Here is a 72089-nt window from a genome sequence, read left to right on the forward strand (position 1 = left end):
CATTTTGTTCCCTCTATCTCACTTTTGCCCTCCATTCGGTTTCTGACTTGCATAAAAACTATGCACAATTCTTCAGAAATAACAAGGGGAAATACTGACGTGCTCTACATGCAGCTGATGTAAGAAATTGTGAAGTATAAATAAAATGCTGTGAATTAGCTGCAAAGTTATATTCAAATCTGCTGAGGTTTCCGTTTTCTTAAAATGACAAGTCCAGATTCTTTTTATTTATGTAATTTAAATACCCCTTTAGATATCTATGCTGACAAATATTTCAACTGTAATAGAAAATAAGATTGTTTATTTGCCACAATCAATTACAGCTCGATCCTATGCATGCATAGTCAGAAGTGATTCCCACTGAGTTCAATGGAATATACTCCCAACTAAAAATGCATAGGATTGCAGCGTTTATCTTTAAAGTGACACAAGACTTTTTAAAAAAATTGCTGCAACTAACATTGCTATCCCTCTGAAATCCATTTAATCTGTGCGTCCAGCTGACATTTACACCCAGAGTACTCTAGAGATTCAATTAAGATAAGTAGCTTTCCTGTTTGTGAAATACAACTAGTTACTTCACTTTCCTGACTGATTTGGGGGGGGGGAGTTCTCCCTTCACTATTCTTTACTTGAAAGATAAACATAAAGCAGGAAAGAACAAAGGTCAGCTCTATGTCAGAGGTAGTTGCCAGCATGTGACTTCTTCTGATGTATTAATTCAAATGCATTGTTGGCTAGCGGGCTTAACAGATAGCAAAATCAGTGAGGAAATACAGATCAGGACCCAGAGAGTTCCGAAAGGGGGTCAACTTATCTCTTGCCCCTATTCAAACAGTGGCTGATGCAACATGGCAAACTGTGTTGGAAACTGTAGTCACCGTGGAAGTTTTACTGAAAAGTGGCCTGAAAATCTTCTAAAATACATTAAAGATAAACGGAATCCAGGAAATGACAGCATTTTGCTGGGCTGGAATGAGGCTTTCTGTGATGCAATCCTTTGAACCCTGGAAGAGCACTCCAAGGGCCATAGGATATATCAGAGAGAGAGGGAGAGAGAGAGAGCGCACTCTGGTGTTGCTGAGGGAAATTCAGTACTGGACACCACCTTTCCATTGCCATGGAAATCTTTCCTGGCAAAACTGACATTGGGGCTTCAATGTCTTAGGGCCTAAAGTGGTGTGGGGTGGGAGGCTGTTCAGCGAAATGCCAGGAGAGATGGGGTAATGACTTGGGTGCAAATCAATCTCAAATGCCTGGCACACCCCAACGGGGCAGAAATTTAGACAACTTCAGGAGCTGCTCTGAATCTCTCCCTCTGATTTTCTTCTCATTGCTCTCAATAGTAGGCAAGTCATTTCTAAAAGCTGCCCAATGGATGGAGGAGGACAAGAGTCATCTTGTATCATAACCTCTGATCTGCTGGTAGGAGCTGAGCAGTGCTTTGGTAAATGTAGTTCAACCATCTTTGGAGAGGGCTCTCTTCACCAAGAAAAGAAAAAAGAAAAGAAAAGAAAAGAAAAGAAAAGAAAAGAAAAGAAAAGAAAAGAAGGATTGCAGGCCTAGTCACTTTGTGGATCCTAGCTGCAATTTATAATACAATGCCCCCAATTCGCATTCTCAGGATGATTACCATGGTCAATGGTATCAAATTTAATATATTTAATATATAACATAGGAGAACAGGAAATATCTGGATATTAAATACAGTGGTTTCTATAGATCATGTGGAGGTGGTAACCCATGAATGGTTGAAGGAGCAAGCCGCTTCTTCCGTTTCATCTGTGGCTAGATTCATCAGCAATGAGTGCAAACTTGATACAGCCTCGGACTATGTGTATGCATGGGCATATAAGATTGTAGCCAGAAAACTACCCTTAATACACAAACTGGATCTTGCCTAACTGCAAGGCCGCATCCTTCACAATCCAATCTGATCTTCAGTGGCCCTAAAGTATATCTAATTACTTGCTTTGTCATGGTGCCAAAGATCTTGCCTTGTGTTTATAATGTTGGAATGGCAACGAGGTAACATTGGCTGGCTCTGTTACACTTGTCAGCAGGGCTCTGTTACTATTAAATGTAACAGCCACATGGTTTCATAGAATGCTCCAACAGGCCTTGAGATGTCTGTGCTGTACAAGTGCCTGTGAGTGGTACTGAGTGCTGAGATCCCAGCATGCATGCACTGGATATGTACCTGCATCACATTTAGAACACTGAAGCCTGCTGTGCCAGCTCAGACTTCCTAAGAATTGCCCCAAGGGTTAGCAATCCACCTGCAAAGTTAATAAGGGAAAAGGAAAACAAAAAGAGGCATTCTTCATGTTTCCTAATCATGGTTCTTGTGGTTTCCCTTCCCACTAAGTAGAAAGTACCTGGCTCCCATTGATGTTTTGCTATCAGTTATTAATCCACGCAGGCAGTACATTAATTAGTTATATATATATGAATGGACAGGGGACGCGGGTGGTGCTGTGGGTTAAACCACAGAGCCTAGGGCTTGCCGATCTGAAGGTCGGCGGTTCGAATCCCCACAATGGGGTGAGCTCCCATTGTTCGGTCCCTGCTCCTGCCAACCTAGCAGTTTGAAAGCATGTCAAAGTAAACATAGATAAATAGGTACCTTTCCGGCGGGAAGGTAAACGGCGTTTCCGTGCACTGCTCTGGTTTGCCAGAAGTGGCTTAGTCATGCTGGCTACATGACCCGGAAGCTGTACACCGGCTCCCTCGGCCAATAAAGCGAGATGAGTGCATCAACCCCAGAGTCGGCCATGACTGTACCTAATGGTCAGGGATCCCTTTACCTTTACCTTTTATGAATGGACAGAATCTACAAATTGACTTTGTGTATTCAATGCAGTTTCAGTAACCAGTTGGATCACTTTACTCCACATAAATGCCTGTCTTGGCTATGAATCTGGACTTCTGTCACCCTCCGTTGAAGCAGTTATGTTACTGTTGTCCGTAGAATAAAAGCAGCATTGTCTACAAGTTTGGCTGAATGAGGGTTGGGGTTTTTTGTTGTCAGTGTCCACGCCTACAGTACAGAATGGTGTATTAACTTAAAGAATGGCTTATAAACTTTCTCCCATAATTTTTTTAAAAAATTGGTTATGATTAATGTATTTGCAGGCAGTTGGTGGCGGCACTCAAAGAATGATATAAATTAATCTTTATATGCTAAAAAGTAACAGCTGGAAGCCTGAATCTTACCTCAGAAATGCACAGTTGAGTTATATCTCTACAAAAAACAATGCAATCCCTGTTCTGAGAAGCTGGTGACCTGCACAAGGTAATCCAGTGACAGTTGGAGGTATCACCTGCGTTGCAGAAAAGGTAAATGTGACTGAGAGGGAAACTGCTAATTGGTTTATGACAGAAACTACTAGCAAGCCTAATAACACTGAGAACAGGGACACATTGCTGATCAGAAGGAAAGAGCACCTGAACCCTCCTGCATTAAGACAGACTAGCATTTAAGAACATTTTCTTCTGAGGGAAACCTGGGACCGGTAGTTTGTTATGGGTGCTAGGAGTTGTAGATTTAGTGTGGGTGGGTGTGCTTTAAATCTCTGCTGTGTACACAGCAAAAACCCTGTTGCATATTATTTTATTTCAAAAAGTTGAAACTTCTGGAGCAACGGCTTCATGACATAGACTTGAGGTTGTGGTATGGCCTTACACAGGACGTTTTCCCATGTAGATCTCTTCTGGTCTCCTGGGGGAGAAGAGGTGGCAGAGGTAGCAAGGGAATGAAAATCCCAGATTCCTTTTAAAATAGGGACATTTTAAGAGCCACATTCACTCAATAATGCAAAAATGGTAGCTAAGATTTAGACAGATGTGTGGAAGACAATAAAGGATGAATTTCCAACATCTTGCATGCACAATCCAACTTCTAAACCAGAGACTATGGAACCTGTAGCCCTCCAAGTTTTTCTGGATTGCAGTTCCCACCAACCCCAGATCAACCACATCTACAGGGTTCTCATCCTTGGTCTAGCTCAGTGGTTCCAGAATGTTATAATGGGGAAGTGCTTCTCTTCAAGAGCTATGCATTTTTACCACCTTCAGATGCAGAAGCTTTCTACCTTTTGTCTTCTCTTTTTGTCTTCCTCCAAACTCTGAGGCTGAGCACACTTTACTATTTACTCCAGCTCCAGTGCACTCCTATTTCTGGTGTTTGAAGCCCAGTACACAATCGATTTGTAACAGAAGTACTCTTGTTTGATGCATGCCCCCTAAAACTAGCTTTTATCCCATTCGAAGCAGTAAACCATGGTTAAGCTGAGGTATTTCAGACTGTCATCACACAAGTGCAGATGGCAGCCTCATTGAACAAAAGTTGAGGGCAAGGGTTTCAGGTGCAGGGAAATTAAACAGGTAATGTGCATTAAGTGAAGACCTCTTTGATGTGTACAGTGTGTACAGCAATGACTTGAAGTGCAGGTGGTGGTAGGATTACTTTGCTCCATTTTCAGCTGCTATGGTGTATATAACCTTACTTTCTCCACCAACAGTGCTAGTGCACATCTCAGTGTTTTGTCCCAACACAGAATATTTTGTTTCAGCGTCCTGGGCAGCACTTGAATTTTTCAGAAAGGTCAAGTTTTCATTGTGTGATATTCCTACCAAAAATATAGCCGAAGCCTGAGATCCTATCAGGCAGACTCCCCGTTTCTTTTCATTTCCTTGACTGGATGAATGCCAGTCTATTTTCTTTGCAGAATATTTGCTACTTGGGAGCCCACAGTGGACTATTCTCTGAGAGATTTGTGTAAGTCTGTTGCCACCCCCCACAGAAACATTTCCCTTTCTTAGCTAATTGGCACTGACCTGAGTGCCTGTCCTCTTTGTAGAAGAACCACACTGGCAGGTCATTAAATTTACCAGCATTTAAAAAAGCATGTGAAGTGGTACTCCTCATTGTTCTAACGTCTGTTAGACCAGAGACAGCCAACATGGTGCTCCCTTTTCGTTGTTAGACACCAAATCCCAATGGTTGGCCATTGGCCATGCTTGTTGTGGCTGATGGGAGTTGTAGTCCAACATCATCGGGGGGGGGAGTTTCTTCTGTTTCAGATGCTTGGTAAAAATAAATAGATCCTAATGTCAAATTACATTGACACTCTAGTCTTTTTTTAAAAAATGAACTTTATTAAAGATTTTGCAATGCAATAAAATAGTATCTAGAACAAACAGAATTGGGGGGGAAACAAGAAAGAGAGAAAAGAGATAAATAGAACAAGAAAAGAAAGTAAAAAAGAGAGAGGGGAAAGAACAAAGAAATAAGAAACACCACAGATAAAGAAAAAACCCTTCTCATTCTCCATCTGCCGGTTACATAAAAAATGATTATTTAAGACATTGAGTCCATATTGGCATCCATCTTCTCCACTTTCTGTTCGACCATATTTCTTTTTAGTCAAAGTGTCACCACGTTGTCCATTTCTTCTTCCCACGACAGGTCCAAAAAATAATGAGCTTTACCTAAATGAGACATTGGGCTGCTCATATGCTTTTCACAAGGCTTTGGATGAATCCTGAGCTAGAGCTTCAGTGGGTTGTTTGTAGAGAGAGAGAGAGAGAAAAAGAGAGATTCTGAATGGCAATTATTGGACAATATTCTATAGCATTAGTAATGCGGGAGAAGATATATTATAAACGTGCTTCCAAATAATAGTAGTAAAGCATGAGTCAGTTTGGGAGTGGCTTAGATTGACTCAAGAATCTCACTGCAGCCAAGAGATGAATCACTCGCTCAAACAGTGAAGAGCGGCTAATAAACACAGTCCTAATGGGTATCTTTAGGGCTATTTGGAGTATAGTTAGGCATGATATAGAATTCCAGGTTAAAGAGGGAAAGGTGGCATTAACGGATTGTTCCCTGGCTATGACATCAACAATCTTTTAGAAGAGCTCTCTTTAATATGTCTCCTCCACCATTTTCTTCAATGACACTTCTGATGTTCCCCGCAATATTCCATCTGGCATTAGATTCTGCAACGCTGGAAGGTAAGGATCCACCTAGACTGCAGCTTTTACACATATATTTCCTACAGAATATTTTATTTATTTGCCATATTCATATCCCACCTTTTCTCTAAGGAGCTCAAAACAGCGTACAAGACTCTCCCTCATTCAATTTTATCATCACAACAACCCTGTGAGTTAGGCAAAGTGGAGATTTGAACTCTGGTCATCCAGGTCCTAGCACAACACTTGGCTCATAGTGTGACTCATCTATTGACAAAATAGAACACTTTCGGTTTAGGCCTGCAGTCTAAGCTGGCTTCACATTTGTTTGCATGTGTAGTTCAAGCTGTGTTGATGCTGATTTCTAAAGCTCTGTAAGGTTTGGCAATGGATTAATATGATGTTGCTCTTTCCCCAGTGAAACATCATGGTATTTAAGATCAGCCCGATTAAAAAATATATACAGTATTTGAAGAGTCCTAAAGTTCAATCTGCAGGAACACCAGGTAGTACATTTTTCATCTTAGAGAGTCCTGGTTTGTTGATATAGAAAATCATACTATATATTTCTTGGCAGGGCATCATATTTTTAAGAGCTCTTTGGGTGAATATTTTAAAATCCAAATAAGGAACATTTGCTAAAAGTTGAATTAATGCAGATGTTTCCTATTTTAAATTAACAGCCAGAATGTTGGTGTTTGCCATTTTAAATGGGTAAGCAATTGGCTTTTATGTTAGAATTACTGCTTAAACTCTCCCAATCCTATATTAGAACAATAATATAGGCAATACTGCATCTGGAACTCTGAAATCATAACTGCTCACTAAATTCAAGAGCAAAACCAGTACAGACACATTCCTATATGTCTTAACTTGCAAAATGTTATGTGCAAATAGATTGCTTACCTACTTTTTGTATTGCAAGCTACCCTGGGAACTATTTGAAGAGCAGGTGGAAATAATTATAATTAATAAATATAATAAAATAACTATAACTAATGACTATTTATATGACTACTGGATATGAATTCCAGAGCCTCATAGTGCTTGAAATGCAATCCATTTGAACAACATAATTTCACAGCCAGTTTTCATGGGGCTTTAGTCAGTGGGTGGCGCTGTGGGTTAAACCACAGAGCTTAGGGCTTGCCGAGCAGAAGGTTAGAGGTTTGAATCCCCATGACGGGGTGAGCTTCCATTGCTCGGTCCCAGCTCCTGCCAACCTAGCAGTTTGAAAGCACATCAAAATGCAAGTAGATAAATAGGTACTACTCCAGCGGGAAGGTAAACGACGTTTCCATGCGCTGCTCTGGTTCGCCAGAAGCGGCTTAGTCATACTGGCCACATGACCCAGAAGCTGTACGCCAGCTCCCTCGGCCAATAAAGCGAGATGAGCGCTGCAACCCCAGAGTTGTCCGTGACCGGACTGGACCAAGACCAAGGGAAGGGAAACTGGCAGCAACCCAGATTTGTTTGACTCCAGGTTCCATCACTCCCTCCCAGCCTGGCTATTGGTCAGGTATAATGTGAGTTGTTGTCTAGCAGCAACTTGGAGGGCCACAGGCTTCTCATCCCTGCCATACAATAATAAAGATATTTTAGGAGCTAGGCCATTGGTTTGACACCTGCCCCCCCCCCCGTTGTGTGAGAAGTTTCTGATGTCTCCTCTCAATTACTCCTCCACAGTGCTGAACATGATTGACTTTTAATAAGTTTTTTCCTGACTCAGTGAATTTTGACCTTAATGTATAACAAGTGCTGTGTTACCATCTAATCACCACCTTTTCCCGCCATGGAAACACTGTGCAAAAACATCATTAGAATTCATCTTTTTTCCCCAGCGCCTCCAAGGCGTGAGCTGGCAAACAAAAGGAACCAAGATGGAGAAAGATAAGCAATTTCATTATGAGTTTACCTCAGAGGTACTCATTCCTCTGTGTGTCAGGCACTTATCATCTTGTTCTGTGATGACAAAGAAACCACTCCGTGTTATTTTAAACCGCCTTGCGATCCTCAGCTGAAGGGTGGTATAGAAATAAATAAAATAAAATAAACCAAAGAGAGCTGAGTATAAGAAGGCCTGAAATGGGCACACTACCCTTTGGATCCTGACTGAAACATGGAGATTTATTCAGATTTGAAGTAAAAGGTTTTTATTTTATTTTATTAAGATAAAATATTTAGTGCTGAACCCAAATATTCAGCCCAGCTTTTCCCAGCATGAACGTAAGAGGATGAGAATAGCCTGCTGGACCCTCTACCTAGCATCCTTTTCTCACAGTGGCCAGCCAGATGCCTGTGAAACCCACAAGCATGATTTGGGCCCAAGACCACTCTCCCCTCCTGTGGTTTACACAGCAGCTGACTGTGGAGGCAGAGCAGAGCCGTTATGGCCGGTAGCTTTCAATGAAATGGTTCCCCTGGCATGTTTAGCAGGGGAACCATTCCCAAAGGCTATCAGTTCTTTGGGAACGGGGTAAGAAGTTGAAGCACATTCAGGCCAGGCCAGGGGGTTCTTATAATTTGGCAAGGTGGCCAAGGGTTTTCTACTTTTGCCCGCTCCTTAGCAGCCCCAGCTGTTGTTCCTTTAAAAATGCAGGCCAGAATGTGCCATGGGGATGATGCTACATAGCAAGGCATTCCTGAGAGAAGCAATGGCTGCTCCCAAGGACCACATTTTCAAAGGGGCTGCAATTGAGCTGACAGGGTGCTGAGCTAAGCCTTTTTCAAAATTCATTCTAACCTTTGGTAACTAAACTGGCCTCTGTGGTGGTGCTCATTTTTATTTATTTTTAGTGTGGTGGGTGGGACTTACCATAATTATGTGATTGGACAAGCATTTTAGATATTATGTATTATGCATTGTCATAATTTTTAAAAAAATTGTTTTTATCTGTTGTATTTTATCTTGTTAAGTCGCTTCGAGACTCTTTTTGTAAAAAGTGACCAACAAAATTAAATAATAATGTTGTTATGTTCTTTTACCTTAAAATAAAGCTGAATGTCCACTTGACTTTATTTTAAGTTAAAGAAAGTGTTGTGTAGTGGTTAGGGTGTCCGACTAGGGTTCAAATCCCCATTCAGCCATGATGCTCACTGGGTAAACTTGAGCCAGTCACAGCCTCACAACATAACCTACCTCACAGGGTTGTTGTGGAGATTAACAAAGAGGGAGAACCATGTATGCTGCCTTGAGCTCTTTGGAGGAAAAGGTGGGACAGAAATGCAATAAAATAGATAGATAGATAGATAGATAGATAGATAGATAGATAGATAGATAGATGATAGATAGATAGATGATAGATAGATAGATAGATGATAGATGATAGATAATAGATGATAGATGATAGATGATGATAGATGATGATAGATGATAGATGATAGATAGATGATAGATGATAGATGATAGATGATAGATAGATTAGATAGATAGATAGATAGATGATAGATAGATAGATAGATAGATAGATAGATAGATAGATAGATAGATAGATACCCTTGGCTACTTCTTGAGTGAATACTATCATCCAAAAGTGCCTGAATTTTATACATTCTTCATGAAAATCACCTTCACAGGGGACAAATGTTTCCCTATAGGTGGTGCAGGGAATTCTGACCAACCCATAGACGTCTTATCTTTTCTTCTCTTTTCCATGGAATTAAAACAGCAGGCATACGCACCAGATAAAGGCACTATTGTTTAGAAATGCATTTGGTGTGGGTGGATATGAAGTGATTTGAGTAACCTCCACGTCTATTTATCTTCTCTTGACTGCATCTGTTGTTTAACTGGTTGGTTTTGACTGAGTTTGTTCAGTGTTATCACTCTTTAATGGCTGTTCAGCGATTAGAATACCTTTTTCGCAATGGTTGCCGGCTGCGTTGAATACTTGATCAGCTTGGAAAAGGGAGTAAAAATGATTTAATTAATAAATAAATAAAGTAGCCCCCTGGTTAAAGGAATGTGTGTGTGTAGTGGTTCTTTGTTATTGCCTGCCTCCCACAAATGATCAAAATAGCATACAAAGCAATCTGTATAAAATCTGTACTGATATCTAAAGCAAACCCCACATATTGAAATCACCGGAGCTTCAAATGACAATTAAGTAGATAAAAGAGTGCATGAAGTCACATCCTGGAAATCAGGATGAAGCAAAAAGGCTTTGCAAAAGGCTTTTCACTCCTATCCAAATGCTTGCAATGGCAGGTTTGACAGCAGAGCCTGTTCCATAACACTGGCACTATTGTTGGGAATCTGGCAGCCCATCACTTCCTTTGAAGATGGGCCAGAGCCTTCACAACTACCCTCAATTAAATGGTTTGATATGAGCAGGGGAACCTCGGTTTCAAATTTCCAGACAGCCTTGAAGGTCATGGGATGACTTTGGGCCAGTCACTATCTGTCAGCTTAACCTACCCAGGGTTGTTGGAAATATAACATGGGAAGCAGGGCAGGGACCACACACAATATATGCAACACACCTTGGAAGAAAGGGGAGAGATCAGTGTGATAAACAAAGGATTCAGGACCCAGGATGCGCACAGAATTAACAGATTAAAATCAAGCATTGTGAGCTGCTAACAAAAGCCATCTGGTTGACAGTGTGCTTGCTGTATCTTCTGTTCCAGCACAATCCTTGCTCAAAAGTTAAGCCAACTGGATTGAATGGGGCTTTCTCCCAGGAAAGTTGTTGTTGTTGTTTAGTTGTTTAGTCGTGTCTTGACTCTTCGTGACCCCATGGACCAGAGCACGCCAGGCACTTCTGTCTTCCACTGCCTCCCGCAGTTTGGTCAAACTCATGCTGGTAGCTTTGAAGACACTATCCAACCATCTCGTCCCCTGTCATCCCCTTCTCCTTGTGCCCTCCATCTTTCCCAACATCAGGGTCTTTTCCAGGGAGTCTTCTCTTCTCATGAGGTGGCCAAAGTATTGGAGCCTCAGCTTCACGATCTGTCCTTCCAGTGAGCACTCAGGGCTGATTTTCTTAAGAATGGATAGGTTTGATCTTCTTGCAGTCCATGGGACTCTCAAGAGTCTCCTCCAGCACCATAATTCAAAAGCATCAATTTTTCGGCGATCAGTCTTCTTTATGGTCCAGCTCTCACTTCCATACATGACTACTGGGAAAACCATAGCTTTTACTATACGGACCTTTGATGGCAAGGTGATGTCTCTACTTTTTAAGATGCTGTCTAGGTTTGTCATTGCTTTCCTCCCAAGAAGCAGGCGTCTCTTAATTTCGTGGCTGCTGTCACCATCTGCAGTGATCATGGAGCCCAAGAAAGTGAAATCTCTCACTGCCTCCATTTCTTCCCCTTCTACAGTGGTGCCCCGCAAGACGAATGCCTCGCAAGACGGAAAACCCGCTAGACGAAAGGGTTTTCCATTTTTGAGCTGCTTCACAAGACAATTTTCCCTATGGGCTTGCTTTGCAAGACGAAAACGTCTTGCGAGTGTTCCGATTTCCCCCCGCTCCCCCCTTTTTCTAAGCTGCTAAGCCACTAATAGCCTTTTAGCCGCTAATCCGCTAAGCCTTTAATAGCCGCTAAGCCTTTAATAGCCGCTAAACCGCTAATAGCGCTAATCCGCTAATCCGCTAATAGGGTTGCTTCGCAAGACGAAAAAACCGCTAGACGAAGAGACTCGCGGAACGGATTAATTTCATCTTGCGAGGCACCACTGTATTCGCCAGGAGGTGATGGGCCCAGTGGCCATGATCTTCGTTTTTTTGATGTTGAGCTTCAGACCATATTTTGCGCTCTCCTCTTTCACCTTCAATAAAAGGTTCTTTAATTCCTCTTCACTTTCTGCCATCAAGGTTGTGTCATCTGCATATCTGAGGTTGTTTATATTTCTTCCAGCAATCTTAATTCCGGCTAGGGATTCATCCAGCCCAGCCTTTCGCATGATGAATTCTGCATATAAGTTAAATAACCAGGGAGACAAAATACAACCTTGTCGTACTCCTTTATCAATTTTGAACCAATCAGTTGTTCCATATCCAGTTCTAACTGTAGCTTCTTGTCCCACATTGAGATTTCTCAGGAGACAGATGAGGTGATCAGGCACTCCCATTTCTTTAAGAACTTGCCATAGTTTGCTGTGGTCAACACAGTCAAAGACTTTTGCATAGTCAATGAAGCAGAAGTAGATGTCTTTCTGGAACTCTCTAGCTTTCTCCATAATCCAGCACATATTTGCAATTTGGTCTCTGGTTCCTCTGCCTCTTCTAAATCCAGCTTGCACTTCTGTTATTTGCAGTGCTTTCTAAGGCCCATTTGACTTCACTCTCCAGGATGTCTGGCTCAAGGTCAGCAACCACACTACCTGGGGTGTACGAGACATCCATATCTTTCTGGTATAATTCCTCTGTGTATTCTTGCCACCTCTTCTTGATGTCTTCTGCTTCTGTTAGGTCCTTACCACTTTTGTCCTTTATTATGGTAATCTTTGAATGAAATGTTGCTTTCATATCTCCAGTTTTCTTGAACAGATCTCTGGTTCTTCCCATTCTGTTGTTTTCCTCTATTTATTTGCACTGCTCATTTAATAAGGCCTTCTTGTCTCTCCTTGCTATTTTTTTGGAAATCTGCATTCAATTTCCTGTATCTTTCTCTATCTCCCTCGCATTTTGCTTGCCTTCTCTCCCCCGCTATTTGTAAGGCCTCATTGGACAACCACTTTGCTTTCTTGCATTTCCTTTTCATTGGGATGGTTTTCGTTGCTGCCTCCTGTATAATGTTACGAGCCTCCATCCATAGTTCTTCAGGGACTCTGTCCAGCAAATCTAAATCCTTAAACCTGTTCCTCACTTCCACTGTGTATTCATAAGGGATTTGATTTAGATTGTATCTTATCAGCCCAGTGGTTTTTCCTACTTTCTTCAGTTTAAGCTTGAATTTTGCTATAAGAAGCTGATGATCTGAGCCACAGTCAGCTCCAGGTCTTGTTTTTGCTGACTGTATAGAGCTTCTCCATCTTTGGCTACAGAGAATATAATCAATCTGATTTTGATGCTGCCCATCTGGTGATGTACACGTGTAGAGTCGTCTCTTGTGTTGTTGGAAAAGCGTGTTTGTGATGACCAGCTTGTTCTCTTGACAGAACTCTATTAGCCTTTGCCCTGCTTCGTTTTGCTCTCCAAGTCCAAACTTGCCAGTTGTTCCTTTTATCTCTTGATTCCCTACTTTAGCATTCCAATCCCCTATAATGAGAAGAACATCCTTCTTTGGTGTCACTTCTATAAGGTGTTGTAAGTCTTCATAGAATTGGTCAATTTCAGTTTCTTCAGCACCAGTAGTTGGTGCATAAACTTGGATTATTGTTATGTTAAAAGGTCTGCCTTGGATTCGTATCGAGATCATTCTATCATTTTTGAGATTGCATCCCAGTACAGCTTTTGCCACTCTTTTGTTGACTATGAGGGCCACTCCATTTCTTTTGTGGGTTTCTTGCCCACAGTAGTAGATATGATGGTCATCCGAACTGAATTCACCCATTCCCGTCCATTTTAGTTCACTGATGCCCAGGATGTCAATATTTATTCTTGCCATCTCATTTTTGACCACATCCAACTTCCAGGTTCATGGTTCTTACATTCCAGGTTCCTATGCAATATTTTTCTTTACAGCATTGGACTTTCCTTTCACTTCCATGCATATCCACAACTGAGCGTCCTTTCGGCTTTGGCCCAGCCGCTTCATCAGCTCTGGATCTACTTGTACTTGTCCTCCGCTCTTCCCCAGTAGCATGTTGGACGCCTTCCGACCTGAGGGGCTCATCTTCCAGCGTCATAACTTTTATATGCCTGTTGTCTTTGTCCATGGAGTTTTCTTGGCAGGGATACTGGAGTGGCTTGCCGGTTCCTCCTCCAGGTGGATCACGTTTGGTCAAAACTCTCCACTATGACCTGTTCATCTTGGGTGCCCTGCTCGGCATAGTTCATAGCTTCTCTGAGTTCTTCAAGCCCCTTCACCACAGCAAGGCAGTGATCCATGAAGGGGTCCCAGGAAAGTACACATAGGATTTTAGTTAGAGTCTGGCTTATAACCACTTAACTACAGTCATATATATGGTGTTAAAAGTAGGTCTTCAGCATGCAACAGAACCTACACAGTGGACATGCCAGATGTGGGGAGGGAATGATGCAAATCAGGAGTTGCGACACAGAATGCCCTCCCCTGGGAGACACATTAAGGTCAAGGGCTATTTCTTTTGAGTCCCATCTTGCTTGCTTAACCTTTAAAAGGAACACTTCTGTTGGGCCAAAGCAGGAGCACATGTGCAGATGTTCCTTTAGAACATTGGGTTCCCAGCTGTCTTGCCCAGAGGTTCATCATGATAAGATCAGGAATTGTGTTTCTTGAATAACAGCTTGCTACTCCACTATCAGCTTCCTATCAGGTGAGCATTGGGTGTGGTCTACGGTGTACTCAGCTCATCTGGCCTGGCCTGGAAGAATTAAGTAATCCCCTGAGAGCATGTCTTTGCAATGCAGACACATACCCAAGACAGATGTGTTGGGTCTCAGCAAAGAACTTGGTGTACAAAGTGTTTCCTGCTGTTAGACGCTTTGAAAGTTGTTGCTTTAGAAAAGCGCTTGAGAAGCGATGGGACTGAAGCATGGTGATGGAATTGGCATGATGTGAATCATTAATATACATTTAAACCAATTTCAAACCTATTTGACTACACCACACAAGGATATAGAATATTGAGGACCTCCAAGTCCAAAAGTTATTTGGGACGAGTGATGAGAGTGCCCATACCATTATATAACTCTGGGACTTTAACCACTCTCAGCAAAAGAAGCAGGAGGTTCCCCAATGCAATGGGGTTGGCTATGCATATTTTGGAATAAAGGAAGTGATACACCCTTCCTCTCATTGGACCATTAAGTCCAGAGTCTGAAATATCCTAATTGCAACACTGATAGCAAGCAAAATAAGTCTTATTTTTAAATATTAAATGTTTAATTAGGCCAAGAGAGCACCTTCCCCTCTGAAAACAACTGCACATACAGAGAGAAACAACTAGAGATGACACCTTTGATAGGTTTTCACATAAGTCTTCTGGTATAACAAATCAGCAGAGCACCACCTAGTTTTTATTATTTAAGAATAGTATAAACCTTCAAATTGAAATTAACTTCCAGAGGAATGTAGCTATGACAATCTTGTAACATCTTGAAAACTAAGGTTTATTGTAGCATAATCTTTCCTGGACTCGAGTAATTTCATGTACTTTAGTCCGCAAAAGCTTATGTTACAATAAATTCATTGGTCTAACTTGCTACAAAACACTGTTATTTTGGGGGGGGGGGGTGCGCGTGTGCATGTGTATTTAAAAAATCCCATGTAAGTTATTGCGTTCTGCCCCTACCACAAATATAAAAATTCCTTTGCAACTAATAGGAATTATTCATCTGAACATGATGCCCTCATCTCTTATTAAATTTGATCCCTAGGAAAAGTTGAGTTGGCGTTACAAACACATTTCCCTCTGACTAGTCATCACTTTTGATATTTCACTTCTCTCTAAATATGTTTTCCTTCGTCAAAGTCATGCTGATCATAGTCTCATATGACTTTCTTACTTGTACAAACTGGGTTACAAGCAGCATAGTTATCCCATAAGAGAAAGCATGAGGAGGGGTAATTAGGAAGCTTGAGAAATAAACCTGACAACTGGCTGGTGGGAAGCTATGGAGAATAGAATTTGAGGGTTTCTTCCATAAATTGCAATCCATGGCCTGATGCCATGATTAGTAATCATAGTAAAATAATAGTGCTAACTTTATTCATTCTAGTAATCTCACACATTACTCCAATGCACATAGCATCAAATATAAATAAAAGAAAACGAGGAAAAGGATGATTTTCCTAGACTTTGGAACTCTCTCCCTATAGAAGCTAGATTGGCTCCCTCCTTGTTGACCTTCTGCCAGCAGGTGAATACCGGTAGTTTCTTGTTCCAACCGGCTTTTGGGAACTGACTGCTCTTAATGAAAGGGCTGGTGCCATGCTGTTTTATTGTAATTATTTGCATGGTTTTAATAGAATATATTATATATATTCTCTCTACATAAATTCACCCCTCTATATATTCTCTCTCTCTCCTATCAATGTTTGATTGTTTCTTAATGATTGTTCCCCCCCCTACGTTTTTAGAGGTTCTTATTTTTATATGTAAAAAAAAAAGTCCTTGCCAGGGAAAAAGGTGGCATATGAATATATACCATAGTAATGTATAAAAATATAAGGTACCCGAGCAGATATTATGAAAATAATTCACATAGCATTCTACATAATTGCCCACTAAGAGACAAATTTCCCAGTTTTTCAGCCTATAAGCTAGATATAAAGTTCCCTTCCAGTTCAAGAAATGCAAAAGTACTGGGATGTCTGAGAAGCCTCTAGGCTGTTGGCACTAATGGTTAATGTTGTCAAAATGCTTATTATATTAACCTTAAATAAATTCACAGGGGCTTACTCACAGGTAAGTGAGTATAGAAACACATTAGACTATCTGTGCTGGACCATTGGTCTGGAGCTGATGCAGTAAAAATAGAAAGGCTCTGTGCTCAAATGCTCACACCTTCCGCTCTGGTTGGTGTGAGTGACAGGCCTTCAGATGCATCGGTGGCTCTGCCTGGAACTTTTTAGAGACGGAAACATAACAGAGCCATAGCAGCTCAACATTAGGCTCCAACATTTCTGAGTTTATTATAGAACAGTGTTGCATAAACTAAGTTTATGACAAATGAGCTTTGGATTCTAGCTCCTTTGGCTATAATCAGCAATTTTTTCCACTCCGACTTCACAGATTTACAACAGCAACAAATACCCTTCAGATTTAAGTCATCATTTCTTTTCTTTAATCTATCCAGATGCAACTCCTTGAGTCTACCACCTGCTAAAAGTGAAGAGAATATTTTAGCCGAATTGCAAAACAGATCTGCCTAATCCCTGAGAGGCAGCCATGCTAGTCGGTTTTAGCAAATGCAAAGAGCCAGTATTGTCACATTTAAAATGTGCAATTTGGATGTGATCCAGGAGATCCCTGATTATCACTTTCAAAAAAGAAAAAAAGTTAATAATAATTGTGCTCTTTTCCCCAAGTCTGATTGGTGGCAATGAGAGTATGAACTCTCCCTTCATGCTGTTTTGGCCCTTGCCCCCTACCCATTGCTATTTGCCCTGCAAGGGAAAACATGCAGATTAAAAATGATTTCTCATACCATCTCTACTTGCACTCTCAGATGCATCAAGATGCATCCGATAACACAATCTTCCTTCTGTTATTGCCAGTGACTACAGCTGTGATTGCTCATTTTACTTCTCTTGCATATGTCTGAGCTTTGTATAGATCAGGGTGCCTGAGATGACAAGTCCTTATATCCTACCCTGTCACTTAGACCTGTGGATGAAGATCTGCCGATGGTGACACAGGTCCCTGTGGTGATGTAGGTTGTGATTTAGCGTTGTGCCCTTACTTCTGTGGATTTCTCTCCACTCAGAAGTGAAGCAACCCTAACACTGTTAAGTTTTCAATGTCTGTTTAAACAGACATTGAAAACTCTCCCAAAGCTAATCTATTTTATTGTTGCAAGTTTTAATGGTTTTTTTTGTTTTCTTTCTCTTTTTTATTAGCTTTTCTTAAATATTTTCTTACGTTACAAAACAAACAAATAAACAGGGGAAAGTACATCTAATGTCTTCATTTTCGATTCATGAAGTATTTTCCAGTTTGTTAATACTTGGTATGAGACACTATTGTCATAGACATCATGTGTGGTGGTGTGGAGGGAAGAGAGAGGAGAGAGAGAGGAAGGGCGAGAGGTGAGGGTATTGCTGTTTTTCTATGTTTTATAACTGTTTTAATGATCTGTATTAAATTTTACACTCTGTTTCTGCACACTGCTCAGATATTCTCTGAATACTGAGCGGGTTATAAACTGTTAGACAAATTAGATAAATAAAGGCCTTTCTCTACATTCATATGCTAACTGAGGGCAATACTGTACTTAAATGCAGTGTGATAAAGTGATTATGTTGTGGAATTCAATGCAAGTTTCCTCAGAAGTATAACTCATTCAGTGAGGGTTAGTCTCTCGCATGTGTGCTAGGATTGCAGCCTTAGTCCATGAACTTAGACCACAATAAATTTGTTAGCCATTAAAGGGCCACAGTATTCTTTTTCCATGTTTGTGTTATTAAAGGTGGAACTAAAATGTTATCTGTCAAGCAAGAAGAGGTTATTTCCAAGCAAACAGCTATCCCTCAGCCTGCCTCTTTGATTCCACACAGAATAACTGCAGGCAGAAGGAAGCTCATACAATGCAAATTCCTTTCCTTTCTTTTCTTTTGAATACAGAGGAAATGAGGACAGGCAGGTAAGCTGAAATGTGAAGCAAGCTCCAACTTGCAACGGAAGGCAAACTATTAGGAAACAGATTGAAAAATATAAGGCAGCAAACAAGCATCATAATGTCATTATTGATTTCAGTGGGTCTGTTCTGAGTATGAGTAACTCCACTGGCTATAACCCAAAGTAGCATCCATGCGAGGTGATGGTTCAAGAAATCTCTACTGCAAGGCTCAAGGGCTGTTGTTTTGGTAATTTTGGTAGTGCTTTGTGAAAGACTGTATAACTGCTCAGCAAGTGGCCACTAATGGGATATTTCTGAAAGGGCTGGGAAGCCTTGGGGAAATGGTGGAATGGTAATCCACTCTTTCAAGCAATCAGGCTCAATGGAAAATGGTTTGGTTTTCTTTATTGAGAGGTCAGGTGGTTTCTACCAATCCAGTAATGTGATAGGACAGGCCAATCTCAGAAAGACCTGAACAGGTTTTTCTCCTGCAAGATAGAATTATTCTGTAGTCATATTTGTACTTTCAAGAGTTATTCTGGAAACTGGCCCGGCTCTGATAGACTCCACCTCTCCATCAGCGATTCAAGCTCTGTGGAAATACTTCACATGCACTCTGGATAGATTTGAAGCTGAACAAATCAATATTATGCCAGCAAGCCCAGAACTAAATGCTCTCACACCTTTAAAACTAACCAAAAGGCTTTTTCTTTAAAACAACAACAATAACAAGTAGGTAGATTTGCATATCCACTAACGTATTTAGAAAACTTTAAAACCCTGCCAAAAAATATAACCAGGCATGTCCTAGTCTGACTTTATGATTCAAGAGACTTGGCAGCTGTTCCATAAACAAAGCTACTGAATCAGATGGTTAGCTGCATTTCAGAGCTGTTTGCTTAGAGTATAGAAAAAGAGAGCGGGAGCAATGACCATACTACAGACAGTACAGTACCTTTCAACACACATTGCTTTATTGTTTCTCTGCCCCCTCCCCCCCTGCCCACTGTACACACAAACAAAGCCACTTCTGCTTTCAACTTCCCCCAATGTGCTATTCGTTTTGTTAACCTTTGAAAACAGGTTTTCTGAGCCTTCTTGAAGAATTTTCAGAAAAAGGTGAATCTTTCCATTTTTTCCAAGCCCAGAGAAACCCAGAAATCCAAGCCCAGGGAAGCTTCCCCCAGCCCTTCCTCTTAACCTCCTGCAAGGGTCATGGAGATCCTATTGCCTCTGTGTAATATATTGAGTCAAGAAGTGGGATAGAAAAGCAGACCAAAAAAAGAAAAAGAAAAAAACCCTTGCAACACTTCTATCGGTAAGCATGCCCTTTTGTTTTGCAGATGCTGACCATAAAGTCCACAAAAGTTGGGAAATAAATATTCTCACGTCTGCCTATTCTTAATGTAAGCCATGTCAAAGCTATATATAGATAGAAGTATGTTGTTGCATGTTTGTACATTTATAAACCAAATTCAGTAAATCTGATCTTAATCTAACTGTCAGGATATATTCAGTTTACAAGCTAGGTACTTATCTATCGTTTTTTGTATGGGTATGAGATACTGCATTTCTGGGGCTTTGGGAAATCTTCAAGAGAACCTAGTTCTTCTTGGTTCTTCTTGCAGGCAGCCCTTCCTAATAAATTGGTAGTAATGGTGAATCTCTCCTGACATGCAACAAAGCACAAAAGAGTAGGTTGTTTTGGGACTTGTTTCTGGTCATAGATTGATTATTAACTGAAACATGACAACCGCTGCCCTATGGCTATGCACATCGCTAAGTACTTAGCAGGAAAAGAAGCAATGATGAATTATTAGGCAAAGATACTTCACACTTTAACATATTTGCCCATACACAAACAACACTAGGTAATGTTTGCTCTAGTTCCTCTGCATTCAGATTATTCTCCAAGGCTGTGAGAAACTATCCACTGTAAGCTCCAGCAATAATCAAATTTCAGAAAAGGAGCCATAGTTTAAAGTTATAATTACACTGAGAATGAATAGCCATAATTAAGCACTGTGTGTTTCATAGGATGACATAAATCATATTGCAGATTCAGAGAATGAAGAAGCACCATATCTTTTCCTAGGAGAAAAATAGCACAACTTAAGTCATAGAACAGTACTGGAACAGTACTGGAACAGTACTGATGATGCCAACTACAGTAATATGCAAGTTATTTCAGATGTGGTTGCACCAGAAGATCAGTAAATCTGACAGTGTTGGGTGGAGGCTGTAAAAAAAAATGTGTGTCATAGAATCATAGAATCATAGAATCATAGAGTTGGAAGAGACCACAAGGGCCATCGAGTCCAATCCCCTGCCAAGCAGGAAACACCATCAGAGCACTCCTGACATATGGTTGTCAAGCCTCTGCTTAAAGACCTCCAAAGTAGGAGACTCCACCACACTCCTTGGCAGCAAATTCCACTGTCGAACAGCTCTTACTGTCAGGAAGTTCTTCCTAATGTTTAGGTGGAATCTTCTTTCTTGTAGTTTGGATCCATTGCTCCGTGTCCGCTTCTCCGGAGCAGCAGAAAACAACCTTTCTCCCTCCTCTATGTGACATCCTTTTATATATTTGAACATGGCTATCATATCACCCCTTAACCTCCTCTTCTCCAGGCTAAACATGCCCAGCTCCCTTAGCCGTTCCTCATAAGGCATCGTTTCCAGGCCTTTGACCATTTTGGTTGCCCTCCTCTGGACACGTTCCAGTTTGTCAGTGTCCTTCTTGAATTGTGGTGCCCAGAACTGGACACAGTACTCCAGGTGTGGTCTGACCAGAGCAGAATACAGTGGCACTATTACTTCCCTTGATCTAGATGCTATACTCCTATTGATGCAGCCCAGAATTGCATTGGCTTTTTTAGCTGCCGCGTCACACTGTTGGCTCATGTCAAGTTTGTGGTCACTTTGTACGTCATCATATACGTACACTGCTTTGTTCAGAAAACAAAATTTATTTTGTGGTCCAAAAGCCACAGATAGCAGCTTACTCTGAAAATAGCACACCAAAAGAAAGAGGGCGACTCTGGTCTGAGGTGGTTGTTAAGGTGATGGAACACACTGAATCCATGCTTAATTGCAGATTTAATCAATTTCTCACAGTTCTTTGGATCTATATCTCATGTTTATATAAAACAGAATCTTGTTTAGGTAAATAATTTTCAATTTATATCAATGCAATTTTGTTTTTTTTATATAAAAAAAATTGTGTCATTGAGTTTCTTGCAAAGGTGCCTTTCTGTCAGTCACAAGTGGTTAGTGAAAGAGCATTGTGTGAGAAGGCCTCTTACCTGCTGGCTGCAGAGGAGCGACAGTTGAGATCCAGCATGGTTGCAGCGGCAGGGTGATCTTCTGGCTTCAGCACAGCCAGGGGAGGACATTACTTCCTCCTGCTCCATTGGCTGGTGCTGACTGCTGGGACTTGCAGTGGTTTAGTGAGCGGACCAGAGGGAGTAAAAGCCAGCTGAACACAGGCCTCAGCCTCAGTTGATGGCAGATTCACCACCAACCCCAAACTTCATGTGTAGGACTACCTGGGGATAAGTGGACAGGCCCTATGTAAGACCTTGCTATGGAAGTCTTTGGTCACCATATTCAGAGCCAGGAAGAAGATAAATCGGGTTCATCTGGGGTTTTTGCTTCCCACATAGCAATTGTCACAACTTGATGGCGGATAAGGCATTGGGTTGGATCCTTAGTCTAGGCGAATGCGGGGTTAGGAGCCCCCGGGCCTGGTCCAAGGAATCAGGGTATCTCGTTAAAGGGATCCAGGGGGAGGTGTTTCTGTCTGGATGCCCAGATGGCGGCTGATGGGCCATAGCATCCTCAAAACGGTGCTCCTGATTCGATATACGTCATAGGACAACCCTTAACCTTGGTTTAACTCTGCCAAATAATCAAGCAGCAGACTGGTACACATCCAATGTCTGTGCCAAAACCTGACATCAGTAATCAATAAAGTTGTGGCCAGTTTAAATCCCAAGTGGTTGTACTGTGTTTATTGTAATATCACCTTGCCTTAGACCCACTGCCCATGGCTTCACTGTGCTTGGAACAGCAAAGGTTGTCTCAAATTCAAATGAAGTCCTCCTGTTTGGTATTTTAGATGAAATATGTAAGGAAAGTTTTAAAATGTTAACATTGCTTGCATATTTGAACATTTTAAGTATTTTGCATCTACTATGTAGCTTTTTGAAATGTAGTAGTAAAAAATACAGCTTTCTAAGAGGAAAAAGGCAGTACAGGGTTCGTATTTCATACTGAAAAGGAAAATGAACTGAAGTCATTTCATTAAGTATTAATAAATGACAATTGGTTCCCTTTGTATAACAAAAATATCTTGTTCACATTAAGAAAACAAACATGTACCTGAGTTAAAAAAATTAAATGCCCATTACAGAATAACCAAATTGATTTTAAAGTTTATTTTCTTTGCAGTAACTACACAGGCCACATACAAGGTTTCTGAACCACAAAATTCAGTAATATGATCCTTAAGTAGTTATTGATATTAACCCTTTACAAGCTTTCTTTAAAGAGAGAGTAACTTACAAAATGTCCTTTTTTAATTTTAAAATATTAGGTAGTAGCAGCCTTGTCCCTGGCATTGCTCAGGAATTCTACGATCCGACCCCCTCCCCCCATCAGTGCAGCTTTGAAATCAGTGGTTAAAATCAGTGCAGTTCAGAAAGGTTCAGTCTACCATATTGATTCAAAATGGCATCCAATTGTACCCAAACACAGACGAGGCCCTGTTACTTGATCTCAGGAACCATCATGCAAAATTTGGTTATGATAGCTTAAGATATCTGCAGATGCATAGCAAACAGACAAACTGTCCCAGATATATGGTTTAATTCTGTATTTCATACCATGGCTTGAATCCACAGATGACCTGTGTTTTGCTTAGTGTCAAACTAACTCTGATAACTACTTCCCCACCCTTTCCACACATGGGTGCTCCTGTTTCCCCCATGATTCACCCCTCAGTATGTCAAATTACCACCCAAAAGTTTACTATGTGAGCAAAACTCCTACGATTTTTCAGTTTTCCAGGACTGCAAATGGATGCCCCCCCCCCCGAAGCAATTAACATGGGGATGAGTGCTAAACTACATTCCACTACATTTCTAGAAGTGGCTTTTACATTGTGTGAAAGATCTAGTGAAGTGTGGAAATTATCAGGGAAGGAAACATCAGGAGAATCGAATAAACTGCCATCTGAATGCAGCCTCATATTAAGTTAAGAACTAAACTTCTAAAATTAAAAAATTAATATAAAAAATCATGTTTGTTTTGTATCTAATTCCTCACACAAGGAATATTGGCAGCAATATTTAGAACTCAGATGTACCATTAGCATTGCTTTACAACTAAAAACAATTTCATTTCAGGAATGAAAACAGTCACAAATTAGAATTCCCTGTTTCAATGGGTGCTGTGTTGTATTCATGAAAATGAATTCCTCGCTTCGTTGTTATCTTCATAACTTGTCCATTTAGTGAATCATCTTCAAGGATTTGTATCAGTCCTTTGGCAATTAGTGTTGGTCTAAAAATGAATTTAAATGATAAGAATCAGATACTCTGTCAGAATAGGTCCCCTGTCTGCTGTTAACTAAGTCTATTCTTTAAATACAATCTGCCTCACAAGAGCATGTGAGCTTACAGAATGGTGATGACAGTTCAATGAAAGAGAACATGGGATGGGAGAGAGGAGAAAGGGTCTAACCCCCACCCCTGGCCCAGACTGTACTCCTAATAGCTAGCATGTTGTAGAGGCTCCTTAAGTAAAGTTGAGACCTGTCTGGTATGACCTACTGCTGGGTTTTTTTGTCTGTTTTCTTTCTCTAAAACTCTGCTGATGCACTTTAAGTGCTTTGATTACAGGAAAACAGGAATATAGCTCTCTCCAGTATTATTAAATAATTTCTATTAGGCTGAATTGGCATCTGTCTACCTCGAAAGACCATGGAGTGTGCCTCTAGTGGCGAAGTAAAACGCTGGAGAATCACAGCACCCGCTGTGGCTGCAGTTTCCTGCTGCTTCCTGTGTTGGTTCCTGCTGCTTCCTGTGTTGTTTTTGCTGCATTACGCAGTGGCACGGTGACCTCCCCAGGGTGCAAGCCTGGGCAGTGTGTATGGAGATCCTGGGCTGCCCAGATGACAAGACCCACCCCCTTGCCTCGCTGATGTGGCCCAAAGGAAAGCAGAGCTTGGCTGCAGGAGTTGCCAGAAGGAAGCGTACCAGACACCATCCAACCGTTTTAGGAACTCCACTCTGTATTTGTTTAGGGTTTACTCCTTAGCCTTTTCTTCTCCCGAAGTTGTCCTGCAAGGCGGTGGGTAATCTGACAAATACCATTGTGCCTACTTTACTTACTCCAATACGCCGTAGACTTCCATCATATCTTTGATCTTGTCAATGTATGCAACATATTGACCCATGTTTTCTTCCTTGTCTATTGACTGAAGAATTGGTGTGTTGACAAAAGCAGGACAGATGGTATTTATTCGTACACCATAGTTCGCTGCCTCAGAAGCCATCTACAGGAAAATGGCAGACATCTTAAGTGTTGGTGGTGTTGGGGAATCCAGTTGCTGATCACTTATAACAATAATTATCAGAGACTAGGAAGCATATTGTGTGATCAACATTTGCCAATGCAATACATATTTAAGGTAGGCAGGTGTATGATAGTATTTATGTAACACTCAAATAAACTGACTACTGTCACAAAATATGTTTCTCAGAACTAGAACTAGCCCATCCTTTGTGGCTTTAGGTTTTCCCCAATTCAGATGCTTCTCTTAGCATTGCTGTCACTTTAACGAGCTGAAAGACATTCAGAAATCTTGGCAACCAGATTCTGAAGCAGCAAGATTAATTTTTATTTATAAAGCATAGTTACTTTGAATAGCTAAGATATTCAGATAATGCAGTTATTTTATAGATGAGAGGAGGGAAAATAGCAAGGTGAGTTTGTCATGTGGAAAATTATGAGAATTCTTCAGCTGCCCATACTCACGGCTATTGAACGTGTAAATCCAATTACCCCATGCTTTGAAGCACAGTACACTGGCTGGAATGCAACAGGCATAAGTCCTTTAACAATGGAAAGGAAAACAGTTACAAATATTTATTAAAATGAGCATCACTCCTGATAACTAATACTGAATGAAACTAAAAAGAACTGAGCCTGCATAAGTAAACATTTCTGGTTTTATATGTTTATTTAAAGGTTTTTACTGCAATAGAAGGTGGGAAAGATGGGCAGTTATTTTTTTATACAACTTATTAATTGCTTTTCCAATTCATGTGGTATTCAAAGCAACACACAGAATAGTTTGAAAATGAACACTTCAGAAGTGATTTTAGGGCAGATATAAGGGCTGCTTTCCATCACAAACACAAGTCATGATTTTTCATAAAGTGGCTCATTCCACATGTGGGTGCTACCAAAGTCCACAAAACAGTGCCCTGAGCATGTGGCAAACAATTCACCATGGAGAGGGATCTGAAGGTCTAATCAAGAGTCGGATTAAGACCAAAGGCTAATCCACATGCATAAAGTGAACCTTGTAAGATCCCATGTATCAGCCAAGTTCTTTCGTGGGATCCCTCCTGCACGTGTGGGATTCGTATAGTGGGCTTGTTCCATGACAATGCTCCATTGAACAACTGGGCAGCTACCACTTTAACATAAGGTTGCTTGGGAGAATTGTGGGGAACTTTAGATGGCATGCAGCCACCCCTGTCCCTGAGGATGGAGGTCCTGTGAAACATGCCTTCCCTCTTAGCGGTGTAACTGGCGCTGACATTGTTATCATTTTGGCACCAGATCAAGACTTAATTATTTTCTCAGGCATTTTAAGGGTTTTGCTGTTTGACTCCGTCACTGTTGTTTTGCTTTCAGCAGCCTCTGTTTATTTTGATGTAGGGTTTTATTGTTTTAGCATTTTATTGTATGGTTTGTTTAAACTATGAACTAGACTCCACCTTGGTAGGTGAAGGGCAGCTTATAAATATTTCAAAATAAATAAATAAAATGGATATGATCTGTTTCTAAACATATGTATTTGCATTTCTGTAGTTGCATATGCTACAGTTAATATTTTTGGACATCAGAAAGTAAGACTTTAGACTATAGCTATACTTCGAAGGTATTTACAAATGGTTAAGTTCTGTCAGAGTCTTTCATTAAGTTCATGGGTGTTAAGAAAATAAAAATGAGAAGTTTATTGTTCTTATGTGTTTGGCTGGAGCAAGAGCTATTCACTTCTCTGTGGTGTGTGCTATTATAGTTTCGGCATTTGGGTGGGTTTTGTTTTGTGTTTTGCTGGTATAACTTCCCATGTTTACTTGAACTGGAAATAATAATGTTTAATGAACACATAGTCATAGCACCCTCTACAAGAGACAGGAAGTTCATAGATAAGACAGATTACAAGTCCTTAACTTCTCATTGTTAGCACTGATGTTATACTGCATATTGAAAAGTGCAATTATTATTTAATTTGTTAGTAGCCCAAATCCATGAGTCTGTAGGTGACTTGCAAAAAAAATTAAAATATAAAAAGTTTAAAACAACATCCATAAACAAATGACATTTTAAAATACAGTGATCTACTGTATTTTGAGCTCTCTCCTCTTATTTGGTTGACGGATGACACTAATGCTTTGACTTGGCAAATGCCACAACAGAATTTTGGAGAGCCAAAGGCACATTTTCATTGTGGAGAAATTCTTTCTTTCTTTCTTTCTTTCTTTCTTTTTTTCTTTCTTTCTTTCGGTGCTGGTGTGGTTGCTTGAGAGCAAACAGGCAAGACTCTGACCTGTCTTTTCCAAGCTTTATTATAAGTGCAAACTATTTACAGTCAAGAGCGTCGCAAGTCATGTCTGGCTCACTCGCTAGCAGTAGCAGAATCTGGGAGTGGGCGGTCCTTATACCTCCTCCACCATAACAGTTGCATGACCCCCAACCTTCTCATCCCTTCTCTGTGCCTAAACCTACTGCGCAGCATGGGCGCTGGCAAAGGGGTACTTCCCTCCCCTCCGGTTTGCTCAGGCTCGGTGTTGAGGCTCTCCCTAGCAAACCCTGCTCCCACCACTTCCCTCCACTGGAGGTGGGGCTTCCCTCCTTGCCAGAGGAGGAACTGCTTCGCAAGATTTTCGGAGGTTCCCTATAACACAACTGCCCTTCCACCTCTCGGCTCTGAGCTGATGGCAGTTCCCTGACTCACTCTTTCTTTCTTTCTTTCTTTCTTTCTTTCTTTCTTTCTTTCTTTCAGTTCATAACATTTATACACTGTTTGAGCGTAACCCCCCCCCTCTCAAAGTGATTTAGAAAAAGATAAATCATTAAAATTGAGAGAGAAAATACAACCATCCTTTAAAGGCTTTAGTTTGTAGAAACAAAACTTCCCTGTGCCTTTCTTAACATTCCTGATGCATCAAATAAAACTTTTCTTTCACTCCATGGATTGGTGGTTCTTTAGTAGTGCTGGTTTTATTTTTTCTGATGTGACGCTGGTGTCAGTGAACTGGTGCAATGTTTCAGTTGTTGCTTATCTCATGAATTCTGCTCATATTGATCCAGAGCAGATTCCAAGGTGTAGTTAGCAGAGTAAAGAAACTTAAACATGTTGCAGGATTCCCAAAATATAGACCAGAGGCAATATTTCATCCAGCAGAGCTTTACTGCTACTGAAGGCAAATGAGCATAATGGTCATAAATCCAATACATTCAGGATTGGCACAGTCCATAAGAAATCCAGTTGCAGCAGACTTAACCTAAATTTACAATAACTTAGCACTTAGCATACTATATACAGAACACCACACCAGAATGAAAGAGAGATAGAAAGTGAAAACCATACTCCTTCTGGCCTATTATCATATAGTCAGTATCACCATGAGTGAAAGAGATAACAGAACCAGTTTAAACCAGCTGTTCAGCTTCTCTGAAGGAATAACCGAAACATATGGAACCTTCCACTTGTTTTGGGGAAGAATAGAAACTTAGTGGCAGCTAGAAACTTCCAGCTTGTATCACACAGAGAAGCTTCCAGAACCTTCTTGAGTCAATTAGAATAGGAAAGATCGCTACACTTTAAACCAATTCTTTTTGTACCAAGGAATGCAAACTGACAGTTTTTAAGAAATTAATATAATCTGACTGGTCTTCAAACTAATAGCCTTAAAATAAATAAGCTATATAAACTTCTTACCTGCTAGTGATGCTACATTAACAATAACTCCTCCATTATGTCCATTTTGAGTTTTCATGTGTTCTAAGCCAATATATGTTCCTCTGATCACTGAAATCTGGTACAGAGAACAAAAAGGAAGTGTCGCACTTAAGTCTCTTCTCAGTCTGACATTAATCTGTTATAATCAGACTTTCAGTAAGTATATTCAACAAGTTTAAAATCACTGTGGTTGTTTCCCTTTGTATTCCTAAAACATATAAGTTATCTAGAAATAGATTATTCAGGCGTCAATACTTTGATCTGCCTCCTTTTTTACAATGCCCCTTATCTTCAACTCTTATAAGTGGTCTTCTAGATTTCCTAGAAATTCTGATTAACGGCAAATGGACCTAAAGTCCTTCTAGGTGCCTGACAAATTAACTGTAGAACAACTTCACCCATGTCAAGGTACCATATTTATGAAGTCTGAAACCCTAAAAAAGGGAAGGGGAATTAGATCTGGCCAGAGAGCCAGATCCAGAAGCGACCAACCCTCCATAGGTTGACAGGTAGGTGGCTTGGTCATCATGAATTTGCACCTTTGTCAGAATGCAGGATGACAAAAAAAGCACCAGGTTCTAAAAGTACCACATTCTGCCTGCAAAGGAAGAATTGGGAGTGTATTTAAATTACATTCCTGATTCTTCATTTGCAGCAGCCATGGCTTGAACTTTTCCACATCTGAGGATGGCTCAGCAAAAAAACCTTATGGACCTAATTAGGCCTGCAAGCCCAAGAATCTTCAAAACTTATCATTTTCACTTCTGTGGAGAAGATACCTCTCCATGCTTGCTGTGAGAGTGGAAGGAAATTTTCACCTAAGTTGCACATGTGTGCAACCACTGCACACAGTTATTCCAGCAAGAAGTTGTGCATTGTGTGCAAAGGCTACAAAAAGCAGAGCTTGCAAGCTTCCCCACCACCCCCCTCTGCAGTTTTGAAACTCCTTGTCAGCTTCCTCTCTACAGTGAAGGGGCTTCTCCAATACTGTCACAGTTTCACTTTAAGCGAGAACTGTAGAAAGTACAACAGCTTGTTTAAAGGGTTATCTAGCCCAGAGGTTCCCAAACTATAGTTTACAGCCCACTGGTGGTCTGCAGGTTTCATTCAGGTTGTCCGCATAGTCTGAAATGCATAGGTAGAATCTAGAGAACCCCCTTACTATACAGTACAGGCAAAATTAATGGAAGGGTTTCAAATTTCCAAGAATCACACAGCTATTGTGAACAACCTTTGCAGAACTAGGGCAGGAGCGGGGAGAAAGTTTGTAAATTCCACCATTACTCTTTAAAATCTTTGATTGGTGGGTCAATAACATATATAATTAGTGCTGATTGTCCCATGCCTGGCAGTTGGATGGGGAAACTGTTGTGTGAGGGAGAAGTAAACACATATATACTGTATGCATGAACAGGTGTTTGGAAACTCCACTGCCACACAAGACATTTCACAGAATTTCCACTGCTATTCTGCACCATAAGAATGTAAGAACAGGCTAGTGGGCCATCTAATTCAGCATCCTCTTCTCAACAGCTATCCAGCTTCCCCCAACAGTGGAAACAGAGTACAGCCAGGTATTGATATCCTCCATGAATTTGTCCAGTCCTCTTTCAAAGCCATTACTGCCTCTTGTGGGACTGAATTCTATAGTTTAACTATTTGTTGTGTGAAGAGGTACTTGATACGATAATCTTTGTTGTCATTGTCCCATACAGAACAACGAAATTGAAAAAAAAAACTACATAAGACATTCAGAAATCAACAAGCCTGCTATCCCAGCTATTCCAGCCTGGTTAACCCCCTAAAAACTCTAATACCCCATAATTAAATACAATATACTCCCACAGAGACTACCCTACACTGTGTTTAAAACCAAAATCTCATTTGGATAAGAACTGTTTCTCAGGCGGCTAGTCCTAGTCTTTATAACCCTGTACCTTCTTCCAGAAGGCAGAAGCTGAAAGAGATCATTTCCAGGGTGCGTACTGTCCTGCACTATCTCTGCAGCTTTTTTATGACACCTGGACTGTCTGTCCTGAGGGTTCCAACAGCCAGATTCAGTGGATTCCGACGAGTTCTAGTGTTATGATATACTTCAGTTAGCAAAGACACCAGGGTATGCAGTACTGGTTAAATCGTGTCCTCCCTAAAAGAGTACCTCGTGAGACCTGGAGACCGACCTGTGTTGTGGGTGGGTTGGATTGCTCAGCCACAACACCAGATTAGTAGGTCCCTCATTGCTGGGTTCAATCTGACCAATGGGGCACAGTCCAAACGGATCGAGGGACCTATATATGCCCATGCACATGACCCAGAGCTTCCTCTTTCAGCTTGTGCATTCGGAACACCTGCCTACCTCTCCCTATTTTAGGGCATTGTGCGATTGACCTTGCTATGCCGTCGTGTGTCGTCTGTTGTTGGGACAGGGGCACGGCAGGAATTTCCCCACTTGGCTGATTGGCTGTTGCCATTTGGGTTTCGCCTGCCGCGTAGCAAATAGTTACAACTTGTAAGGTTGTGGATAGGCACTGGTTCTGGTGATAGGGATGGGGGAGCAGTCTCACCATCCCTATGTGAAGGGAATTCCATTAAAGGAATCCAGGGACTCAGCTGATTTGGTCAACCCCTGTGAGGGGGTTGTGCCCGTGCCTGAGTCCAGGGGGGCATCTGGGTGGTGAACAGAGTCTGTTCCTGGCTTTTCACCTTCCCAGGTGTTCACCCTTGGCTGACCTATGCTGGTGCCCTGGGTCAGCGCTGCCTACAAGGGTGCAAGGAGCTAGTCGAACCAGAGCCTATGCAACCACTCACCTTCTGTAATCAATAAAGTTGTGGCCTAAATTCTGCCAAAAACCAAAATTTGAGTCATGTGTGAATTTATTTAGGGGGGAGGTCTCTGGGTCTGAACACGCAAAAAGTAATCATAATGTTATGCACAGCATGTCTTCTCTCCATTGTCTGTTCTGGGTACTCATTTGCTTTGAGCATTCTGAAGAACTAGTAACAGGAAGAATAATAAGTGACTCGGATTTCCTTGTTCATCACATCTGGATTGTCTACATGCCCCACCCCCTGGCCCTGGATCTTGTACTCATCCAAAGCAAGTCTTTCAAATGCTCTCCACTTCTTAACCAGGACATAACTGACTTCCCCAATAGTTCTTTTAAGTTGCATAATAATTATTTTTTCTGGCAGCTTCTAGTCCTGCAAGTATGAATATGACTATCACATTTACCACCAGACCTGTCTCACTCATCATGACGCAAGCAAAATTATGAAGAAGAAGCAGCACATCATGTCAACTTCCTCTTATGTCATCCAGTTTCGAAGCGGAAAATCAAGAGATGTGGGTAACCTCCCATATGTAACCCTTCATCAGTCCTAGAACTCGAGTAAATACCCTCTGTCTCAATATCACTCTCTAGGCACATCCCCCCATTAATAGATTTTTCTCCCATACCCTTTCATTTGTCAAGCATATTGCTACCATCTTTCTTCATTGTGAACATTATGAACATCTGCAGACTTTTCAACACAAATGTTTGTTAAAAGCCTTAGTAGCTTATGCTAATTTTGTACGTAGTAGCATCTAGACACCAGCTTATTCTATATGTCATTTGCCTGATAGTTCTACAACAAATAGAACACATTTACTAATCTTTACACTAGTAATAGCTAGTGATCAATTCACAACTAAGGGTAGATCCATTTAAACTGAGGAACTTTCAACTTTCCTTAATTTCAGTAGAAAATATTTGAGTACTAAAGTTCCCACTGAAGGGCAAGATCCCCTCCCCATTAATTTTGGAATTTGGAACCTGGAATTTAAAAGTCAGTGGTTTGTTATTTATTTTTATTTATTTTAATATAGCTTTACTCTGTTGCTATAAAAATATTCAAAGTAGCAAACAAAATACAAAAGTTAATGCTATATATCCCAAATTATCAATTAATATCACAATGAAGCTATAAAAATCAAGAGTGTGTCATGCAGCAGCAAAGTCTTTTAAATGGCAATATTTTGCTCTCTCTCAGCAAAGTCATTTAAAAGGCAATATTTTGCTCTCTCTTACCAACTTTATTTTAAATCCTGCATGAGAAAATTCTGTGTCAGGATGATTCTTGTGAGATGCGACAGGACAATATGTCTTGTTAGCCAGTTTTTGCCTTTAGTATGTGTGTGTAAGGAGTTTACATAAGGGAACTAATAGAGATATAAAAGGGAACAATTATTGTTTTGGTCTACCAGTTAATTGAATAAAAACGTGCCTGAACAAATGACATGCAATCAAAATTCGCCTTCTTTAAAATGCCTTTGAGCATTTCCATTTCTTACTGACAGCAGATTTGGCTTATGCATTGCTTTTTAAAAAATGTAATCAGTTGCATAGAGCAGGCATAGGCAAACTTGGCCCTCCAGATATTTTGGGACTACAACTCCCATCATCCTTGACCACTGGTCCTGTTAGCTAGGGATGATGGGAGTTGTAGTCCCAAAACATCTGGAGGCCCAAGTTTGCCTATGCCTGGCATAGAGATTCACCAAAGGACAGGAATACATAAAAAGTTGTGGAAGTCACTGCCTTGATCCTGAAAATAGCAGGCATATAATCATCACTGCCTATGTAAATCACTTCACTGATTACTAATTAACAGCTCATATAATGTATATGTTGTCAGGGGTGTTAGGGGAGGGGTGGTATCTCTGGTGGGAGACACAAGCTCCTTCTTGGCTTCTAGAAACTGTCAGCATGTAACAGTGGCCATGCCTGGGAAATGGCTTTGACTGGCTGGCTAAACCAGGTGAGGGTAGCTGATGGGTCTCAAATGGTTAGTTATGGGCTTCTGGCAGAATGAGTGGACAAGACCAATAGTGGGTCCAATGGTCAAGAAGGCTGTTTCAGCACGCACTGTAGAGGAAAATGAGGGGCAGATGGGGCTTGCTACCCTAGCAAAGTAGCTCATTAAGGATAAGGAATACCCTGATCCATAATCTCTGATGCCTTGCAGCTATGCTGTTTCCTGATAAGGGCTTTGGGTGTAAACTCCAGGGAAAATCTGTACCTGCTGCCTTGCAGGATATCTTTGGGAAAAGAAAAGGCTAAGGAGTAAAACCTACACAAATCTGGAATGGAGTCCTAAGACAGTTGATGGTGCCTTGTACACCTCTTTCTGACAACACCTGCAGCCAAGCTGGTGCCAAACATATTGCTCTGCTTTCATTTGGACCACATTAGCAAGGCCAAGGGGGGAGGGTCATCTGGGCAGCCCAGGACCTTCATACACACTGCCCAGGCTTGTGCCCCAGGGAGGTCATGTTGGTACTGCTTATGCAGTGATTTGACTTCACCACCAACAATACTGTATACTGAGCTGCCTTATGCTGCGATAAACCACTAGTCCATCTGAACCAGAACTAATTTGACCAGCAACAGTCTCCAAGGTACCAGACGGAGGTGTTTACTAGACTTTTAAAATCTTTGAAACTGAACATGCCAAAGACTCAACCTGCTTCTGTGTTCTATGTGCCATGAATCTATGGCCCTTTCCAATCTTTTAGGCTATTAAGCTATTTCATTATGAGATTTAAGAATGGAATCCTAACCATGCATACTACGGACTTACTTTTCACACTTTAAATGAGAAATCAGATACCGTATAATACTTTCAGTGTAAGCCTGTTTCCCTGATAGGACATTCTAATGCCAATTATATAAGGTGTGTTCACAAGTTACATTCAACGAATGTAAAATTTGTGTACACAGATGGTTGAGCTCCACACTCTGTACGTGTGTAGAGACAGCTTATACGTGTGATCAGTGCAACATGTGAACAAGCCTGCACTAACATTGTTGCTGTTATGAAATATGCTCAAATGAAGCTCTCGATCATTTTGAGCAATCTGTTTTCACATGTTTTATTTTATTCTGCATTTTCTTGTACTACCCAAGGGGACATCAAAACACCATTCTTTGTTACCTTTCTCCTTCTTTTCAAAAGCTCATTGTGGTCTTAAGGCCGACACCCTCTCCTTTATTTGTTTTAGTTTATAGAGTTTTGTACTGTGCTGGTTATTGCCTTTGTACTTTAAACTAGGACAATGACCTTGTTTAGGTCCTGCTTTTCATTTGAATTGTGCTTTACATATTGAGGCAATATCAAAAGTAAATAAGTATGTAATCATTCCTGGAGACCAGCCAGGTTTCAGCAGAGTACTGTGACACAATGCTAACAGTGCTCATTGCTGGATCTATCTGCCAGTATTTTTTCATCACTATACCCAGCCACTGAGATGCAGTTTAGTTTGTCATACTAAAATAGTAGTACAAGCAACAATTACAAGTAAATGAAACTGCAATTTAACTTTGTCTTGTAAGAAATGTAGCGTACTAAAAGACGGAATTTAGCATTGTATTATTGCTTCAGGTGCACTTTTACATAGTTATTAGACCACTAAGCCAAGTGTGAACTTCTTTCTGGCCACAATTCTATGTATGCATACTTGGAAGGAAGTGCATTGAAAGTAAGTACAGTGGTACCTCAGGTTACAGACGCTTCAGGTTACAGACTCCGCTAACCCAGAAATAGTACCTCAGGTTAAGAACTTTGCTTCAGGATGAGAAGCGAAATGATGCGGCGGCGGCACAGTGGCAGTGAGAGGCCCCATTAGCTAAAGTGGTACCTCAGGTTAAGAACAGTTTCAGGTTAAGAACGGACCTCCAGAACGAATTAAGTTCTTAACCCAAGGTACTACTGTAAACATGCACACTATGTTCCTCATCCTCAGGTTCTGTACAGTACGATAATCTCCATAGTATTTCAAATCCCACTACGTTCAGTGGGACTTAGTCCAGAGTAACTGCGTACAGGGCAACAATCTTAAAACTGTTAGTGGCCATTGATCCTATACATTTATCCTATCCTAGCATTTATAATGCTGTACAGGTATTTTTTTAATGGGAATATTTAATGTATGAATTAAGCTTACCAAGTTAACTTGAACTGTGACTTCCCAGTTTTTTTCATTATTCACTCCAGCGTTGTTAACCACAATATCCAGCTTTCCAAAATGTTCAAATGCCTTCTTAAAAGCATCTGCAAGTAAATAGGGGTTAGAGTGAAAAGAGAATTTTTCATTATTTCCATACAATTCATCATTCTAGAATGATGGCAACAACACGAACTAAAGTATGAATTTTGCTTAAATGTGAATACAAAGAATTGTACTCATCTACAGCACTTCCTTAATTCTTCATAAAGTATATTTGTATTGTATGATAACATTTTATCAATTGAATGGATAAATTGATTCAGCCACTCAATGTTGGTGTGTTAGTCTTGCCTGTTCCTTGGTAACATAAAAGGTTTTGTAGGGCTGTTTAGGTAGGGGCCGGAGGAATGGCCTCCCTAAATCTGGCTTTGTGTTTTGTTTCAGAGCAAAGCATTAGGTAACCCTAGTGTCTGCAAAGATGAAAAACCGAATTAGTAAAGGGGTTCCTGGTGCTCATGATAGGATTTGTTTCCATGTGAACAGTAGGAACCTCATTCAGATTCCAATGTGTTTAAGTAAATATGAATACAGAATTATCATCAGAGGATATTAATTATACAGGTTAATCCTTTCAGAACAAAATGATATGATTTGGTTTTTTAAATGTATAGACATAATCTGTAATACAATCACAGACCAAGGAAATAATTAATTGAGCAAAAATTGACCGGTTCTTGATATCTCCTTTCTAAAGCTGTTACTAAAGATCTATCCCCCCCTATAGTTCTCTAGGGTCCATGATAATTAATAGACAAATATTTGCACCAAGAGTCCTCAAACTGCTTCGTTCCTAGATATTTGTCAAGTCATCCCGTTAAGTCCCATAACCTAGAAATAATTTAGCTTTACCACCAGCCATAGTTGTGCAATCCTGCCAGGCTGACAGAAGAAGAGTTTGGATTTGATATTCTGCTTTATAACTACCCTAAGGAGTCTCAAAGCAGCCAACAATCTCCTTTCTCTTCCTCCCCCACAACAAAAACTCTGTGAGGCGAGTGGAGCCGAGAGACTTCAGAGAAGTGACTAGCCCAAGGTCACCCAGTAGCTGCATGCGGAGGAGCGGGGAATCGAACCCGGTTCACCAGATTATGATTCCACAGCTCCTAACCACTACATTACACTGGCTACACCACAGTGCACACTTCTGTGTTTTGTTTTGGTTTTTTTGCCTTTAGAGATAGCTCTCTCTATTAGGAAGTGTTTCCCCATCTGTTAGCATTGCAATCAGCTACTTTGTGTAGACTCAGTTATTTTACTTTAAATGGATTATAACTGGGGCAATGCAGGGCATCAGTTGAAGAAGGAGCAAAAAGGGTTTTCTTGTGTGTGTGTGTTTCTTTGTGGCTGATTAGCTGTTTTCCCTGTGTAAAGGTCAGAGGGGGCAGGGTTTCTGTTGAGGCAGGGGATTAGCTGTGGGAGGAGCTTATCAGAGTTTGCAGGGCATCAGTTGAAGAAGGAGCAAAAAGGGTTTTCTTGTGTCTGTGTGTTTCCTTGTGGCTAATTAGCTGTTTTCCCTGTGTAAAGGTCAGAGGGGGCAGGGTTTCTGTTGAGGCAGGGGATTAGCTGTGGGAGGAGCTTATCAGAGTTTGCAGGGCATCTTTTAGATTTAGGGGAGCTAGTCTCAAACGTTTGTTGGGGAGATCTAGGTGTTTTTTTTGTGTGTGGGAAGTTATTTGTCCTGTCTTCAAGCTTTTTATGATGGAGGACCTCTGTAGCCAACCCCAACGACACGATCTCAAGATGGAAGGGGAGGGAACAGCTGCAGTCGCCTGCGATTCCTGCGCAATGTTTGCCATCTTGCCAAAGGTTGCAGGCAGCTTTACCTGCAGCAATTGCATGTTGATTGCCCTCTTAAAAGACAAAGTCCAGCAACTGGAGGAACGTGTAGCTACGCTCCAAAGAATTAGAGAGCTGGAGCTCTTCTTGGAAGCAACAGAGCACACCGTCTCCACCAAGGAGGAGACAGGGGACTCCCCTGAGAAGGAGTCTAGTTCACCAACACAGGAGCCAGATATATGGAGAAACGTGACTCAAAGAAGTAGGAGGCCCAGGGTTCACTCTGATTGCTTAGAAATACACAATCGCTTTGAGGTCCTCTCCCCTAGCATGGAAGACGAAGAGCAGACTCCATTTGAGGATCTCTCCCTCATTACAGTCGATCAGGTATATGAAGACGAGCAGCAAAGTCAGTCCTCAGGGAATGTGCAGGCGACCTTGGAACGGACAGCTCACGGAAGAACCCCGACCAAACCCAAGAGGAGGCGTGTAGTGGTGATAGGGGATTCCCTACTGAGGGGAACAGAAGCAGTGATCTGTGGGCCTGACAAGATGTCTCGGGAAGTGTGCTGTCTCCCCGGGGCTAAGATCCAAGATGTAACTGAACGACTGCAAGGAATCATAAAACCCACTGACAAATACCCCTTCCTCTTGGTTCATGTGGGAACCAATGACACTGCAAGCAATAGCCTCCAGAAGATCAAAAGAGACTATGAGGCTCTCGGCAGGAAATTGAAGCAACTAAATGCACAAATTGTCATCTCATCTGTCCTCCCAGTTGAACGACGTGGCCCAGGGAGAGAGGGGAAAATAGTGGAAGTGAACAGCTGGCTCCGCAAATGGTGTAAACAGGAACGGTTTGGATTCTTAGATCACGGACTGCAGTTTCTTGAAGATGGACTTCTGGCAAGTGATGGGCTGCACCTCACAACGGTTGGGAGAAATGTTTTTGCCAAAAATCTCAGAAACCTCATCAGGAGGGCTTTAAACTGACTAATGTGGGGGAGGGAGACAGTGCTCCTGAAGGTAGGAGTCTATCAATTAATGAAGATGATCATCCAAATGTCATAGACCAAATGGAGCAAACAGCACGCGGACCTAGTGGTGGGAGGAAAAAATCCTTAAATAAGAGACACGGGGGAATGATTAATGGACTTCAATGTCTGTACACTAATGCACAAAGCATGGGAAATAAACAAGATGAGCTTGAGCTCTTGGTACAGCAAACTAAATATGACATAATAGGCATCACTGAAACCTGGTGGGATAAGTCCCACGATTGGAATGTAATAATGGGGGGATACAATCTATTTCAGAGAAACAGACCAGACAAGAAAGGAGGAGGAGTGGCGTTATATGTCAGGGATGTGTATACCTGTGAAGAGATCCAAGATTTAGATCCTCAAAGCCAAAGTGAGAGCATTTGGGTCAAAATTAAGGGAGAGAAGAATAACAGAGACCTCATTGTGGGAGTTTACTATAGATCCCCAAGCCAAACGGAGGACATAGATGATGCCTTCCTGGAACAGATGGCCAAGCATGCAAAAGGAAGGGAGATAGTAGTAATGGGGGACTTCAATTACCCGGACATTTGTTGGACGTCAAACTCAGCCAAGAGCTTAAGGTCAAACAGATTCCTCACTGGCCTTGCAGACAACTTCATTGTCCAGAAAGTGGGAGAAGCAACAAGAGGAACAGCCATTTTAGATCTGGTCCTAACCAATGTTGATGACCTGGTTAGTGGGGTAGAAGTGGAAGGATCATTAGGCGCGAGTGATCATGCTCTTCTGAAGTTTACTATACAGCGGAAAGGAGCAGCCAAGCATACTAGGACTCAATTTCTTGACTTTAAGAAAGCCGACTTCATAAAACTTAGGGAAGTGCTGGGTGAGATCCCATGGACAACAATACTAAAAGGAAAGGGAGTTCATGATGGCTGGGAGTTTGTTAAGAGGGAGATACTAAAAGCACAACATCAGGCAATACCAATGAGACGGAAACATGGAAGGTGCCTAAAGAAGCCAGGGTGGCTATCTAAAGAACTTTTAACTGAGTTAAGATTAAAAAAGGATGTGTACAAAAAATGGAAAAGGGGGGAAACCACCAAAGAGGAATTCAAACAAATAGCCAGCACGTGTAGACACAAAGTCAGAAAAGCTAAAGCACAGAATGAACTCAGGCTTGCTAGAGAGGTTAAAAGCAACAAAAAAGGCTTTTATGGGTATGTTCGTAGCAAAAGGAAGAACAAAGAAACAATGGGGTCACTCAGAGGAGAAGATGGTGAAATGCAAACAGGGGACACAGAAAGGGCTGAACTCCTCAATGCCTTCTTTGCCTCAGTCTTCTCCGATAAAGAAAACAATGCCCGACCTGAAGAATTTGGAGCAAATGATTCAGCAAAGGAAACACAGCCCAGAATAACTAAGGAGATAGTACAAGAATATTTGGCTAGTTTAGATGTATTCAAGTCTCCAGGGCCAGATGAACTGCATCCAAGAGTATTAAAAGAACTGGCAGATGTGATCTCAGAACCACTGGCAGTCATCTTTGAGAATTCCTGGCGAACAGGCGAAGTCCCGGCAGACTGGAGGAGGGCAAATGTGGTCCCTATTTTCAAAAAGGGGAAAAGAGAGGACCCAAATAATTACCGCCCAGTCAGTCTGACATCAATAGCAGGGAAGATTCTGGAGCAGATCATTAAGCAAACAGTCTGTGAGCACCTAGAAAGGAATGCTGTGATCACCAATAGTCAGCATGGATTTCTGAAAAATAAGTCATGTCAGACTAACCTGATCTCGTTTTTTGACAGAATTACAAGCCTGGTAGATGAAGGGAACGCAGTGGATGTAGCCTACCTTGATTTCAGCAAGGCATTTGACAAGGTGCCCCATGATATTCTTGTAAAGAAGCTGGTAAAATGCGGTCTTGACTATGCTACCACTCAGTGGATTTGTAACTGGCTGACTGACCGAACCCAAAGGGTGCTCATCAATGGTTCCTCTTCATCCTGGAGAAGAGTGACTAGTGGGGTGCCACAGGGTTCTGTCTTGGGCCCGGTCTTATTCAACATCTTTATCAACGACTTGGATGATGGACTCAAGGGCATCGTGATCAAATTTGCAGATGACACCAAACTGGGAGGGATGGCTAACACCCCAGAGGACAGGATCACACTTCAAAACGACCTTGACAGACTAGAGAACTGGGCAAAAATAAACAAGATGAATTTTAACAGGGAGAAATGTAAAGTATTGCACTTGGGCAAAAAAAATGAGAGGCACAAATACAAGATGGGTGACACCTGGCTTGAGAGCAGTACATGTGAAAAGGATCTAGGAGTCTTGGTTGACCACAAACTTGACATGAGCCAACAGTGTGACGCGGCAGCTAAAAAAGCCAATGCAATTCTGGGCTGCATCAATAGGAGTATAGCATCTAGATCAAGGGAAGTAATAGTGCCACTGTATTCTGCTCTGGTCAGACCACACCTGGAGTACTGTGTCCAGTTCTGGGCACCACAATTCAAGAAGGACACTGACAAACTGGAACGTGTCCAGAGGAGGGCAACCAAAATGGTCAAAGGCCTGGAAACGATGCCTTATGAGGAACGGCTAAGGGAGCTGGGCATGTTTAGCCTGGAGAAGAGGAGGTTGAGGGGTGATATGATAGCCATGTTCAAATATATAAAAGGATGTCACATGGAGGAGGGAGAAAGGTTGTTTTCTGCTGCTCCGGAGAAGCGGACACGGAGCAATGGATCCAAACTACAAGAAAGAAGATTCCACCTAAACATTAGGAAGAACTTCCTGACAGTAAGAGCTGTTCGACAGTGGAATTTGCTGCCAAGGAGTGTGGTGGAGTCTCCTACTTTGGAGGTCTTTAAGCAGAGGCTTGACAACCATATGTCAGGAGTGCTCTGATGGTGTTTCCTGCTTGGCAGGGGGTTGGACTCGATGGCCCTTGTGGTCTCTTCCAACTCTATGATTCTATGATTCTATGATTCTATGACTGCTACTAGACACAGGAGCCAGCTGCTGGATCAGTCCAGTGGCCTATCTAGTTTAGCATGCTGTTCTCACAGTGGCTAATCGGTTGCCAATGGGAAGTCCAAAAGCAGAACCAGAGCAGAACTATGCTCTCCTGAGCTGAAATTTCCAGCAAATTGCATTTGCGAGCATACCGTCTCCAACAGTGGAGGCAGAACATAGCAAATATGGGAATTAGCTGTTGAAAACTTTATCCTTCAGTCTCTTTTAAAGCCATCCAAGTTAATGGCCATCTACTTTTTGTGGGAGCAAATTCCATACTTTTAACCTATGCACTTTATGAAAAAGCACTTTCTTATAAGAAAGTGTGACTATACCAAAACCCTCCCATTAACTGAAAAGAATCCTGCTATTCTAGTATTTTGAAGAATATCCTACTTTGTGTATGTGCTAATGACTTTTTTTCCTTCCAATTTAATTTTCATTCAATAAAAATGCAACAAATTTAAATCATTATTATAGTGCAAATTATAAACTGTATGGTTTTCATTAGACCAATATTACAATTTGTAAGTCCCTACAAACAATCTCCCACTAAATCTTTCTACTCTGTTGTTTTTCTGAGATAAGTACCTGTTTTCTTTTCTTTTTTTAAAAAAGTGGTGATCCCATAACCACACATTCCTGTTCAGAAAATCGTATCAGGAAGACCAATACAGCTAATAAAGAGTTATAACAAAAAACAAAATTCAGACAGAATCTTTCATGAAAAGCCTCTTGGTCCAAGTTTTATGGGCTTCTGTGTTACGTATTTGGACTGCTGAACAAATGTGTGAAATAACAACTTGTATTAAATGTTATCAGTTGCTGAAATGTTCTCTGCACTGAGCAAAGTCCCATTGTAGCCATTTAGAAGTCAGCTTCCTTCTATGTAAATATGCATAAGATTACAGCACACAACTCCCAACAAGTCTCAGTTCCTCCAGACACTAAGAACAGCTTTTCAATCTGCACTGTAAATTGCTTTTTAAATTTGGGGACACTAAAATAATGTTAGTTATGCATAAATGGGAGAGGAAGTGCTACCTTTAATGTTAAGCCATACTATTGGGTTTATTTCAATACCAAGTAGCTGTTTTGAAATAAATGTTTTCTTCTCTCTTCCCTACATATGATAATTGGCTTTCAATTTCATTTTTATATAACTCTTATTTCAATATCTAATGTCATGGACTAGGTGGGAATGTTCTGTATTAAAGCTTAAGAATAAAGCAAAACACGGTACAGTTTTTCACATATTGGGTCCATACAAACATTACAAAATATCCTGTAATTTATTTTTCTTTGTAATATGCCAACTAATTCAATCGAGGAAAGACATTGCTGATGTTTCACATTTGTAGATTTCCTACACATTTATAAATCCTGGTTGGATATTAGCTTTCTTCACCACATCCTAACCTGCACAGATTTTATATCTATAACATATTTTCTTCCCCTGACTCTGACAGGATAAACAGCAGGACACACACACACCTTTACCTTTTAGTTTTTCTTCACTTGAAACATCACAAGAAATAAATATGGTCCTCTGCGCTTCAAACTGCTTGTCAAAGGCATCTTTGCTTGCTTTTCCTCGTTCCACATTCTGATCCACAAGTGCTACCTGAATGAAAAGGATAATGACAATAAGTTTATGAGAGAAAGAATGATTATGTTCTTCATAGGGAGAATGGAAGATCTGTTTTAGAGAGTGATAAGACGACTGAATATCCAGGCAGCACCAGATTTTGGGTGGTACAGGTGGTTCCCTTCAGAGGGCACTGAGCTGAGGGGGCATCAAATTGAGATGATCAATGTGGGGGCGCCAAATTTTGGCCTTGCACAGTGTGCCATATTATGAAAGATTACCACAGCCTGCCCCTTAGCATTACATAAGATAATGTGTGAAGAAATTATGTTTACATGATATTCAGTATACAATGTATACTAGACATACACTGCACATAAAGTTCATGCATGATCCAGCTAACAAGCACTTTTATGTCCCGTTCAAAGGGAAGATTAAGCTTGTGCTTCCATCTTTCCTAATTAAGTCAATAGGCATTTAAAGTGTTTAATATTTGCCAGATGCTTCATATGTCTAACAGTGCAATACAATGGATGTTTACGCAGAAGTAAATGGCACTATGTCAGATGGGACTCGCTTCCTAGTAAGCATCTTTGAGTGCATGTGCAAAACAACTTGCCAGGTAGTAAGGCACCTTCTGTTTCAACTTTTAAACACCAGCTGAAAACTACTACTACTTCTTCTTCTTCTTCTTCTTCTTCTTCTTCTTCTTCTTCTTCTTCTTATTCTTATTATTATTATTATTATTATTATTATTATTATATCAGGCTTATGCAGGCAATTAAGACTCTTATCTTTTCACAATAGATAGTTGGCTTCTGATTTTAATTTTAATTTTTATTAAATAGCTTTTAATGCAGAATTGCTGCAAACTACTGTATGGGAAATGCACCCAGAAGACAAAATGTATTGAGAGCAGTTAGTGATGTGACATGGTTATTCCTGCCTCTGTTCCTTCCCCCTCCCTTGCTTATTTTAAGCTTTTTGATGGTCTGAGAACAGTCTTTAATGTCCTGAGAGAGTTGCCGTAATCAGGTGTGGAGGATATGCTGGGTACCTTCTTTGATGTTGGACATGGTTTTGAGAAAGTGAAGCATTGGGAGGGGGTGGCTAATGGATGATCTGCACATAGCCAGTCTGGCAAGCCAGAGTCTGGCAATGCTATCTATAAAATCAGATGGTTTGGGCAGAGTTTCTTTGAAGCTGGTGCACGAACTGATCGGCTGCAGGGCCCTGCAAACTGAGGCTACCTGGGAGAGTCTCTTCCAAGTGGCAGATTAATAATAATAATAATAATAATAATAATAATAATAATAATAATAATTTATTTGTACCCCACCCATCTGGCTGGGTTTCCCCAGCCACTCTGGGCGGCTTCCATAGAAACCAAAAAACACTAAAATACCATACATTAAAAACTTCCCTGAACAGGGCTGCCTTAAGATCTCTTCTGAATGTCAGGTAGTTGTTTATTGTTTTGACATCTGATGGGAGGGCGTTCCACAGGGCGGGCGCCACTACCGAGAAGGCCCTCTGCCTGGTTCCCTGTAGCTTTGCTTCTCGCAATGAGGGAACCGCCAGAAGGCCCTCGGCGCTGGACCTCAGCGTCCGGGCAGAACAATGGGGGTGGAGACGCTCCTTCAGGTATACTGGGCCGAGGCCATTTAGGGCTTTAAAGGTCAACACCAGCACTTTGAATTGTGCTCGGAAACGTACTGGGAGCCAATGTAGGTCTTTCAAGACGGTGTTATGTGGTCTTGGCGGCTGCCCCCAGTCACCAGTCTAGCTGCCGCATTCTGGATTAGTTGTAGTTTCCGAGTCACCTTCAAAGGTAGCCCCACGTAGAGCGCATTGCAGTAGTCCAAGCGGGATATAACTAGAGCATGCACCACTCTGGCAAGACAGTCCGCGGGCAGATAGGGTCTCAGCCTACGTACCAGGTGGAGTTGGTAGACAGCTGCCCTGGATACAGAATTGACCTGCACCTCCATGGACAGCTGTGAGTCCAAAATGACTCCCAGGCTACGCACCTGGTCCTTCAGGGGCACAGTTACCCTATTCAGGACCAGGGAGTCCTCCACACCAGCCTGCCCCCTGTTCCCCAAAAACAGTACTTCTGTCTTGTAAGGATTCAACTTCAATCCAGATTGAACTGCTTGCTTGGTATGTATACATTGCTTGCTGTTTTAGAACAAAATTTTTAATCTTCTCACTCACTTGCATATTTTGTATTGCTTCTGAATCTCATTTTAAAAGAACCACCTTGCCTCTGGCAACAACAACAATAATAGTAATAGTAATAGTAATAATAATAATAATAATAATAATAATAATAATAATAATAATAATAATAATTTATTGTTTATACCCCACCCATCTGGCTGTGTTTCCCAAGCCACTCTGGGCGGCTTCCAGCAAAATATTAAAATTCAAGAATTCTTCAAATATTAAAAGCTTCCCTGGCAAGACAGCTACTCTGATTCTTTTTAATGAATAGCAGTATATCATATCTGATAACTAAAGAATAAAAACAAAACAAAATAAGGCCCATTGAATTCAAAGGGACTTCTTTCTGAGTTACTAGGAATAGATCTGACCTTTGAGTGTATATATGGCTAAGGTTTTGTCTCTATAGTGACAGCTAAGCAAACGCATACATACGTGTATGCCGAAAGAGATGCACACGTATACTGCGTAAGTACACGTGTCTGTAGCAGTTGTAAGTATCATTTTGAATACAGGCACAGTGGATACATTTGAGCACGTAAATGTATGCATTTTACACATACGCAGCATACTTTGAAACAGGCACTCACACACACACACACACACACACACACACACACACACGAGCTTCGCAGCCCACAGCAAACGCGGGAGGAAGACCAATAGCTTCGCGGGAGCCACGGCGCGCACGCAGAGGAGGAGCCCGGTTGGTCGCTGCGTCCTCGGAGCGAGGCGGAGGCGACGAGGAGACGGCGCGAGCCCAGATGCCGCGCACCCTCGCCCCCCACTTCCTTACCTTGCAGCCCTTCTCCAGCAAGGCTCGGGCGAAGGCGTTCCCGATGCCCTGCGCTGCCCCCGTGACCAGAGCCACTTTGTCTTTCAGGTGCATTCCGACGGCCGGCGGGAGCGCTCGCCGCCAGTGCCCTGCCTCTGTCTCTGGCCGCCCTTCCTCAGGCAACTGGGGACTGATTTATTGCTCGCTCCTCGTTTTTAATCTCCCCACAGCCTCGAGGGTTTTCCCCCCCTTCCCCTCCCTCCCTCGCTCCCTCCTCTCTTTTCTTTTTTCGAAGGAGGCGGGAACGAGGGAAGTGCCTGAAGTCGGAGACACGAATACGCACGAGCGCGCCGAAGGAGCCCAACTTGGTTGTCACCTGCGCCGGAGTTGCCACCCGCCCTTGGTCCCTCCCCTCCTCCACCTCCAGCCGCCGCTGGCGCTTCCCCTTCGGGAGGGACTGTCGGCGGCGCGGACGGGAGCCGTCGGCTGCGCTCTGTCCCTGGGTCTGGTTTCGGACAGAGCGCGGCCACCAGCGCCCCAGGGAGCCCTGGAGATAAAGGGCGAACCGAGCTGCTCTGGCGAGAGGAACGAACCCCCCTCGCCCACCCACTCCTCCGCATCTCCTTCCTTCTTACCGCCTCCTCTTGATAAGCAAATTAGAGATACATATATTTATTTTTCCAGGCTGTCTTCATTTCTGTTCGACAACAAGCCACTTCTCTCCGGAGAGGGACTTTCCCTCCCTCCCTCCTCCTCCTCCTCCCTTCCTTTCTTTGGCAGCCCCTGAAGCCAGGCACGTTTTCCTTGTCCCAATTTGCACGATAAGGGCAGGGCGAAGAATTGAAACTACCGAGGAAACAAAAGATCCTCGGTCAGGATAGGGAGGAGGGGCAGGGCAGCTTTTCCTCGGAGACCATCCGTATGGGTGGGTGTGCCCCTGTAAGCAAATATTATTGCTGCCATAGCTTTCTTCACCTTTGCAAGCCTTGGCCTACAGGGGAGGGTTGGGGGAAGAGTATCCAGCACCCGCTGCTTTCCTTGTAGGTGTCTGATCCTTTCGTTTTCAACAGAAGAACATGCCCCATTTGTGGGGCAATGATAGATCGATCAATGATAGAGTTGGAAGGGACCCTGAGGGTCATCTAGTCCAACCCCCTGCAATGCAGGAATCTTTTGCCCAACGTGGGGGTCCTGACCCTGAGATTAAGAGTCTCCTGCTCTACCAACTGTGCTAGCCCAGTTTATAATTTCTAACGTTGTACCTATGAATTCACTAGACACAATCATTACGCTGGGGTGAAATTAGGCTTCTTGGGGCTTTGTTATCATTTTAAACCTTTCCTTCCAAATAGATTTCTATATGTGGGATATATCTAGTCATTATTTCTGAGAGCTGTTCTTGTCTACCAAGCCAATCAGAGAATGTGACAGTTGTGATTAAGGTTTTTAAGGGTTAAAACTCTCACTATGATTTGAGCTCAGATGCATAACCATTGTAGTGGATAGGTAAAGGACCCCTGGATGGTTAAGTCCAGTCAAAGGCGACAATGAGGTTGTGGTGTTAATCTCGCTTTCAGGCCAAGGGAGCCAGTGTTTGTCCACAGACAGCTTTCTGGGTCATGTGGCCAGCATGACTAAACTGCTTTTGGTGCAACAGGGACACCGTGACGGAAGCCAAAGTGCATGGAAACACTGTTTACCTTCCTGCCACAGCAATACCTATTTATCTACTTGCACTGGCATGCTTTCAAACTGCTAGGTTGGCAGCAGCTGGGACAGAGCAATGGGAACTCACCCTATTGTGGGGATTCGAGCCGCCAACCTTCTGATCGGCAAGCCCAAGAGGCTCAGTTGTTTAGACCACATTGCCACTGGTAGTAGATACAGAATAGGTGTTGTAGGCACAGACCCCCTTGAATCTTGAAGCCTTTATAAACAGTACATTTTGCATTGCAGCTGTTCCAGAACCTAGATGAGAGCACAGCAGGTGCCACAATGAAAGAAACCAAGTGTGCACCTCTTTTTAAAAAAGCCATAAATACAGCAGTTCTGAAGACAATATTCACATGAGGACTGCAAATATATACGGTAGGTGCACACAATATAGATGCATGTCTAGTGTTGCTTATGAGCTTAATAACACAAATGAAAAAAATATTTTAGGATTCGACTTTTGCAAGGCAGGACATTTGAGTTTCTCCAATTTCTCCTACCCAGTGCTGTCTGCCCCTCCCCCCAAAAAAATCCTCAAAGCTGCTCCTGAGGGTTGTGGGGACACCTCTGGAACAATATGGGATGTGACAACAGAGGGCTGTAATGAGTGGATGTTTGTATTGGATTCCTCACCTTGTGCTAGCAGGAAAGGTTATGCTAGTTCAAATCCACCATGTGATACAAGTCTATATTCTGTTGTGATAAATGGGGAAAATAAGAACACATATTTCGTAAGCAATAGTTGCATCTAATAATGGAATACTTAAATATAAAAGTTTGTAACTGGATAAAGCAATGAGGCCAGAGTTTAACTGTATTGCAGGAGGCACAGAGTGTGCAGTGCATTAACCCAGAAAAAAATGACAAGAAAAAAATATTAAAATGTTGAATACCTCATGTTGTCAAAGGAACATGAAATGTTACAGATTCTTTTTACAGTCCTTGAATTTTCACTGGCTTTGGCCTGTTTCATTGTATATTCATGGAGTAAACATGTCCAATAGGATGCAAATGAGGAAAGGAAATTGAGGAAAGAGAAAACTGGATTTCCAGATTGTATATTTTTAGGGTGGGAAATAGGAGCACCTATATGATATTAAACTGCTTGCCCTCAAAAGAAAAGCAGGATTTCATTAACCCCTTTCCTTTCAATTTTCAAGTTTATAAATCAGCTGTTGAATTCCTTCATTAATAATTGTTGTTGCATTTGTATTCTACCTTTTTGTCTAAAGAGCTCAAGGTGGTTTACATGGTTCTCCTGCTCCTCCTTATTTAATCCTCACAAAATCCCTGTGAAGTAGGGTAGGTTGAGAGGTAGTGATTGGCTGAAAGTCACCTAATGAGTTTATCCTGCTGTCATGGTTTGGCCAGGTCAGTAATTGTGTTTTAATGTGATGTAAAAGATTCTGATCTTCACAGGCTGTGCTGAAAAAGGAGGAGAGTGCATGAGCTTGAAGCTTATTTTTGTAACAGTAAACCATATGTTACATCTGAAAAGGCTTACTTTTGTAACAGTAAACCATGTGTTACATCTGAAAAGGCCAATGTTTCATTTTTCATTGAAAAGATGCTGGGAAACAGATCTTTCTTTGTGAATGATCCCCTGTCTTTAGAAATACCATTTTTTGTTGTTGAATGGCTGCAATAAGAAATACAATGCTTTTCTTAAGAAATAGATTTATTTTCACGTCTTGGTCTACTGGCACAACTACAGAAAAAGGTCGAACAAAAGTTGGGAAGATTTTAAAAATGAAACATCTTATGATGAATTAGCGCAAGCAAGAGGAATCCCACACTCAAACCCTGTTTCTTGACGTTCAACAAAAGAGTCTGCCTAATGTGTTTGTGCTGAACTGATTTAGAACCTGCAGAAGCAAAAAGTTACCTTTAGGGAAAACATTTCTTCCTGGACAGATTAGCTGCAAAATATGGAATCAAACTTCAGAAAGTATGAGCATAAGGCAGACAGAAAAGCGGCTCTGTTTGAGAGGCTGAAAATTATACTCCTAAGGCCTATTATGGACAAAGTAATGTGTGGCAGTCTGTTACTGGAGAACCTGTGGAGTTTAAATGCAATCAAATTTTGTCTGCGGGATATGAATTAAAATTTGAAGATAAACTGGGAAACACATAAAAGTGCTTGAACGAAGTAATTTTGCAATCAGATAACTCAGAAGAGGTGTGTAGTGTGATTGCATATGCACACAAGGTTCATCTCAGGAAACTTTTGTATCTATCTGTGTAGCTGTGCTGTCTTCTTTTTTTACAAAAATGGGGTCAGTAGAAAAGGAAAAATGTCCTCATGCGCCCTACTGCCAATTTGACCAAATGTTCTGTATTTCTTTGGAAATGTGGAATTGCAGCTTCAAAGGCCCACGTTAGTTGGAGAATTTCAGAGCACAGGGAACGCTTTGCCCATGGAAAGCAATTTCAACGCAAACATATTTAGAAATGGTAGAGTTGGTTGATGTGATGCTAAAAGTTGCTTCCATGCTTGGTTGCAAAAACATGTTATAAATAAGTCCAAACGTAGGGTGTGGAAATGATATACGAATACCTTTAGGCACAGTGTAATGCTTCCTGTGGCAGAGCCAAAGGCACAGCTGCCAACAATACCATATGTACAGCCAAGCATAAATTCTCCTTCCAGCCAACTTTGCAGTGCAAATGGAAGTGTATTTGTGAGAGTGCAGAGTGCCAAGCAGCTCATCTTGGTGAATTTTGACAAATTCTCCAGACATGTCACTTGGATCAGAGAACGGGGGAGAGAATGCAAAGAAGAATCCAAAGAGCATAGTAACAGATTACAGCAAGAGCTCTGCAGGGACACTCTTAATGGAGAAGCCCAACACAGGGGGTAGTGTTGATTGTTATGAAGCACTTTGACATTTCAGATGTTGCTACATGTAGATGCTCTTGTGGTAAAGAATTATTATAATACCATGAGCAATTTCTGCCAGTATGTAAGGCAGGGAAAGGGAAACAAAGACAAGCTGAAATACAATTGAGTATTTTCACATCCCCTCTTCTCAGCAATTTTCCTCCCTCCTTTGATCAAAATACTCAGATAATCACTCCAATTTTTCTAGCTTTAAGGATAGTTGTAGCTTGCACTTGCCCTATTACTTATCTACCATACAAAGAATGTCAAAGTAAGTAGATGTGATAAATCAATTTGTTGTGCAGTACTTACCTGCTCCTTTGTAATTCTATCAAATAAACTCCCAAACAGAATTGTTCAGTAGCCGATGGATAAGTGGAAGAAGACAAAATCAGTGGGCAGAAATATTCCAATGCAATAATAATAGAACACTAGAGACGCTCCCTAAAAGTGGCGGCAAAGAAAACTAGAGAAGTAAATTACTGCTATAAAAAGGTGCACTGCATCTTAGGAAACAACTGGGCAGGGAAATTTTCATGAAGACTTGAAAGTCTATGAAGTGTAAATGCCCAAATAGTTTTTGTCCATCTTTTTTGTCCATGTTTCTGGGCAAGAGCTGTGGAGATGATGATAAAGTCCCCTATATGGAAAACATTCTTCATGTTTTGGGAAAGTAACTTCGGCATCCATGTTGCCCCTACTGTCCAAAGGATAGCTCAGTCAGTAGAGCACGAGACTCTTAATCTCAGGGTTGTGGGTTCAATCCCCATGATGGGCAAAAGATTCCTGCCTTGCAGGAGGCTGGACTAGATGACCCTTGTGACCCATTCCAACTATGATTCTCTGAATAATTCCTAAGAGGACAGGCATGCTTTCTTTGGATCCCAGAAACCATTTTTTTTAATTGATAGGTCTGCATCAGTGTTAGAAACAGAGATATGAAAGCTAGGAGCTAAATAGCACCTTAAACCTAGGTTATGGGCGCAACAAGAGACTGTCTAGGCATGCCTTTTAAATAACAAGAACACAAAGCTGAAAATGAATGAATTGCAGCTAAAATATTATGTTCATTTTTCACATGGTCTAGTCCACCCCCTGCCTACCCCCCTAATATTCTTAAGATGGTCTCTTCTCCAACCTTCAGAGAGTAGCTGGAAATAGGGAGGCAGAAAAAGGCCCTCCTTTCCTTCCACTCTGCAGTTCTAACCTGAAATCTTAGGCACAGTACTGCATCCAGAGCTCAGAAACTGCTCACGCTAGTGAAATTCCCTGTCGCAAAATGCGCCTAGAACAATGGGAGTTTTGAACACTGGCCTACATGACATCATGGATATCATTGAATGATGTAGCTCTGTGTGCTCATTTATTTAAAATGTTAAACATTCTCTCCTCCTAACAGGGCAATTGCTCACGAATCAGTAAAGATTCAGAGGAAGACAACCAAATGAACTTCCCTCAACAGTATGGGTGTTATTTCAGCTGCAGCTGGTATTCTTCCTTTACAGGCTGTTTTTTAGGCCAGCTGTGCTGTGAGAATGAAAAGAGGGAAAGCTAAGCAAACAGAATCCCTGACATGACTTCATGTTGCCGTTCTAGGTGAAAACAAACCAATCCATCCCCAACATGATGGGGACTAGCTATCATTAGGTTTTCATTAGGCTTTTCAAAGTTTAGCTAGTGCATTTTTATATATTATTTCTTTGTTATTATCTCTTAGGGCTGTGGGAAGATCTTACACATGTAGTGGTGGAATTAGTACACATCCCCCATTACTTCTTTGCAGAGGTGCCAACTTGAATAACATATTGGGGGGCCCAAGTAAGCCCCACCTTGCAGAATTGATCACATGACGCAGTGCACAGACACCATTTCAGTGCCAATGCCCATCAACTTGGGAGCAGTGGCGCTCTCAAATATTTTATTGGGGAGGCCGAAGGACCCTTGGCCCTTAAGAGTAGGCTCCTATGACTGGGAAAGGCACCCACCCACCTCACATACAGGATGTTTGGAAACATCCTGTATGTGATATAAAGCTTCTTTTAAACCATGAAATGAACAGGCATAAACTTGTTTAATGTATATTATTTGCAGTGAAATCTTACAATTGGCTAATTCTATTGGTTCCTGTAAGCAAAAATTAAATTTTGCTCAAGTAATCTCTGTTGCATACCTCAAAATGAAGTTTGACAGATCTTCCTGTGTTTAAGTATCCCTGAAACCAATTCAGAAATGCGTTATGTACTATTCAATTGAAGTAAATGCCCCTGTCTTTGAAGTAAACGATCTTAGAACATGGATGTAACATTCTGCTACAGCTTATGCAACTATTTACAAATCAAAATCAGTATTCTCTTTGCACTCACGCTGTCTGCGGTAGCATGCAGTAAGACAGTTCTTTGGGGTGCAAGACTGAACTTGCTCATTATATGTAAAATGTGTCTAAGATAGGAATTTAGAATAGTCCTAGCATCTCTCTAAAGAAAAGGATCATTTTCCTGCTTGTTCTGAAATATGAATACCATCACAAGCATTTTAAGCATATTTTCATGAGAAAGGAATAGGACATCTTCATATTGTGGCATGTTTGTAAATATGCAGAACCTACATATGAAATTTAAACTTTTAAGGTGCTGTTAATTATAAATTACCAGTTACATATGCTATTAGTAGAAAACAAATTTATCAGAAGGCTGGTTTCTGTTGAAGTAATGTTTAAAGGTTGTTTGATTGTGAGCAGGAAGAGAGAAGTAGATTGGGGATTTATTGTGGAATCCCCCCCCCTTTTGTGTTTGATTTAGTTGGAGTAACAAATGTCTGTTTTAAAAACTTTTAATGTGGCATCCTCAACTCTAAGCACATTTTCCTCAGTATTTTTTAAATCTGTCTGCCTTTGTGGTTAGCTCCCAAGTAGCTAGGTCAGCAGCAGGCTGATAGGGAACTTAATTTAAAAATAATAATATCAGTGCTCCTTAGCTGAGAATTCTGCCCGCAGGGACAACCTTATCTGAGGTTTTCCCACAGTGGATATAATCATGCTGCTTACTCTGGTCTCCACTGAACCAAAAGGCTAAATCTGGCCAGTTTGAGAAGGTGCTCTGACTCATAAAGTTAGCTAATGAAAACATCCAGCCTCAGCGAGTAGATTATGTTAACGTTTCCATTTGTCAGTAGAGCATTATTGCTGAATAGGTTCTTTAGGGAGAGAAGTAAAGTGAGCCGAATTTCCCTAGTGGGAAAGTAGAAGTATAAAAATAGAACTGTACATATAATGAAAAAGCAGCTGATGTTTCCTGTAGTCCAAACTCCCTGCCCTTATAGTATAGCTAAAGCAATATTACCCTTAAAAACTTCAAAACAGGTGATTTCTCAGCTCATTCATTTATTGTGCTTAAAAAAAAACAAAAAACCCTACTTAACTCTCTGGTGGTCCTTTTGAAAAACAACAGCACTGTTTCTTATCCTGTCTGAGGTTCAGTGCTATCTCCTGGGCTACACTGGTTTATGTGATTCATGATGGAAAGAGTTTTAGTGATAACATTTTGGTTTAGTTATTATTTGCATTGCATAATGGTAGATTGTAGCTTTAAAACAACAAAACAAAACAAAACCAAAACCAAACAAACTTGATTGGGTAGGATAATGACCGGCTCAAGTAATAGTCCTGATTTTACACTTGGGATTTCAGACAAAACTTTGAAGGTCCAATAATATAGATACCTTTATTCACGACCGCTTGCTTTAATACAACACTTGCATCATTATGAGTTTTCTGTCTCCAAGTACAAGTTTTATTTAATCCAAAGAGTTCAGGGTTTAGGCCATTGTTCTGATCTAGGACAGAACAATGGAGAAATACTGCAAAGACAACTGGGAAGACCTCTAGCCAAGAAACCTTTATTGAGAGCGTGTACTCGTTGACTTAAAGAACACGGGGGTTACAGTGACATGTACAATAACATAAGCAGTTCGCCATAAATTGCTGCTTAAATGTAGGAATATGTTATCCTATTTACAGTGCAGGTTTACTTAGAAGTGAACTGTGTTCAGTGAGGCTTATTCTCAAGAAGGGTTGGTCCCAGGCTTCAAGTGGCTCTTGGCATTGTGCCACCCATAGGCCCCCACCCCAAACACATGATCCACCCCAAGACAGCAGTGTCTTTCTTCTTCTGCTGCTATTAACACAGCATAATGATGATGATAACTTTTATTTATATGCCACTCATCCAACTGGGTTGCCCCAGTGACTCTGGAAAGCTCCCAACAAAATATTAAAAATGCTTAGACATAAAAGCAGTTGATTTAAAACAAGTTAAGTCCAATTAAAACCAAATTAAAACTGTGTTATCTGGGAGCTCCGGGACTGTAATTTATACCCTGCCCATGTGGCTGGGTTTCCCCAGCCACTCTGGGCAGCTTCTAACTGAATATTAAAAACACAATACAGCATTAAAAATTTAAAAATTCCCTAAACAGGGCTGCCTTCAGATGCCCTTTTAAAGTAAGATAGTTGCTTATTTCCTTGACATCTGATGGGAGGGCATTCCACAGGGCGGGAGCCACTACCAAGAATGCCCTCTGCCTGGTTCCCTGTAACTTCACTTCTTGCAGGGAGGGGAACATCAGAAGGCCCTCAGAGCTGGATCTTGGTGTCTGGGCTGAACGATGGGGAGTGGAGACACTCCTTCAGGTATCCTGGGCCAAAGCTGTTTAGGGCTTTAAAGGGCAGCACCAACACTTTGAATTGTGCTCGGAAACATACTGGGAGCCAATGTAAAAAACACAATAAAACCTAGAAAATGAAAACAAAAAATACAAATACAGATAAAAAGGTAAAGGACCCCTGACAGTTAAGTCCAGTCGCAAACGACTCTGGGGTTGCGGCGCTCATCTTGCTTTACTGGCTGAGGGAGCCAACGTTTGTCCACAGACAGTTTTTCCGGGTCATGTAGTGAGCATGACTAAGGCCTTCTGGCGAAACCAGTGCAGCGCACGGAAACGCCGTTTACCTTCCCACCGGAGCGGTACCTATTTATCTACTTGCACTTTGACGTGCTTTTGAACTGCTAGGTGGGCAGGAGCTGGGACCGAGCAATGGGAGCTCACCCCGTCACGGGGATTCAAACCGCCAACCTTCTGATTAGCAAGCCTTGGGCTCAGTGGTTTAGACCACAGCGCCGCCGCATCCCGCAAATACAGAAAGAAAATACAAATTAACATGTACCATTTAATAACAATTTACACCCTCCCCTCCAAAATAATTTGCTACCTTCCATGCTCAGCTCCTGGGCTGTAACTGGGCAGCAGAGAGGAAGTGATCCCACTTTTGAGCTCGGATCCCTTCTACAAAGGCCACCTGCCAGTTTAATTAACTCAAAATGCAAGGCCGCAGCCCACACGTATTTGAAATTATTTCCTAGGTCTGTGAGCTGGGGGCATTTCCTTTGGGGTAAATGAAAATGGCTGGTGTCCCCTGTGAAAGGGGGCCAGGGAACCTACCCTTGTCAGAGGCTCTTCTGAACCACTGGAGACCTTGGCCAACACCCATCCTTGTTAGCCACTGGCCCTGGGGGGGAAACATTAAGTAAGGTTGTGTATGCTATAAATTGTATGGCAAATTTGGTATAAACAAGTGAAACTGACAGCACCATGTTGCAGTATAGATGTTCCTGCTCAGGACTGCATCCTCTATATCCCTTCCTGTTCCACAGTGATATGGTATTCTATTGCCACAGAGCCTGCTCAGTCCTCACTGAGCCATCTTATTTCTCTACTCACCCTTTTAGGGTGTGTGCTTCTGCAACCCTGATGTTACTTCTCTGTTGTGGGTGGGGCTGTTTTGGCTACATACGCAACAACACAGATGCATAACCACTGGATATAGAAGAGCTGCTTTCTCATACGGTAACTAGCAGTATGAATATATCACCCGAAACCCAGAACTATCACACTTGCCACTTGCTTGAAAATCCTGCCCTGTGCAACAGTATTCAAGGCAGTTTGACATTAACTACTAAACATTCCTGACAGACAAGTCAGAAAAGTGCCTGAAGGAAAATACAGACTAACTTGTTCTTTTGGATGTTGAGTCAATACAGGCACTAAAAGGAAATGTATCTGGTTTGGGATGAATAACTTCCTAGAATAGCAAGGCAATCTAGAAAGTTATAGGAGGACAGTTGTATGGCAAGAGACTCCTTTATTTTTGTTACAGGATTCCCAATGAGTGGAATAGATATTTTGAAGGAGACATATGTATTTACACGTGCAGATTTTTCTTAAAATTGATCAAGAGGAGATCTTGTAAAGCATAGAAGTTGCACAGTTCTGTATCTTTCTTTAATTTTGGGAAAACCCTGAAACTTGTGCTGCCTCACCTGCTTCCCCCCAAAAGAAAACAGGAATTCTGAAATTCAATAAATTCCAAGGCTGGTGTTTCATAATTCCATGGTGCTGTTCAATCCCTTAAAGCTGACATAGTCTATTTATTTTTATTTCTAGAAAAATTGATTTCTCCCATCAATAACCTATTTTTGTTCATTAGAGTTATGTTGTTCATTGACTGATTTACCGAGAAGTCTAAACAGTTGCAACTGATTCAATTCTGAAAACTATTCAACAAATTTGAATGTCATCTCTGAAGCAATTTGAACGTGCCTTTCCCAGCTAGATAAATGGGTATTTAGATGTCTACTCTTGTTCTGAATATATAATAATAATAATAATAATAATAATAATAATAATAATAATAATAAATACCAAGCCCATCTGGTTGGGTTTCCCCAGCCACTCAGGGTGGCTTCCAACAAAATATTAAAAATACAATAAAAGACAAGACATTAAAAACTTCCCTAAACATTTGTTGTTGCTTTTGTGCTTTTGTTTTCAATTATTTTATGTGTAAATTGCCTGGAGACAGTGCATTAGAATGAAATTAATAAATTAATTGTAACGACAACAATGTTTCGTTGTTTAAAAGTTCATCTCACTTATCAAACTGAGTATATATGCTTTAACTTTATTTTTATGCTATCTTTCTTATGCCATATCCTAAACAAAAACCCCTCATAAAACTTAGGCTGAAATCTTACCCCTGCCTGATACTGATGGTTGGTGGGGAGAGACCTTAGGGAGAAGTGCAGGCTTTTCTACATTGGGATGCAGCAGAGGCCTGGAACATGACACTCCAAAGACAGAGTTGGGCCAACCATGGAACTACTGGATCCAATGCCAGCCCAGTTCCAGTAAAAGAGCCTGATCTTGGGTCCTCTGCTGTGCTAGACTGGAACTGGTGCAGCTAACTCCCCAGAAAAACCATATCTACCTTCCATCTTGACTGGTAGGGGTTCAGATCCTTTGGTGGGTCTTCTGCTCCATTTGACCCTCAGTTGGACTAGGATTGCTCTGCCCCTGTCTATCTGTTATGTTCCCTCTCCTGTGGAGAGCACACAAAGTGGTTTGTACCCAAACATATCCAGCAGCAGCATCCCCGGTGAAGCCAACAACAAAGGAGGCACCATGATGCTGTTTGTTATTGAAATTCTATTGCAGTTTGTTGCACAACTATCAGCCAGGAACACATCATCACAAACTGTCACTTCTTTTTATACTCAGTAATTCCATTCACTTGAACTGGCATATTGAGCAACTTAAGTCCGATGGCTTTTGATTTGTGGATGCATGTAGACGGAGCCAAACTCAGCACATTAAACCCCTATTGGCAAGGTGTACAGAAAAATGTCTAAAGATAATTGCGCATTTCCAAGAAATGGTTATGCAAGAGATGAGTGATGGTGAGAAGTGTTTTCCAAATGCAGGTGAGGTAACAGTTGATGGTTCACTTTTATTCCAGTCTTTTCACCATGTGGCACCAACAATGGATTTATTCACATATGCTACCTTATATCACAGCAGATTCATATATTGGCCAGCTGATGGACAGGAGAAGGTACAGGGTATTTACTTTTCAAACTACAGATCACATTAGCTCCTTGAGACTTTTCAGAAGAATGCTATGGAAAACCACCGAGATATCGAAGAGAATGACCTGGGTCACACTCCCTGATCCTCTCTCCCATTAAATGTCATTAATCAGGGTGACCAAGGCAGTTTCAGTGTCATGACCAGGCCTGAAGCCAGACAAGAATGTCTCCAAGTACAGGTGACTCTCAATTTATGTGGGGGTTTTGTTCCAGGGATAGCATGTAAAGTCAAAATTGTGTATAGTCAAAGTTTTAAAACAGGTGTACTAAATTCTAGCCTTTTTTCTGGCCACAGTGGCCACAGTTCAAAGTGCTTATTCTTTTCACAGTCATTTCTGAGGTAAACATTTGTTTTGAGGAAAACTGTATGTCGGCTATCTATGCTTTATACTAAGAGATTCTTAGATACATGGTATCAGAATGTGCAGGTGGCTAACTGACTTTGGATGGATGGATGGATAGGTAGATAGGTAGATAGATAGATGATAGATGATAGATGATAGATGATAGATGATAGATGATAGATGATAGATGATAGATGATAGATGATAGATGATAGATGATAGATAGACAGATAGACAGACAGATAGATAGATAGATATAGATTTGAGAGCAAGGCTCTCAAAAACAGAGCATCGGAAATGGCAGGCTTTGAGTGGTTTGGTTAGTGGACATTCTGCCTCATCCCAGTGAATCACACTAGTGCCCTAAGGGAAATTTCCACCCAAATTTGAAGTGATTGGTTGCAGACAAGCCCTGGTAGGAAAATAAAAGGTAAGTCACAAGCCAGAGTCTAGGTCAGTCATTGTGAAGAAGGTCAGTCACAGTGAAGATGATAGGCAGCATGAGGAGAAGCAGAAGTGGATAACTGATGGTATGAATAGGGAGATCGATAGGTCTCTCCTGAGAGTGACCAAAGCCAATTCACTCAATGGGTCTAGATTGGGTTCATCTACATATCTGCCACTGTGCCACCACAACCTACTCCAAAAATCCTTCCAGCAGAAGGGAATTTGTGGGTAGTAGTTGTTAAATATAATTGGGTCTAGGGTGGTTTTTGTTTTAGGAGTGAGTGCTCTACTACACCCTTCAAGGTGGCAGGCACTACCGAAACATAATGACACATTTAGCACAACCTGAATCCACCCTGTCACTCTGATCATCCAAGAAGGGCAAGGGTTGAGAGGTCAAGAAGGCAGTCCTATTGATGCACACATCTCTTCCACAGCATCAAAGCCATTAACTAAAACTGACTCCCAAAGCCAAGCTTGATGGTGAATGGACTGTCAAAACCATGGTATCAAGACTACTGAGGGAAAAAACAATTTTATCATCAAAGTGCCTAGCAAAATAGCTACTATGGGCTTCCACAGGAACCATGGCCCTATTTAACAAGTCAGTATTAACAAACCTCAAACCACTGTTCCCTACTCAAGGATGTAGTGAAGCTAGTGGACCATTTTCATTGCATAATTATGTGCTCTAAGATGTGTTTGATCAGCTTCACAGGATGTATTGCACCGTATGTACTATAGCCATTGTCTGGCCTGTTTCAGAGTGCATGGTTCCCTAGGTTATCTAGGCTTATTATGGGCTCCAGAGCAGTGGAGAAGCCACTCAGGAGCAGTTGCCCTGCCAGATTTTGCCATTTCATAATGAGAATAAGGCAATGCTGGGACCACCAGTTCTGTACACTGGCAAATCTACCAGAGCATTAAGCAATTCATCAGTGTCATCCATCGGTCTATGGGACTGGAAAATCCAATAAGATCCCTCACTCCTGCAGGAGAGAACTGCTACTGTGAGTCCAAATCTCACCAGGAACTGAAACATCATGAGACCACCCCATTCCCCTCAACCACCTACCAGTCTGTGTTCATGCTGCACCAAACCTCATATGGGTCAAACTGAGTCAGACCAACTCCACCTAGCTTGTCAATCCAAGTCTCAGTGATGCATGCTAGGTTGGGTTCATCATTCATGGCTAAATCCTAGATAAGCAAGGGTTTATTGTGAAGTGCAAGCCACTGTTTGCTTTGCTCTGCCCATTATGCTGCTTTTTGCTTGCTAAAAGCAAGCCACAGAAAGCCTGATGGCTTTGCTTTCTTACCTGACCTCACCTAAAAACATAAGAAGAGCCCTGCTGGATCACTGGATGATATCAAAGGTTCCTTTAGTCCAGCATCCTGGTCCCACAGCACTCCTGCCACTTGTAAATCCCAGCAACTAGTATTCAGAGGTATGCTGTCTCTAACAATAGTAGTCACTGATAGTATTAATCTGCCTAACTCCATTTTAATACCATGCAAGCTGTTAATCAAGTCTGGAGACAACCCCTGCTAGTGGGGAAAGGGGTGGAGGAGGCACATACGTTGCACGTCATTCATGCATGTGGGTAGAGATGAATGAACAGAAGAGAATGCTGTTGCAAATTGCACATGAACAGCATTCTGTACAAAATTTGGAACTCAAGATAGAGCAATGGAGAATTCCTAGTGAATTGGTTTCCCATTGGAAACAAGATCATGTAGTTCAGAATGCTGAAATTTGGAGAGAAATTTAAATTAGGATATTTTGGATGCTTCCTTTTCCCTTTGCTCTTCAGGCATTTTCCATGAAAAATGGTCATAGTTTGCACTACATCCCATGTACAGTTATTGCTTAATGCTCCAATTCTGGAGCATTAATTCTGGAGCATTACACAAAAGCAAGGAACCTGCTTCATCTTGCTGTTTTGTACAATGTCTAACTAGACATCATGATGAATGCGTACACCCATAAATGACCGAAACCCTTCCCATAAGATGATTTACCCTGCTTCTTGAGCAGTACATTGTTGTTGTTGTTTAGTCATTCAGTTGTGTCTGACTCTTCGTGACTCCATGGACTAGAGCACGCCAGGCACTCCTGTCTTCCACTGCCTCCCGCAGTTTGGTCAGACTCAGGTGTTTACAAAATACAGTGCTACCTCTAGATACGAACGGGATCCGTTCTGGAGCCCTGTTCGCATCCTAAAGCAAACTTAAGACGCAACTGCACATCTGTGTGGGTTGTGTTTCGCTGCTTCTGTGCATGCGTGTGATGTCATTTTGAGCATCTGCACATGCGCAAGCGGCGAAACCCGGATGTAACGTGCTCCATTACTTCCGGGTCGCCATGGAGCGCAACCCAAAATATTTAAGCTGAAGCGTATTCATCCTGAGGTATGACTGTAATGCAATTAAGAGAACCAGTTGGTAAACCAGGAAAGTTGGCAATAATATTTTGGCAAGGTTATTAATTTGTGTTGGCTGAAGAAATATCATGCAAGGTGTTTTCTAATATTACTGCCAAATGATTGATTAACTGAAGTGATTTACAAAGTGCTCCCTTTCTCTCTCCATTTTTGTATACAGAAACCAGTGTATATAATCTAACTTTGCTAGTGATGTGGCCTAAACATTCATGGTGTCTGAACTGGTGGCAACAGACCAGGAATGAAACCTTGGGGTCATAGTAGATGGCTGAATGTCAACCCAGTGTGCAGCAGCCATGAAAAAGGCAGATTCCATACTAGAGATTATTAGGAAAGGAACTGAAAATAAAACTGCTGGTATCCTAAAACAAATCTATGTGCAACTACATTTGGAAGCTGAGAGAACATAGCGCATTGCAGTAGTCCATTCTTGAAGCAACCAATGCATGAACTACTGTGGCAAGGCTTTCCTGGTTCAGGAATGGCCATAGCTGTCAAACCAGCTGCAGCTGGTAAAAGGCACTTAAAGCTGAGTGTCACCAGCATATTGGATTTGGATTGGATTTGGATTTGATATCCCACTTTATCACTACCCGAAGGAATCTCAAAGCGGCTAACATTCTCCTTTCCCTTCCTCCCCCACGATAAATACTCTGTGAGGTGAGTGGGGCTGAGATACTTCAGAGAAGTGTAGCTGGCCCAAGGTCACCCAGCAGCTGCATATGGAGGAGCGGAGACGTGAACCCGGTTCCCCAGATTATGAGTCCACTGCTCTTAACCACTACACCACACTGGCACTACACCATATTGATGGCACCTCACCCAGAAATGCCTAATGACAGCTCCTAATGGCATCATGTAGATATTAAATAGTGCTGGAGATAAGATAGTCCCCTGTGGCACCCCATAACATATGCTAGCCTGTGTGCATTAGTCTACTAATGGCTTCTCCAGTGTTCATGCCCCAACAAATGATTTCTTTAAAGTATTATCAAAGTGGGGAGAATTCAACATCTATCAGTTCATAAGAAAGATACACCAATGTTGAACCACTTGACATTCCCATAGCTAGACAGGTGAATCTTAATAGCCTATTCGTGGTTCATGGTCTCTCAAAGAGATATTTTTGTGGAATATGTTTCTTCAACTGTTAAAAAAACAACAACCAAGCAGCTGAAACCGTAATTAAATGTACTTTATATTAACCCACTGTTTCACTGCACAGTCTGGATTTTGCCTGGAAATATATCTTGCAGAAGAATGTATGTGTGATTATTCACGGTTGCCTGTAAACCAAGATAAGCTGCTTCTGTGAAAGTCAGGCATGAGTTTGGAAAACATGAATTGTTAATATAGAGTAGATATATAAAGCAGTCTGACTGCTGTACACCTTCCATGAAGTTATTTGCTTGCAAAAGCATATTTCCTAAGGAAGGACAAAGAAAGGCCATATGACCTCTGTTGAACTGGTTCAGTTGTTCATGAAAAACAGGATCTAAATTCCATAAAGATGTCATACAACTGCAGATACCTACTGCTCTCTAATCCCTGATATGAGACATGTTGCCACATGCAATTGGAAGGCAACAGTGTTGACCCGTATTTTCTTTCTAAATCAAAAGCAGCTTTTAAAGGCAAATGTTTCAATATAAGAAGTGGACTGAGGAGAAGGAGGCTGCTTTATCCTTTCTGTGTCAGCCATTTTTTGCTCAACACCCCATGGCAGCCTACTATTTATCACACAAGAAGTAAACAGTCATCTCCTCTTTTGTGACTGGGTAAAAAGTAGCTTGAGGGGAGGTGGATTCTGAGCAGAAAACAGTTGGAAGGGAAAGGGTTAAGCTTAGCTTATTGTCCTTTTGCATACAATAAGTTCAACAGGGCAAGATGTTCTTATAAGAGTGATTGTACTTTTGCATTCTTCATCAGTGGGGCTATCCAAGTCATGTAGCTTTTTGTGAATGAGTCACAAAAGCATGTAGGAATATATCTGTTGTAAACAACAACAACAACTCTACTTTCGTTAGGCATTATTTTTGCTTGTCAGCACATGACATCCATTTCTTTGCATTGGAGGGCTGAAATAAGAAGCTGACACCAGTAGCTGTGCTGCCTTGAACTAAGCACCACTTTAAACCTGCAGGTGTATCTGGTATATAATACCTAGGGGTTTTTTCCCTGGTCAGAACTTGCCAGAACTCAGTTTCAGCAGAGAGGTTTTTCATAGTGAGTTCCAGCTCCCCTTTTTCTAGAAAAATAATCTTTTTTAATTATCTACAAAGTTTCTTCCCAAAAGAGATGTGAGCAATCCCTCCAAAATATGTACAATATCTGATCCCAGAGCCTGATATGTCCACATTTATCTTCTGGGAGATTATAGCTTTGTTTCAGATACAGCTGTTGCACTCATGCCCTGCCTGTAAACTCATTGCACTACGGGCACCTGGTTGGCCAATCTGTGAGAACAGGATCCTGGCCTACATGGCTATTGACCTGTTGCAGGAGGCTGTTCTTTTGTTGCTCCTGTAATTATCAATGATTTATTAATTGCCTTCTAAAACTATCCTATCAAGGTGACTTACCCATAATTGAAAACAGTTATAAACACAAAAACAGCAAGAACATTTCAAAGAAGACTAAAACCATGACAAAGTAGATGCTCATGGTAAATACCGTACCTATTTATCTAGCTGGGAAAGTCTGTCAGAACAAAAAATGTCTTCAGTTGTTTCCGGCAAGTGGGAGCCTTTCGTAGTATTACAACAGAGGTAGGCAATGTAAGGCTCGGGGGCTGGATGTGGCCCAATCGCCTTCTAAATCCGGCCCGTTAACAGTCCAGGAATCAGCGTGTTTTTACATGAGTAGAATGTGCGCTTTTATTTAAAATGCACCTCTGGGTTATTTGTGGGGCCTGCCTGGTGTTTTTACATGAGTAGAATGTGTGCTTTTATTTAAAATGCATCTCCGGGTTATTTGTGGGGTATAGGAATTCGTTCATCCCCCCCCAAATATAGTCCTGCCCTCCACATGGTCTGAGGGATGGTGATCCGGCCCATGGCTGAAAAAGGTTGCACACCAGTGAAACAGAATCTTATAAACACTTCCCATAAGGAGAATAGTTATAGGAGTGTTATATACCACAGTGCTGCCCCTCTGGTCTTCTGGCTGTGTCAAGTTGTGCTGTGCCATGAATCTAGGCAGGCACAGTTGGGTGAGATCCATTTTACCCAGCTCACCTATTTAGGTTTCTGTAAGGCAACTTCAAGTCAGCTGTATCATCCATGATAAAAGTAACAACAACAACAACAACAACAACAGTTATCATTTATACCCCCCCCCCCCAAAAAAAAAAAATTGGCTGGGTTTCCCCAGCCACTCTGGGTGGCTCTCAACAGAATATTAAAACAGAATGAAACATCAAACATTAAAAATTCCCTAAACAGGGCTGCCTTCAGATGTCTTCTAAAAGTCAGTTAGACTATAAGCTATCCTAGTGCATTACAGAAGGCCTCAGGTTCATTCCCTAGCAAACCAGTTATAAAAGGACTGGGTGGTAAATGAGAGAAAGACCCTTGACTGAGATCTTGAAGAGAAACAGGAACCTACATGGGAAGTGGTCTTATGCCTAGTCAGACCTGGAGATGCCAGGACTTGAACCCAAGACCTCACCCATTGATTTGTGCCCCTTTCCCAGTGTGAGAGCTTATACCAGTTAGAGTTAATACTGGGTAGATGAACATATAATCTGACCTTGTATAAGGCAGCTTCCATTTTCCTAAAGGTGATAGCCTGAAATCCACCTTCTGTTTATCCTCACAATTGTTCTGGGTTGTTCATTTTACTTAAAAGCATTTTTTTTTAAAAGTAAAGTACCTCTGAATAATTCAGGACCATTCTGAGGGCAAACAGATGTAGTGACTTTTAGGCTATCACCTCTAACAATTGATGTATTTTCCATGGTGTATTCTAATAACTTATAACATAGCCTGAAGTTTGGTATAAGGAAAGGCCGTTCCCTTGTCTAGATTTTTAAATGTGACAGGCAGATGTGAGGAAAAGATACAGAAAAGAAGTTAATTGGTACACAGTGCACAAAAATAAGAATGCAGCCTCTGCCTGCAGGCAGGCATGTAAAGGATTTCAATCTAATTGCCAATCATTAGCAGCAAAAGACATATGTAATATATCAGTAGAAAAGGAAGGATTTTCTAAGAATTTAAGCACTTTAAGTCCCCCTCCTGTAGTTTGCCAGCTATTTATGGAAAGCAATATGTGTCTCCTTTCAATGTGAGATTCATTTATTTATTTCACCTTTTCTCCAAGGAGCTCCAAGGTGATGTAAGTGGCTCAGGACCGCAATATCTCAAGGACTGCCTCTCCCCATATGAACCAACCTGGATTGTGTGAGCCTCATCTGGGCCCTTATTTGTGCGCAGTCTCCACAAGATGTTTGGAGGGCAGAAACACAAGAGCAGGCCTTTTCTGTGGTGGCACCCTGCTTGTGGAATGCCTTCTCCAGGGAGCCTTTGTTACGTATCTTTAGGTGCCAGACAAAAACATCCCTGTTTCCCCCATGCCTTTAAATGGGTGTAATTGTTTTTGTTTGTTATGTATTTTTGTGTTTTTATATTGTAAACCTCCCTGTGATCCTCAAATGAAGGGCAGTATAGAAATTTAAATAATTTATAATACAGTGGTACCTCAGGTTACATACGCTTCAGGTTGCATACGCTTCAAGTTACAGACTCTGCTAACCCAGAAATAGTGCTTCAGGTTAAGAACCTTGCTTCAGGATGAGAGAAGAAATTGTGTTCCGGCAGCAGGAGGCCCCATTAGCTAAAGTGGTGCTTCAGGTTAAGAACAGTTTCAGGTTAAGAACAGACCTCCGGAACAAATTAAGTACTTAAGCTGAGGTACCACTGTAATGTCCTCCTCCTCATATAATTTGCACAACAACCCTGTGAAATAGGTTAGGCTGTGAGACAATAATTGCCCCAAGGTCACCCAGTGAGTTTTGTGGTTGAGTGGGGATTTGAACCCTGATCTTCTAGGTCCTAGTCTGGCACTCTAACCACTATACCACACTGGCACTAGTACTGCGGGAGTTTGCTGCTAAGGCTAATTATGCCCAGTGTGCTAAGGAAGAGCAATTTAAATTGTTGTAAAACCTGCTGAAAGAGACTTGCCTGTTTGCATCAAGGGCATTTTCTGGGCTATGGAGCAAAGGTAGATTTCTCCATGGTGTTTTCTATAATGGCGGCTGCCAACAGATACTGTAGGTGTGTTGATGTTTGCTTTTTACAGGCGTAGTCACAAGGAACACATTAACCTGCCTAATAAATCTAAAGTGGCATAGAAAATCTAAAAAGTGCAAATGTTTACATTATTATTTTAGGAGAGGCTTATTGGTTCAAAACAGGCAACACCCACACTCATACGTGTATGGTGCATCTTATAACATTTTGTGAACCTTTCATTTGTGTTTGTGTTAACATTTTTAAAAAAGTAATAGACCAAAGTTGGTTCAACTTGCACACTTCCTGCAATTTTTTTAAAAAAACTCCCTGTGCACAAATGAATAAATAACTGCCTGTGTGCCTAGTATGGGGGTGCAAGATGGTGCAAGAGTGATTGCAGAGAGGGACAGAAACACAGGTCAGCTGCATTCTGTCAAGGTCTGGCCACTGGTGTGGATAGCAAGAACAGCAGATCTGCATCCAGGCAGAATTTGTAAAAACTCATTCTCCAATCATGCACACAGGGGGGAAAAAGAATATGAAAGACTTTTGTTTAGACTTGCTCACCCTGCCCTACTTCCTCAGAGTAAGGCATAGGAATGGGGCAGGCACTCTGCAGAGAACCAAGTAGTTGCAATATCTTTGCTGGGTGAGTAGCTGGGGATGACATCAGTGGTGGATGATGAGGCAAGTTCATTCACTGCTAAGAGAAGAGGTTCATTAAAGGTAAAGGTCATTAGGTCGAGTCGTGACCGACTCTGGGGTTGCGGCACTCATCTCGCTTTATTGGCCGAGGGAGCTGGCATACAGCTTCTGGGTCATGTGGCCAGCATGACTAAACCACTTTTGGTGAACCAGAGCAGCGCACGGAAACGACGCTTACCTTCCCACCGGAATGATATCTACTTGCACTTTGCCATGTTTTCAAACTGCTAGATTGGCAGGAGCTGGGACCGAACAACAGGAGCTCACCCCGTCATGGGGATTCAAACCTCTAACCTTCTGCTCGGCAAGCCCTAAGCTCTGTGGTTTAACCCACAGCGCCACCCGCATCCCAAGTGCTTCATTGCATCTCATGCAAATGCCAGCCCTGAGCCTCAGTGTGTCTTAAGACCGTGTTCTCTAGGAATGAGACTACAGAAATAAGTTAAAACATCAAAACCATTTCCAGGATATGAATGTTTTCAGTGATGGTCCAGTGTCATATTCTGCGTTTGGTGTGATTTTTGAAAGCCTAAGGAAGAAATAAGGATTACTACGTCAGCACTCTGAAGAAGAGTTCATTACCAAAGCAGCCTGAGAAAGTGATATGAGTCAGGCTCCCAGCTCTAACTAGTGTTATCAGTGCTCCCATTTGCAAGATTTCCAAAGTAAACGAAAGTTAGGAACAAGCAAGATTACATCCGTACTAGCTAGAATAGATTGAAGAAGCAATTTCTCAGGAGCTTTTCTAGGAGTTGATAGTTGAGGCCTGCCTTTAAAATAGTTATCTGATAAATCTCAGTTCAGTTTGTTATGAATGAAAATAGCATTGTTTAGCAAATGTCAATATGGTAGTGTAATCAGGCCTGAAACAAAAATTTCACTACATTGCGGGTGGGGTGGGATGCCAAAATTAAAGTTGTCTTATATTTCATTTTAGACTTGAAAAGCCTTATTAATGATTGTTATTTCAAATTTCAGCGAAGGTTGCTTTGGTGAAACTTACATTAGCTGATTAAATGTGACAGAGCAGGTTTGTTGCTGTTTAGGGATGATATATTCTTATTTTATGTGCAGATATGTGCAGCTGTTCTAACCTATTTAAGATACAAGATACAAGACCAGAACTTTATGGCTGATATCGGTGGTGTGAGCTTCCAGAAATACCTAGATCCTGCCTCTGTATAAATAGGTGCATTTGCCAGACTATTTTGAATTGTGGAACAAGAAGAAATACAGATGTGATTCATTCATTCATTGTTTTTGTTGAGAATTTAAAAGCTGCACATCAAAATGACATGATTCAGAACTGTGGAATGCCATAGAGAAATGTTTGATTTCTGTGAGGAATTCACATTTTGTCCCTAAGTGCTTCTGGGAAATTATTTCTTAAAAGCCCCAAGGAACAAAATGCCATAAATAGTCATATTATATCCATAGTAAGGAAGAATGAATCGGTCGGTTTCGGTTCACTACTTTTCTCATTTTTCCAACCTGCAATTCTGTTTTCCATATTTCTGCAGCAATCTGCAATCTGTTGTTTTATCTTTTTCGTAAAAAAATGAAATTATGCAAACATTTTAATACAACTTACTCCTAATATTTGTATGCAGTTTTGAGTTTTTAGAAGAAATTTCCCCATGTAAAACATGTTTATGTATTTTATGCACATTCTCCCCTAATACATATCTTTTATACATGTTGTGTGGCTAGAGAACTGTACTGCAAAATTCAGCATTTTGAAGGGTAGCTTTGTTTTTATTCACATATATGTACCTCACTTATTTGCCTTTTTCTTTCTTTCTTTCTTTCTTTCTTTCTTTCTTTCTTTCTTTCTTTCTTTCTTTGATAACTGTAGATGTGTTCTGCAGTAAGCTACACAGTGGCCTGCTCTTTCTCATATATATATATATATATGCTTTCGTAGATTTTCACGGGTATAGGAATGCAGGTTTTGGTGTCTTCGGGTGTCTTCCCGTGTAAGAGTCGGGGTGTCTGTGCGACGTTTCGACGAGGTCTCACTCGTCATCTTCAGGCTGGTGCTTTCGGCTTCTTGTTACTGGAACAGAGCAGAGTCTGGTGTTTGAGTTCCTATAAATACTGTTGAGGGGTGTGGTGTATAGCCTCCAACGTTCTGGGCAGAGAGGAAGTTCCTAGATTAGTGTGCCTTTTCTTCTTTTGTTCCTTAATTACTTGAGGGATATCTTGGGTGATTTCATGAGTGATATTCTGAATACCACTGGGTGGGTCATTAAGTGTAGATTAGTTGCTAAAGCTTTCGTGTCTTGACCTCTTGAGCTTGTGAAGAGTTTTTCTGAGAAGATGGCTGTGCTGCATTTAGTTGTGCTTTGGCTTGGCTTCGTGTATAGGGGCGAGCTGTGGTTTTGTGCCTTGTGCCAGCCAGATCTGTGTAGGGATTGCAGGGGGGTGCAGCATCCGGAGGTGCCACTATAGTTTGGCTACTGGATGGAGTCTGTAATATGTCTGTGGAGAGGGTCTGGGTTTGGGTCTGGTGTGGTTGATTGGTGACGGCGTTCTGTGTGCCTCTGGTTCTGGTGTCGGTTTTTGTGGGGAGGGCTAATTTCCAGATGTCTGGCAGGCGGGACGTGTCGTCACGCTTGTTCATGTTGTGAGGGTGTTTCTCTATCTCGATGGCTTCCATGATTATTCTCTTGTGGTGATGTTCCATATTAAAGAGCAATTTGGAATCTGCAAAATTAATTTCGTGTCCTGTTTCTTTCATGTGTTGGAAAAGAGAGGAAGTTTTTTCTTCTTTTTTGACGGCATTCTTGTGTTCTGCGATACGTGCATTTATTCGTCTGTTTGTTTGTCCAATGTACGTGGCTGGGCAGACTTTGCAGGGTATTTCATAGACCCCTCTACAAACTAGAGAAACGCCAGAAGCCCAGCCACCCTCCACAACAACCCATGAAACAAACAGTACATAACATATCAGACAGGATCCTCACCCCAACTGAAACCAAAGTACTCTCCAAAGGTTTCAACTTTGCAGTCGCCCCGAGACGCATCCCCACGGAAAACATCATATGCGGAGTCGAAGCTAGCCTGACCAAAATCGACCCAGATGAAGCCAATAAAATCAGACTTGAAGTCACCAACATCCTCTGCTCCAGCAAACCACCCAGAAGCAATTTACACAAAGAAGAACAGAAAGCACTCACCAACCTGAGGAAAGACAACAACATAATCATTCTCCCAGCAGACAAAGGCAACGCCACTGTTGTGATGAACACATCGGACTACCAAGCAAAACTATCAAATCTACTCCAAGACCCTACCTACCAACCTATAAAAACAGATCCCACCACCTATCTGGAAAAAACCACCAAATCCAAAATAAAAGCCTCTCCTATCAGTGAAGAAATCCAGCTAAGAATCATCCCCAGAGAAAAATCATCCAGATGCCCCAAACTCTACGATCTCCCCAAGATACACAAAGAAGGAACACCACTCAGACCAATAGTCAGCTCCATAGGCTCACCTCTACAAAATCTCGCTAAATTTCTCGCTAAGCAACTTCAGCCCTATGCAGAATCCATCGCTTCACACGTTACTAACTCCTTCCAGTTCATAGAAACAATAAAGAAACAATACCTACATCCCGATGACCTACTTGTGAGCTTCGATGTTGTATCTCTCTTCACTCAAGTGCCCATTAATGAAGCCTTGACAGCCATTCAAAACAAATACAACCCCCCCAAATACATCCTGGACCTGACCAACCACTGCCTAACCAACACGTACTTCATCCACAATGGACAAAGATACAAACAGATAGAAGGAGCACCTATGGGATCACCCCTCTCACCGGTCATCGCAAATTTGTACATGGAACACTTTGAAACCAATGCTTTAGACAAGTCAGAACACAAACCCAAACTTTGGCTCAGATATGTTGACGACACCTTTGTAATTTGGCCACACGGGAAAGAAAAACTAGATAGCTTCCTCACACATCTCAACAGCCTACACCCCAAAATACAATTCACTATGGAAATAGAAGACAACAACCAACTCCCCTTTCTTGACGTCCTAATCTACAAAAAACCTGATGGCTCCCTAGGACACACTATCTACCGGAAAAAAAACACACACCAACCGCTACTTACATGCACAATCACACCACCACCCTGCACAAATAAACTCCGTAGCCAAGACTCTCATCTCCAGAACCAAACACCTGGCTGACAAAGACCACTTGACAACTGAGTTACAGAATCTCTCAAATGTGTTAATCGCCAATGGATACCAGAAAAACAGGGTTAC

General features: G+C 41.5%; 1 protein-coding gene across 1 annotated transcript; it reads right to left on the minus strand.

Annotated features, from left to right (window-relative positions):
• Positions 1-22774: 22774 nt before the first annotated feature.
• HPGD (15-hydroxyprostaglandin dehydrogenase) lies at positions 22775-46389 on the minus strand. The gene is made up of 7 exons (XM_082237300.1): positions 46077-46389; positions 42967-43090; positions 35600-35706; positions 28594-28690; positions 25392-25468; positions 24746-24909; positions 22775-23915 (listed from the first exon to the last, which is right to left on the minus strand). Exons 1-7 carry the CDS (start codon positions 46167-46169, stop codon positions 23771-23773), a joined length of 807 nt encoding a protein of 268 aa, XP_082093426.1. The 5' UTR covers positions 46170-46389; the 3' UTR covers positions 22775-23770.
• Between the last annotated feature and the right edge of the window lie 25700 nt (positions 46390-72089).

This window comes from Podarcis vaucheri, assembly GCF_965113315.1.
Source record: "Podarcis vaucheri genome assembly, chromosome: 9".
Lineage (NCBI taxonomy): Eukaryota > Metazoa > Chordata > Lepidosauria > Squamata > Lacertidae > Podarcis > Podarcis vaucheri.

Bases quoted from the DNA above. Each gene is read 5' to 3' on its own strand.
- HPGD (XM_082237300.1), bottom strand. From the start codon at position 46,169: ATGCACCTGAAAGACAAAGTGGCTCTGGTCACGGGGGCAGCGCAGGGC. The intron at 28,691-35,599 runs GTAAGCTTAATT...TCTCTGTACCAG, and splicing joins TCACAGTTCAAGTTAACTTG to ATTTCAGTGATCAGAGGAAC. The intron at 23,916-24,745 runs GTAAGTAAAGTA...ATTCATTTTTAG, and splicing joins GAAGTCTACGGCGTATTGGA to ACCAACACTAATTGCCAAAG.